A 72,089-nucleotide genomic window follows, 5' to 3' on the forward strand; every position below is an offset into this window, starting at 1 on the left:
CATCCTTCCTCATACTCTCTCTAGGGCTCTTGGCCTTTCTTGGGTTCAGCAGCTTTTGTTGTATCTCATAGTTGCTGTCTGGGCCATCATGAAGTTTTTCCCTTTGAGAACACCTCTGATCTGGCCTCCGATGGATGGCTGTTTCTGTTTTTGCCACCTGGTAAAGCAGTTTCTCTATTGCCAGGTACAGAAACAGAGATATTTGATGCATGAAGCATGACGATAAAATCAGATGAATCTCTTCGTATGACTGCTTGGAAGTTACTCCCTACTTGGTGGGCTTTAATGTACCAATGCCCTGTGGTCGATTGGCATTAAAATTAAGAAGGGTCTGGAGCCCCTGACTGCCCAGGTCCCATCTAAGTTGACTGCACTGGCAGCTGGGATCGTTGTGGTTCAGTTTCAGCAGCAGAAGATGTGGAACTATAAAGACGTTAAAGCTAGGTGTACACACCCCTCGGTGGGAACTCGCCTGCTGTTGGGACATTAAGTATATAGGAGAAGGGATGTTTAGACACTTTCCCACCAAAATAAAACAAAGCATTTATCTGGCTTTTGCTTATCAGAGCCTCGGGTACAAACAAAATGAATGAGGGTTCCCTGGGAGGACTCTGAAGATACACCTAACAGAATATCCCCCTGACCAATTTCAGGCCTCATCCAGAGAGTGCATGGAAGGACTAACCATTGTGCACTCTGGGCCTGTCCCTGGACATCATAAATGACCATGGGGTGTCTGAGACACGTGAAAGGATGACCAGCCCTGGAGGTCACAGCCCAGGGAAGCCTCCTCACAAGCCGCATATACCTGCCCACAAATCCCTAGATAGTAGTGTGCACCCTTGACTATGGTTGAACTACCTAAAAGATAATAACATCTTTCATTCTATAATAGTCCAGAGGAGGGGGACCATGCCTGGTGCAGGTCAGAGTGGCTGTTCCGGCTGTCCCGACTTTCCATGTCCTAGGGGGTTCACCCACTCTTTCACTCTATGGCAGGGCCCAATGAACACCTTGGCTAGGGGCCAGAGAGCTGATATGGGGGGACACCTTCATACTCACCTCTCCATAATGGGTATAGGATGATACCAGAACTGCATGATGGGTAATGAACCATCCTCAGTGGGACTCCTCTGGACCCTGTATTGCCAAACTGGAACAAATTTGACCCACAAACTCTAGAAAAGAAATGTATGAAGGTTCTCTGCTCCCAGGTCTGGCCCTGATATCCACTGAGGATAGAGAGACCCAGACATTGGAGGGAAGGAATCATTACAATTCTCTTTTACAAATAGCCTTGTACTGTAGGCAGAGGGCAAATGGGCTCAGGTCCTGTATGTCCAGGTGTTCTTTGCTTCACAGGATGATAGTGAATTATGTAGGGCATGCAACCTGCTGGCTACAATGTCAAATGATAAAATAGAACCAGGAAAGGAATGTATAAAGGCAGTTGCTACCCAAGTACCGCTGGCCTCCAGAATGCACTTCCCCTTCTCCTAGCAAGTTAGAAAAGGAGACTCCCTCTATAAAAGGGCCACCCAAGACACCATATCCATTATCAGAAAGGCCTAGTGAATTCAGTCCTGTAAAGGTACATGTTTCCTACTCTTCACAGGATTTCAAAGAAATAATAAATGATTTGGGTAAATTCACAGATAGCCCAGACAAATATGTAGAAGTATTTCAAAATCTAACCCAGACATTTGAACTAGATTGGACAGATGTTATGTTAATATTAAATCAGACATTAACTAGCACAGAGCAAAACGCAGCTCTACAGGCCGCAGAAGCGTTTGAGGATGAACAAATGATGGCAGATGGAGAGACAGCGAGAGGAGGAGAGGAGGTCTTCCCCCATGGAAGCAGGCTGTACCCACAGGGGCCCTGGATGGAACTATGCTAACTCACTGAGAGTGTGGAAACAGAAGCACTTTCAGATGTACTCTGGAAGGGCTATGAAGAACTAGAGCAAAACCTTTAAATTATTCTGAATTGGCACAGGTTATCTAGGGGCCCCAAGAACCTCCTTCCACTTTTTTTTCGGAAAGACTGAGAGAGGTTTTAGTCCAGCGTACCTCCCTCTCCACAAAGCCACCAGAGGGACAATCAATCCTAAAGGACACATTTATCATCCAACTAGACCCTAACATAAGGAGAAAATTATAAAAAAGGGCTATTGGCCCTGATAATTCCCTGGATACTTCATTGAAGACTGCTACAGAGTCTTCTTTCATCGAGACTGACAGGAGGCATGGCAAAGGGAGAGAAGAGACCAGAGAAAGGCTGTTTTTCTAGTTGCGGCCCTGAAAGGACAGTCCTACCCCATTACCGGGAAGAGATATATCAAGTCAAATGAAGACCACAATTCTGGTCACCCCAGGCCAATCCTTTGTCTCCCGCTAACCAAAATCATAGTCAATTCACAAGTGTGGGCTACCCACGGAAAGGCAGGCCAAGCTTGTACAAGTCCTTGCGATACAGCTGTATCGGGAGTCCCAAAGCCAAATGGGGAATGGAGACTAGTACAAGACCTGCATCTAATCAGTGAGGCAGTGGTTCCTATTCACCCTGTAGTGCCCAACCCCTACAGGCTTTCAGCCCAGATCCCAAGTAGCACCAAAAGCTTCTCAGTCCCAGATCTCAAAGGTGCCTTCTTTCGCATCCCTGTGCATCCAGACTCCTAGTACTTACTTGTATTCCAGGCTCTGACCCGGAAGGATGCCCAGCTCACCTGGACGGTCCTGACTCAGGACTTCTGGGAGAGCCCTCACCTGTTTGCTCAAGCCTTAGCTGAAGGCCTTTTGGATTTCAAACTCCCCAAAATACCTGTGCTATGAGACCTGGATGATATCCTGGTATGTGCTCCCACTGCATTAGCATCACAAAAAAGCACAACCACCCTCCTTAATTTCTTGGCCTCCCGGGAATATAAAGCCTAGAAGGAGAAAGCTCAAGTATACCAGGTCTCCGCAAAATATCTGGGGCTGGTGCTGGCAGAAGGGACACGGGCCTGAGGAGAAGTCTGGATTAAGCCAATCTTATCCTTCCCTTTACCTCACACTCTCCGGCAGCTTTGGGAGTTCCTGGACATCACTGGGTACTCCAGACTATGGATAGCTGGATAGCGGCAAAAGCGGGCCCCTGTATCAGTTAGTCATGGAAACACAATCGGTGGGAACCTCCATCATATAGCAGGACCCAGAAGCCCTTCAAATACATGAGGAACTCAAACATGCCTTGGTGAGAGCCCCAGGCTTGAGCCTTCCTATCGAGAAGGATTTTAATCTCTAGGTTATGGAAAGAAAACGTATGGCTCTTGAAGTTGTAACCCAACCCAGAAGCCCCACACAACAACCTGGGAGGTATGTTAGTAAGGAAGTGCATGCTGTGCCTCGGGGATGGCCAGCCTGTGTGAGAGGTGGAGCAGCAGTGGCCCTTCTCCCACCCGAGGCCCTTAGGCCCTTAGGTAACAATGGGAGCAGATATTACTGTCTTGACCCACATAACCTAATGGGGCTACTAGAATCAAAAGGAGGCCTCTGGCTGACAGATAACCGGCTCTTAAGATACCAAGCCTTGCTCCTGGAGGGACCTGCTGTCTGTATAATACCCTGTCCAATATTAAATCCTGCCGCTCTTCTCCCGGAAGGTGGGACTCAATTAAAGTATGATTGTGAACACGGTATTGTTCAACATTATGCAGCAAGGTCGGATCTGCCGAAGAAAGTCCTCACTCACCCTGGCTGGAGTCTCCATACCCGTGGAAGCTCATACATAGAGCATGGAATTCGAAACACAGGATATGCTCTTTCTACAACTTTTGAAACAATGGAGAGTAAACCACTTCCCCCAGGCCCCAGGGCACAGCCAGCAGAATTAATAGCCTTGACCTGAGCTCTGGAGCCAAGTAAAAAAAAAACGGTAATTACACACTGACTCTAAATACACCTTTCTACTTTTGCTGGTTCATGTAGCCATCTGGAAGGAATGTAACTATTTAACAGCCAGTAGTTCTCCAATTAAATGTTGTAAAGAAATAGACCGGTTATTAACACCCTCTTCCTGCCTGAGGAGGTGGGGGTTACTCATTGTAAAGGTCACGAGAGGGGGCAGATGACATTACCGGGGAAATGCAGTGGTAGACCTTATAGTGAAGGCGGCTGTGGAATCCTCCGATACCGTGGAGGCCCCACTCATACAGAAACAATCTGTCCCTAGCTTCAGACCTACTCATTCCCCAGAGAAGATTCAATGGGGATTAACAAATAGTTTTTCTCTCCAGCCATCAGGACAGATGCAGATGGTACAAAGGCCCCTCTTGCTGCCAGCATCCCAGAGCTGGAACATGATGAAATCTTCACAGCAAAACTTCATCTGAGAAGACACAAAATGTATCAGATAGTTCAGACATTCTTTGCTGGACACGATTTGTCTAAAGTTATCCAGCAGGTAGTATCGGCCTGTGATGACTCTCTTCAGAATGATCCTAAAGCAAAATCTTTAGTTCCTCCTGGTCACCAGCACACAGGAGATTATCCTGGAGACGACTAGGATAGATGTCACTCACATACCCAAATCCTGAGGATTCCAATGCCTCTGGTCTTGGTGGTTCCCTTTATTAACTGGGTGGAGGCCTTTCCATGTAGAACTGAGAAAGTTCAGGTAGTCATAAAGGTGTTAAATGAAGTAATACCCAAATTTAGGCTGCATCGGGACACACAAAGTGATAATGGGTCTTCTTTTAAGGCCGCTGTGACCCAAGAGGACTCAGGCTTTAGGAATCTAATACCATGGTGCCTGGAGAATTCAGTCTTCTGGAAAAGTTAAAAAAATGAATGATATCCTTAAGGGGCCTTGGATTAATATACTTCCCTTGGCTTCAGCAAGAATACGGAATACTCTTCTCATTCAGGGACTTATTCCATATGAGATGCTCTACGGTCATGCTCTCTTACTAATGATTTTCTAAAAATCCTAAACTCAATGTTCACATCCAGCTTATCACTTCTTTAGCCTTCTAGCCTAACAACAGCTTAGATAACTGTCTGAAGGATGGGAAAGACAGCAGGGTGCCCACATTTGTCAACCAGGGGATATGATAGTCATAAAAGCCATCCCCACTAATACACCCCCTGTAAAACAGACCTGGGAAGGTCCACACATGGTCATCCTTTCTACTCCTGCTGCTGTTAAATTTGCAGGTCCGGAGTCCTAGATCCATCACTCTCGAATTAAGCCCTGCACCAGTGAACATAGAGATAAGGATCCCTCAGCCTCCTCCGAAGACAATCCCACCGATTCCTGTGAACCAGTCGAAGATCCGATCCTTCTTTGGCCTGCTATCCTGTCCATGTCATCTTAATGACTCCTTCAGGGCTCCGCATCCTAGGCCCCTTGGAGGTTAATGCATATTCCTTGGAACTGTAGGCCATGAGCAGAATGCAGGGAGGTTTATTCCAGTCTTCCATATATCTGTTTAGATAACTGTTAGAAATACCAGTTTTTCCCCCTCCTGTGTACACATGGTGTCACAAATACTTTAAATGTTGTCCATGAATCAACTTTGTCAAACCCCTGATGTCACTACAATGCCCTCCTGTATGTCCCCCCACTCTGTAAAATCTGTAATCTAAGTCTAGCTGCACAGGTGTCTGGATTGCCAGCTGCTGGATGCTTCCTGTCTGTACATGACCCTGAATAAAACTCTATAAAACTCTATAAACTGTATGGGGTTCCCGCTTTTGTTTTTCAATCTCAAAGCGCCTTCACACTTTCTAGGATATTTTTCAGTCCCTCCACCCTCTAACATTACTGAAATTTTTAATTGTGTCTTCTCGATTCCCTTTGTCAGTCCTTGTCGAAGTTTGTCAGTTCCATCGACCTTTTCAAAGAACAAACTTTATGTGTCGCTCTTTTTCTTTTTTTCTTTTTTCCAGTTTTGTTCATTTCTGCTCTTATATGTACTATGTACTAATTCTTCTCTTCAGCTTGCTTTAGGTTATTTTGCTGCTACTTTTTCTACATTATTGAGTTGGGAACATAGATTATTGATATGCCCCTTTTCTCTTTTTTTTATATATGCATTTAGTACCATGTATTGTTCTAATTACTGCTTTAATTATGTGCCACAAATTAGATATATTTTCAAAACATGTTGTTTTATTTTCTCTTTCACTTGGTTTAATGTATTTTATATTTTCCTTAAGACATCCTTTCTGATCCAAATACATTGTTCAGGGCCCAAGTGTTAAGAGTTGTGCTGGTTATCTTTCTATTGTTGATTTTTTTTTTTTTTTAAGTCAACCCCATACTCAGCATAGAACTCAGCATGGGGCTTGACCTCAAAACCCTGAAATCAAGACTTGAACTGAGATCAGGAATCTAACACTTAACCAACTGAGCCACCCAGGTTCCCCTCTGGTACTGATTTTTAGCTAAATTCCACTGTATGCAAAGAACACAATCTGTAGCATTTCTGTTCTTTAGCATTTTTTTAAGTTTCTATATGGCTCATGAGACCATCTATCTTCACAAAGATTTCATGGACACTTGAAAAGGATACGTTTTGTTCCTCTTTGGTGGAGTGGTCTGTGTTAATTAGATCATGTTGGTTGATGGTGTTGAGTTCTATAGTCTCGCTGAATTTCTGTCTAGTGGTTTCATTAATTGTTCAGAAAGACTATTGAAGCCTTCAAGTATATTTGTGCATTTGTATATTTCTTCTTTCAGTTTTATCAGTTTTTGTTTCACCTACTTTGCAATGCTGTTAGGATTGCTATGTCTTCTTGGAAGATTATCATTATGATTATTATATATCACATATCTGCACCTGTGGCCATATTCTTCAATCTGACTCCTACTTTAACTCATACAGCTATCTCTACTTTTTTTGGGTAATTTTTTCTCGGCTTATCTTTTTCCATTCTTCTATTTCAGACATCCCATATTGTTAAATTTTAAGTGAGCTTGTGGTAGACAGCACACAGTTGGGTCATTTTTTCCAAACTGATGTTTGTCTGTTAATTGATGGTTTAAGCCATCTACATTTAATGCAATTATTATTATGTGAGCACTTATGTTGAATATCTTACCATTTGTTTTGAGTTTACACAGCTCCTTGAATCTTTAGGTGCATGTCTTTTGCCAGGGTTTGGAATATTCAGTCAAGTTGCCTTCAAAAAGTTTTTCATTGTCACCTATTTTTCATCTCCTTCTGGAACTCAAATAACACAAATATTTTATATTTCATTTTAGTCCCACAGATTCTTCATCATGAAGTAATAATAATAAATATTATGAATAAGTTTATAAAAATAAATGTGTATGTAGTGGATAAATTACTCAAATTATGCAATGTACCAAAGCTCACAAATGATGTACAAAATAAAAAGAGTTTCTTATCTAATAAAGAAAATAAGTCCATTCTTTTCCATAACAAAACCCCAAGTTTGGCTCTCTAGTCAATTCTTCAAAATGTTGAAGAAAGAAACCACCCTACTTTATACAAACTTCCAAAAGAGTAAAAAGAGAAAAAACATTTGTAAATAAAAAATGAGACCAGGATAACCTTTATTTGAAAACCTGACAAGGACACTGTAACCAAAAGAAACATACAGACTAGTCACTCTTATAAAAATAGATGTCAAATTCTTAAGAAAAAATTATCAAATTGAATCCAGTGATATTCAAAAAGCGCAATACATCATGACCATGTGGAATTTACTCCCAGACTGCAAGGTTATTTTGACATTTAAGAATTAATTAATGCAACTTATCATACTGAGTTAAAGAAGGAGACAAGAAATATGACCATCTTGATAGAATCATAAAATATTATTTGACATAACTCAACACCTGCATTTAATTTTTCTCTATCTAGATTTTAAAAATCTATTGAAAGGGAATTTTCTTGATCTAAGAAAGAATAGTTACCCTACTACACACATCAGAGTCATTTACCACCCCCAACTTCCCACTTTTGGCAATCACCCCTCTCTTCTCTGTGTCTGTGAGCTTGGCTTTTTGTATTTGGGGGTTTGGGTTTTTTATTTTTTTGGTTCAACATATAGGTGAGATCACTCTAATCTGCCTTTTCTGTGTGACATATTTCAATTAGCATAATGTTCTCCAAGTCTCTTCATGTTGTCACAAATGGCAAAACTTCATTCTTTCTTATGGCTAAATAATATTCGTTGATGTATGTATACCTTATTTGCTTTACCCATTCATCTCGTGATGGACACTTAGGTTGTTTCCATATCTTCTCTACTGTAAATAGTGCTTCAACGATATGAGGATGCAACTATCTTTTCAAATTAGTGTTTTAATTTTCTTTGGTTAAACACCCAGAAGTGGAATTCCCAGATCCTGTGATATGTCTATTTTTAATCTTTTTGAGAAATTTTCACACTGTTTTCTATAGTGGCTGCACCAATTTACTGTCACACCTACAGTGCATAAGGGTTCATTTTGTCACAGCCCTGCCAACCACCCTTGTTATTACTCGGCTATTTGATAATAGCCATCCAAACAAGTGTAAAGCGATATGTCAATTTTGGATTGGATTTGCTTTGTCTTGATGATTAGTGATATTGAGCATCTTTGCATGGGCCTGTCGGTCACTGATATGGATGCTTTGGGGAAATGTGTATTCAGATCCTCTGCCCAATTTGTAATTCGTTTGGGGCTTTTTTGCCACTAAGCTGAAAGAGTTCTTTATGTATTTTGGATATTAATCCCTCACCAGACATATTATTTGCAAATATTTTCTCCCATTTTATAGGTTGCTTTTTCATTTTGTTGATGGTTTCCTTTGCTGTGCAAAAGCTTTTAGTTTCATGTAATTGCCGTTTTCATTTTTACTTTCATGGCCTTTACCTTTGACGTCTAGTCCAAAAACTCATTACCCAGATAGATGTCAAGGAGCTGACCACCTATGTTTTCTTCCAGAAGTTATATGGTTTCAGGTCTTACATTCATGTCTTTAATCCATTTTTGGTTTATTTTTGGGTACATAGTGAGATAATGATTCATTTTCATTTATTTGCATGTTGCTGTCCAGTTTCCCAACACCATTTATTGAAGAGACTGTACATTCCCCATTGTATATGTTTGAAATGCCCTATTTTAAACGAAACTTCAACTGTTCAGAATCTAATTCTGGACACTGTTGTATTAGTTTATTTAACCAATAACGAACCAATTCCAAAAAGAGTGTCTATCAAAATTGATGTACAACAGATTTCAGCATCGTATCAAACTTAATATTCATTAATGTTTTTGTTTGAAAGTTTTCTGGAAAATGCATGTTTCTTAAAAAACTAAGTATGAGCACACTAACTTCTAAGAACAAACAAATAATCCTCCTGCTTAGTTGCTGTTTCTGGTTGTAATTGGGTTTATAGCTGCCATTTAATACCCTGTATTAAAAAAAAAAACCTCAAAACCTTCATGATGCTGCTCAATAATCAATCATCCTTCATGAGGAAATAATTAAAAATAATAACACTAGTAATACCCGATACTATAAGTTCCTTACATGAAATTGTTCTCCTCTACTGCATCTAACATTTCTTTCTTCCTGAACAAGATTATTTGCTTGTGAGGCATCAATCAGGTGAGGCAGGCCCAGTCCACAAAGGATGGAGCATGGTTTGTCAGAGAATACCACAGTAATCCCATGGTCCTCCCAATCTGTAGGGAAGTAGGTCACTGGGGACACTTGAAAATGTTTAGTTCTCCCTTAAAGCATATGAGGAGAGACCATTCCCTTTCCCTGCCTTTGTAAATTATGAAAGAAAATGAAGCCTAAAGCTACTGCAGGCACCCTACTACCATTTCAGGAACACTGACATATGGCATATGATAGAGAGATGAGATAATAAGTCCCAGGATCACTGGACACATTACTGGTCTGATTAATTGATAAGTTCTGGAGATGAGCTACACTGGGTCTGTCTGCCATGTGAGACAAGGAGTTAAAGAAAAATAAAGCAAATTAGATTGGTTTTTCTCCACTAGCAACAGAAAGCATCTCCACTGAAATATTCTTGCCATGCATTTTAATCCTACATTATAATGTCGGACCACAGATCTAAGATAAATGAGACAACACACTTCTTCATCTTGGACAACACAACAAAAGTCAAGTTGCAACCCTGAGGTCAAACAGGGTTTGATTAAACCATATAAATATTGAATACATGAATGTTAGCTTATAAAATTCCCACAGAATGATAATCCGTTTCACACAAATAATGCATAATAGAACTAAAATATACATAAGATAAACTTTGAATTGGCTTGATAATTATGGCTGTCTCTGATAGTGGAGAAATTGTGTTGAAATCACTATTACCCCGAAATGAACTTCTGAATCTATTGTCTACTCTTTGGTTTTGATTTACATTTCAAAATGACTCTTCAGACAGAATATGATAGCAGAACTCATCATCTCCTTAACCAATTTAGGTGCATTCCTCTGAAACCTTTCCAACTCATACCATTGAAGTCTAAGGAATTTACAACTATGTACTGATTTACAATTACAGTTCCACAGTGTTTTATCAAAGGGCCAATTTGGTTTACATTCTAGTTTGTCTCCCACCATATAATTTTTGTCACATTTGTTCCATCATTGCACTTTGGTTTTAGTTTTTAATGTACTGTGTTTATAAACTTTTTATTTAAAGTTTTTTTTTTAAAGATGTTTATTTATTTATTTGAGAGAGAGACAGTGAGAGAGAGCATGAGCGAGAAGGTCAGAGGGAGAAGCAGACTCCCCATGGAGCTGGGAGCCCGATGTGGGACTCGATCCCGGGACCCCGGGATCATGACCTGAGCCAAAGGCAGTCGTCCAACCAACTGAGCCACCCAGGCGTCCCTTAAAGTTTTTATTATATAAAATATTTGAAATTTCCTCAAATTAAAATTATTAAAGAAGACATATCCTGAAAAGTCCAGCCTTCATCTCTGTTTCCTTCAACCTATTCATTTATTTTGCCCAAGACACAACCACTTTTTCTAAAAAAAAAAAAAAAATACTTCTATTGTCATATATGGAGAATTATGTAGATTAGAGATAGATAATGACCAATGTGATATATATAAAATGAGTTGATATAGCTATATATTCCTATTCTCTTCCTCTATCTTATTAAACAAAGTGTTGTGTGTTGTATAAACTTTCCTGTACCTATAAAAATGCTTTTTTAAAGATTATTTTATAGCAATGTGTTATTTTTCCTTCAACTACATAGTATTTCATTATTTGTATGGACATCAGATTCATAACTTCCCCTTTCTTTCCCAGCACTGCTTCTGATTTCTACTAAGATAATCTCTATCTGGGATGTTCCTGTAGATAGTAAGTTTACAACAATCTGGAAGGGTCAGAAATGCATCTTTTCCCCTAGAGTCGTGGCTTTGTCCTAATGATCTGAGACTTACTTATGGGGAAGGTTGGATCCCAAGCCAAAGTGTCAACATGCCACCGAGTTTATCTGAGAGACAGAAAAAGATGGAAGTATAGCTAGAGCTTACCATCAGTGTAATGAAAGGGATTTACTCAGTTTTACTTTCCTATAAGAAATCTGGGAAAGGAGCACCTGGCTGGCTTGGTCAATGGAATATAAAACTCCTGATCTCCAGGTTATGAGTTTATACCCCACATTGGGCATGGAGTATACTTAAAAAATAAAATGGAATTCAAATATTAAAAATGAAATTTAAAAAGTCAAAGATAAAGAGATAAAAGAATGCAATTACAAAAATTCTGAGGGCATCATATCCTTAAAACTTACTTGCATTTCTGGGACAGCTGGGTGGCTCAGGCATTTAACTGAGTCATCTGCCTTTGGCTCAGGTCATGATCCCAGGGTCCTGGGACTTTGTCCTACATCAGGCTCCCTACTCAGCAGGGAGCCTGCTTCTCCTCTGCCTGCCACTCCCCCTGCGAGTGCCTTCTCTCTCTCTCTCCCTAACAAATAAAAAGATTTAAAAAATCTTTAAAAAAAAACTAACTTGCATTTCTCATATTTTTTGTCCCCTTTCCTTATCCCATGGTGCAAAGGGACTTGTGTGCTTGTGTTTGAGAACACAGACATGTAGGACATCATATCGATCATTAAGGGCTTCCTCTTACATCCAGAAAACATGCTTAATTACAGAATGCATAAAGCCCAAAAATAAACGGGGAATGAAACAAAGATACCTTCCATGATCCATATCCTGAGCAAAATTCTAGAACATAAATGAAAAACTATTATTTTTCTTTAAGGGAGTCCTCCATTTGTCTTTTTTTATGCTTCTTTTCCTTCAAACTATATGAAGCAGATGATTTTCACTCCATTTTTATTTAAGAAAAGCTTATGAAGACACATGAGCAGAAGGTCAGTTCCCATGCAAGGGAGGCAGGAAGGGCCACACAGAAGGGGACCAGGAGAGAAAACAGATGAGGTTGTGCAGTCACACTGGAGCTTCCAGGTCAAAGACGGGGCAGACAGAGCCACAGGGAGGACAGGTGCTTCAAGGTCACTAAAGTTGGGCCAATCAGATCTGAGAAAGCACTGTATTTGTGGAGGAATGAGAGCTGGAAGCCTTTCACTCTGCAAAGAAGCTGGGAAGGAAGGTTCTTCCTGGAGTGTCACCATCTCTACATCAGCTCAGGAGACCTGCAGAGACAGAGCAGAGTGTTGTGTCCAGAACCACTTCTCCAAGCAGCTTCTTCTCCCCTCACCCAGGGCCTTGAGTTAAAGCCCTGCAGCAAGAAGAACATATTCTTAGGTCTCCCTGAGACAAAGCTATACTATAACACAGAACTTTTACTAAAAGGAGAGAGGAAGCTTCAGTGTAAACTTCCTGATCAGAAGTCAGATTCAAAGTCTTTCCCATTTTTTGTCTTTCACCTTTACCACCAGTTCCAGGACGACCAAATCTATCACTAAAGAGGATGACAGAGCATTACCTGTTGGCTGAAGTCCAGAGTGTCCTGGGAAAGAGAAGGGAAGACATATACTTAACAGATAAGGAGGTAAATCTGTCCCCACTCATAAGGTCCCAGCCCCAGACCCGCCTCCTTAGATTTCTCTAACAACACAGCCTACATGACATGATGCCAGAATGGAGAAAAAAGTGAAAGATGTGACCCATGAAGCTTCCATCACACAAATTCAGTGTGATTTCACTAGCTTAGTGGCTCTTCCTGCATTTGGCCCAGGATCTCAAACCAAGATCCCCACGCTTGTCAACCTCTCTCTTACCTCTACAGGCTATAACCTCTTATGCAGCAACCCAGTAACAATGGGCTGTTGCTTTCTAGATTTCTAAGAAATCTGAGGTCCAATTGGGAAAGAAAGGCTTCATACAGGGCCACTGGTACACAGAGACCTGATTTGATCAAAGCTCCCCCACAGACTCTTTGGGGAGGCTCACCAACAGGTGTCTTACCCTTCTGATTCCTGAAGTAGATGAATAGCCCCACCACGAGGAAGAGCAGACCCAGAACAAAGCCTCCAGTTCCACTCAGAATCTTGCTCTGTGCAGACCCAGACTGTGCCCCTGAGAGAAAAAACAGTTTTAGTGATTTTTACAACAAATTCAATTTCAATGGACACTCTGGGATTGAGAACTCTGAGAATGAGGAAGGCAGGTTGCCTTGAAGATATCGAATAATTTTCAATTTCTGGAAAAGAAATTTAAAAATCACATTGTAGAGATAGAATGTTTAGTCACTGAACTTTTTAAATATCACAGTTCTGACAAATCCACTTCAGCCTCAATGGATGAGGAGCCTGGGACTCTATGAAGTTCAACAGATTGTGCAGAGCAACACAGCTAATAAAAGGCAGAGTCAAGATTGAATTCCCCTCAAGTCAGGAAGGTCCCTACATTATGGAGGATGTGCCTCTTCTGAGACCACAATCAACAACTCAGAGCAACAGTGCCCAAAGCACAAGCCCAGCCTAAGGCAGGGGACTGATGTCCAATGTAAAGAGGGAAACACGACCTGTAAGTCATGGAAAGTCTCAAAACATGGACAACCTCGTTTCTACCTGCCAGGCATAACTGCCTCCCCGAGGAATGCAGGACCTGTAGAAATGATCACAGGGTATCTAGAAACTATCAGAGGATTTCTACCACAGGCTATTACTCAGCAACCTCCAGTGATCTGTGCTGAAGAGAAGAGATCATGCGGCAAATGAAAACATGGTGTAAGGAGACAGAACCCTGACACTCAGGAAAAGCAAAGTCCCCTCCTTAGTGCGTGAGGAACTTAGGAGGTCAGAAAGCTTCTCACTCCATTCCACGGTGACAGGGCTCATCAAACTGGGGTGCTCCACTTGGCAGGTGTAGACCTCTCCACTCTGAGGAACAGTCTCCAACATCACCAGGGTCTGGAAGGTCCAGTCTCCATTACGGATCAGGCCTGTGGACACGACCCCAGACTCCTCTTCCTGGCCATTCCGGAACCACCTGACTTCAATGTGGCCTGGATAGAAACCATTCACAGAGCAGACCAGAAGGTTGTGGTGCTGCATGGGCTGGTTCTTCACAGGATACACAGTCACTGTAGGCTCCACTAGAAGAGAAGAGATAGAGGGACTCAGTGAGGAAGACAGACTCAGTCTCCCAGGTTGGTTGCCTGGCTGCCTCCGGTCTCTGATCCCGGGCTGAGTCTCAAGCAGGCTCTCCCAAAGCTGGCCATGTGGCCCAATGAGTATCAGTATCATGAGTCTTGAATTTAATACTGACAGCATGGGTCATTAGTCTTGAGAGATGTTGGAGAAATTTCTGGGGTTTATTTTTCATAATGTGAAGAAGTTATTCCTTGTAGAAGTGTTTACAAATTTTATAAGGCATAAAGTGTCTTAAAAGCATGATTTCTTGAGCAGGATGACCAGACTCTGCTAGTTTACTGATTCATCCTGGGAGAATATTTGCATTCCTCTGTGCCCCATCTTTCTAAGGTATTAAGGGGAATAGTAATATTAACTTAGCTCTTAGAGTTATGTGAAGATTAATGCACCAAAGTATGTAAAACGGTAACTGGAATTTAGCCTTCAGTATGTGTTAACTACTTATTATCTTTGTTTTGTTGCTCAAAGCAGGGTGGATAAATTGGAGAACAGCTTGAGATAGATGGGGAAAGAGAGCATGAAATCCTGGGAATGCTACGCTCACACCTTAGAACAACCTAGACATGGTTCTACCCTACATGGTTCTCTAGCTCTGGGAGCTGAGTCCAAGAACAGCAAGAGTCCTGAAAGAGAGGAAAAAGAGCAAGGAAACTCATTTATTTTAAAAAGTTCTCATAATTCCACCAGCTGATCAGTCCTTCTTTTTTGCAGTATAAAAATATCTATTATTAGAATTGTTATCATTTTATAATTTTTTCCCTTTTACAACTAACGTTTGAGTTCAGGGCAGGGTCTGAGACTAATAGGTATCCTTAGTGCCAGAGACCATCCCTTACACTACAGCCTGAATAAATACAATTTCTGTTTTTGTAAAAGGAGAAATACGAGAAAAGCTTTTTATAATACCATAAAATTGTAGATTTAAGATTGATGAGAAACAACTGCTAACAATTTTGCAGTATATTTCCTTAAATAAAAATGTTTACATCCCTAGCAGGAGAAGTAATAAACAGAACCAAAATACAAACCACAAACTAGAGAAGATGCTAGATCAAATGTCAGCAAAGCGTTAATAATCTTATTTATAGAGCATGCATAAAATCAGTGAGAAAAACACCAAAACCCCAGAGATAATAGACAGTAGATAATTTTTAAAATGCTAACAATGATTAGCCAAATAATACATGAAAAAATGTTCAATAATCTTAGAAATCAAAGGAATAGAGATTAAAAATTAACAAGATAAATTCTCAACTGAGCATGTGGCTATATTGAAAAAAAAAGGTCTAGCAAAGGGGACTGTGAGGTTAAATTGTTGCAACTATATAAAAAATCATATGCAACTCCTTAAATACTTTCATCATTATAAAAACAGCAGTATCAATATGTTTTGTAACAAAAATGTAATTAAAAATGCAGTTTCAAAATCATTTCAAGCATGTAAGAATACATATGCTAAGGAACAAAGCAAGGAGCTTCTGGGTGGCACATTACACTTTTGGTTTTGGCTTAGGTCATGATCTTGGGGTCCTGACATGGAGGTCGCCTCTTCTCCCCACCCCTTCTTCAGTCTCCAGCTCAGCAGGGAGTCCCCTTTAGATGCTCTTTCTCCCTCTCCCTCTGCCCCTCCCCTTGCATATGGTCTGTCTCTAAAACAAATAAATGAATCTTAAAATTAAAAAAAAAACAAAAAAAAAAACCAAGAAGTTGAAGCCTAAAAGTAGCTTCCAATCAGAAGGGTCTCAGAGGTCCCCTGAACCCATTAAAAATTAGTCTGACACTTTTTCTCAATGAAATGGTCCCACACACAGACAGGCACACTTACTTCAGGGGTTCAGGATTAAGAAGAGTGAGTGCCAAGAACAGAGGGTGACTGGCCTCTTCACATCCTCCCTAATCTTTTAATCCTCCCTTCCCTTCCCCTAAACCTTCACCCCAACCAGGACACCCTCCACTTCCATCCCCAGGACTCCACCACTTGCCTAGTGTTCCCTCCACCTGCAGCTCCTGAGCTCCCCTCACCTCTCCCTCAGGGGCCACCAAGGATGTCAGATGTCCCCTCCTGTGTCCTCCCCTCACACCCACTCTCCCAGCCCATCCCCACATCCACGCCCACAGCCCAGCTCACACTCATTCTCTGCCTCCCCTCACTTCAGAGCACACCCCTCACACACTGTCCCCACAGCCACACAGGGACACAACCATACAATCACCACCACACACTCTGCACAGTGACAGGAACAGACCACAATGTCCCTGACAGGGCACTCTCACAGGGATCCTTCTACCCTGTACTTGCTCAAGACCCTGTGCGCTCACTCCAGACGAGTCTGTCTCACAGTGTCTGTCTGTCTGTCTCTCTCTCTCTCACACACACACACACACACACACACACACCCCTTCCCCCAATCTCCGCCCCTGCCGCGCTCACCTCGCCGCTGCACCGAGAAGGTCTCAACCACCCCGTAGTTGTGTCTGCAGTATGTGTCCACTGAGGCCCGCTTCTGCTCCAGAATGTCCTTCTGGCTGTTCCAGTACGGAGCGTCGGGCCGCCCCAGCTCGGTCACCGGCCGGTACTCCCCCACGTCGCTGTCGAAGCGCAAGAACTCCTCGCGGTTATAGAAATACCTATGCAGGAACCGCACCCGCTCCGTCCCGTTGGTGAAGTAGCACTCGGACGTCGTCAGGACCAGGAAATGTGCTGTGGGGACAGAGACGATCCGGTCACCCTCGGGCTTCTGGAAGACACTGACGGCGGCGGCGCCCCTCGCTGGCTCCCCCCGCGCCCCCAAACCACGAGCACACACCGCCGGTCCTCCCTCTGCGGGCGGCGGGAGAGGCGGCCACTGGGTCCCGGGCTTGGCGGCAGACCCCCAGCCTGAGTAGCGAGGACACTTGCCCCTCACCGCCTCCTCCTGGACGCCTGCCGCTCACAGACACCCGCTCGCTCCTCGCCTCCCACAGCCCTTTCCCCCCGCCTTAAACACGTCCCACCTGCTTCCCCGCCCCCTGAACACTCGGTTTGGGCAGAGCTGGCTCAGGCCCCTGCCGCCCCTGCGAATCCAGAGAAGGAAACAGAAGCGTCCCCTCCACTCCCGGAGCTGAAAATGCAGGGAAAGTGACGAACAAAACCCAACTAGGACAGACTTTGTGCGGGGTGAGAAATGTCCCAAGAGAAGTGTGAAGTTCTAGAGCAGAGAATTATTGGATGATCTCAGTTACCTTGGAGTGCCAGAGAGGTAGTCTCAAGGGTGACATTCCAGATGTGACATGAAGGATTAAGTAGATGTGAGCTGGGGGGGGGGGGGGGGGGTGCGCACATTTCAGGTCAAAGTCATGTAACTGTGCAAAAGCTTGAAAGAATTGAGAAACTTCCTTAAGAAACCAGAGAAAACAGTTCACTGAAGTAGACAGTGAGAGGAAGGAGGACGTTTAGAGACATCACATGGGGTGGTAGTATATGACTTATATACTGAATTCAAAGGCATATGAGTGAGGAATTTTAAGGAGATCAAAACCATGGTTGTAATACAATTCTTCAATTTTTACTTACATTTCCAAATTCAGAAGTCTCAGAAAACCAGATTGCATTAAAGATTTTGTTTAATTTTATTTATTTATTTGACAGAAATCACAAGTAGGCAGAGAGGCAGGCAGAGAAAGAGGAAGGAAAGCAGGCTCCCCACTGAGCAGAGAGCCTGATGGGGGCTCCATCCCAGGACCCTGGGATCATGACCCGAGCCGAAGGCAAAGGCTTTAACCCACTGAGCCACGCAGGCGCCCCGCATTAAAGATTTTGATGCAGAGCTCATTTGGCAAATCTAGTCTGATGAGGTAAAGGGTCAAATATGTCAGAGCTCTAATTGGTCAATCAGTCACATGGGCTTCTGTAGTCCAATATATGTAAACATACACACATCAGAATATATGTATATATTGATCTTTCTGTTTTATGTTTAATCAAACTAAGAAAAATTTTTATTCAAGTATAATTAACACAGAATCTTTAAAAATAGAGAAAAAATTCCTCTGTATTTAAAAGGGAGACCAAAAAAGGGAGCATTTGACATTATCTATAGAATAGAATGTAGAATTAATACAAAAGTTTGATACAAGTTACTGAAAAATACTCGTGGCAGTCACAATTCATGCCTTATAAAGACAAGTGTTTGAAAGTTAACAGAGATGGTGAAGATTGAGAAATCATGAAATATTGAAAAACATTACATGAGGTAAAAAGTAAAAAATAAAGATTCTGTCTTGCATTGATTGAATAGGCTCAACAAGAAATTGGTGAATTTATACAACTTTATAGTTTACTATTTCTGTATTTAAACAAATTGAAATAAACCACAAAGACCTGAATTGGAAAGTGAATGCGTGTATAAAGTGTGAGTCTAGAGTTTTGAGAAGCAGTACAGTATAAATCAGTGTTTTCAACCTCAGCACTGTTAACATTTTGGGGTTCTATTTGTTTGAAATTGTACCCTGTATATTTTCCAACTACAGTTGTACAAAACTAAAGGCCAACAATAAAACAAAGCTGGAAAATCTATAATGTAAATGTTAAATATTTATATGTAAATATTAAACAACACACTACTGCACAAGCAATGGGCAAATAGGAAATCAAATGGCAAATCAAAATACATCTCAAAACAAAAGAAAAGAAACACAAGTGAAATTTATGCTATAAATGCTTGTATTAAGAGAAAAGGTTCAGCTCTCTTCACCAACAATCCAAGATGCTGAAAGGAAAGGAGGCTGAAGAGTGGCTCTGGACCCTGGTGAAGAAGCAGGAGGCCAACAAGGTGGTCAATTCCCTGTTTGAGAAAATACCCAAGAATTTCGGAATTGGACAGGACATCCAGACCAAAAGGGATCTCACTCACATTGTCAAATGCTCCCGATACATCCGACTGCAGCCACAAAGGTCTATAAATGTCTAAAAGTTCCTCTCACAACTAACTAGTTCCTAAGCCTTGGACTGCCACACAGCTACTCAACTGCTTAAGCTGGCCCACAGATTCAGACCAGAGGCAAAGCAAGAGAAGAAGTGGAGATTGTTGGCCTGGGCTAAAAAGAAAGCTGCCAGTACAGGCAGATAATCCCCCCTAAGAAGCCTCCTGTCCCTGGAGCTGGGGTTAATCCCATTACCACCTTGGTGGAAAACAAGAAGACTAGCTAGTAGGGATTGCACATGATGTAGCTCCTACTGAGCTGGATGTCTTCCTGCCTACTCTGTGTCCTAACATGGGGGGTCCCCACATGATTAAGGGGAAGGCCAGGCTGGGTTGTCTGGTCCACGGGAAGATCTGCACCACAGTCGCCTTCATACAAGTTAATTCGGAAGACAAATGAACTCTTCTCAAGCTGCTGGAAGCTATCAGGTCAAATTACAATGACAGATATGGTGAGATCCACTGTTCCTGGGGAGGCAATGTCCTGAGTCCAAAGTTGGTAGTTCTCATTGCCAAGTTAGAAAAGCCAAAGGCTAAAGAACTGACCACCAAACTGGACTAACTGTGCACTATTGAATTTTCTGTACCTAAAATTAATAAAAATTCTATTTTAGTCAGTGTCAAGGGGAAAAAAAAGGAAGAAGGAAGAAAAGTTCAAACACAACATTACACCACAGGGAACCAGAAAAGAAGAAACTTGGAGGAATTTATTAGAGGAAGGAAATAACAAAGAAAAAGCAGAATTAAATAAAATAGAGACCAGAAGAAACAATTACATAATATTGAAAGTAATGACCAGTTTTTCCAAAATAAAAAAATAAATAAATAAACAAAATTGACAATGCTTTAACTACATTAACTAAGGAAAAAAAAAAAAAAAGACAGAAGACTCAAAACCCAAACTGAACAATGGAAGAGAAAACAATACAATCCAGGTGAGTGCTGTGAATTGTGTAAGACTGATGAATCATAGACCTATACCCCTGAAACAAATAATACATTATATGTTCAGAAAAAAAAGAAAACAATACAATCCATAACAACAGCTATTGACATTTCGAACAAGATAATTGTGGGAAGGCAGTTCTGTACATTGTAGGATGTCCATCAGCAACACTAGCCTCTACCCACGAGAGGTCAGATGAAACTCCGGTTTTGAAAAACAATAAGAGGCTCCAGTAATAGTTCTATCCCCCAGGAGTAGGGGGTGCTGGCAAAATTGTCCCCTGGGTAAGAACCACAGTTAAACCATCTGATATATATGTGGTAGAGAAGCTGCTGTTAATTATGGAGCAGCTGAGTATTACATTGAAAAATTTGCCAATATCATATTTGATAAAAACCTTATCCCAAGGAAATTTCTTTTGTCTGAAAAAGCTCGGTACATAGGCCAGGTTCCTAAAAAACATTCATAGTGCCTAATGAGAGAGTATCAAAAGCTACTAAGAATTCTAACCAAAAAATGGCTCTTCTTGGCTGTAATAATGCTTCAGTCTCACCCAAAACAAAGTGAGCAGTGATTGGACAAACTAAATCCAGGATGTCTGATAGCTGTAACTATTTTACCTGTGCACTATTTCCAAACAAGAAAATATGCATAACCAGATATGTATTTCCTAACTGACTCAATCACCACTTTGCCTCAGTGACATGTTCCTGACAGCCAAGCTGGACTGTGAGAAGCCTATAGTGTCACTGTCCCTGGACAATTGTTCCACACAAGGTTCCTCTGAGCCTCCTGTAAAAACTAAAGTTTTCACTTTGAATTTCCCCCAGTACGACATCTGTGTTGAAATGTTATGACCAGGGAATTTTTGTCTCATCAAGAGCAGGTATAAACAATTTTTAAATGCCATTCTTGTTGCAGTTTATGGAAAGACACCTACAAATCCAGGTGATTTCTGAAAGAATCAGTTCTAGTGCCAGTTTTGGAAGTAAAATTTAATAAAACAATTTTAACAAATGTTTGGCATAGACTTTGGGCTATGTTCATGTTTGCATGAACTAGCAGATGAAGATTTTGAAAACTAGTATGTCATTAATGAAAGAAAATCATATCATACTTCAACACAAGTAAAAGTTCATGAGATAAAAATTTAAGTGAAAGGACCCTGACATCCACCAAACACTGAGCGTGGACACTGAGGCCCTGGTGGGCATTCCCCAAATGATAGAAACATGGTCATGGCGACTGTGGAGCCCTCCTCAGCTTGCTTCCCACACTCCAGCCTCTCCAGCTTTCCTTTCCCTTAACCCAGCAAACATCTTCCCACACTTTGGCCTCTGTCCTGTTCTTTCTCCCTAGAACACTTGTCCCTCAGATCCTGCACATGTCTGGCTTCTTCTCATCAGTCACATCTCAACTGAATGTCACTTTCGCAGGGAAAGCTCCCTCGCTGCTCCAGCTGAAGTGAGGGAATCCAGTTCTCTCAGTCACAATACCCTGAACTGTTCTGTTTACACTGCACTTACTGCTTTCTGAAATTTTTTTCTGTTTTAAATGTTTATTGGGCTTTCTACTCTGTCATTACATAACACCCATGATAGTAGAGATTTTTTTTATCTTATTTAAATAGAATTCACTGAGCCTTGAACAGAGTGTAGTTCAAAATAGCTACTCAGAAAAATATCTGTGGCTTAAATGGATAAACCCAGGGTTCTGGGAATTAGTCACTGTGAGGATCTTAGAAAATACGAAGAGGCTTTAAGCTTCGATATTCTTTTATTCTTATGAAATATTATATCCCTTCCACTTCCTATGAGAAATTCAAACAAACTTCCTCTTTCTCCTACTATTCTAAAAAATATGAAAAGTAAAGAAAAGGTGATTTTAAGGGGGAAAAAAGGAAAATTTCATTAAGTTTCAGCCCATCTTGTAGTTCTGTGATAGTGCTGAGGGTCTGTGTCAACAATGGGGATTCTCGGTAATGATGATGACACAACTGGGAAAAAATAGTGAGGAACTGGAAGTGGAGGCAACCAAACATGGCTAATTAAGGAAAACAGGAAACATGACAAATGAATCTATGTAATTCAGGACCAAGACTTCAGTAAGCCAATAAGTTCCATTTTTGCATATTGGCTTTCAGTCCTATATAAATAACTTTCATTCTCTCTGTACCCTGCTCAGGGTGTTCGAACCATACAAAATTCCTGACACTTGACAATTTTTTACTTACAACATCATAATTTCATTTACTTACATTTTTCATTTACTTACATAATTTCAATTACTTACATTTTTCATTTACTTACAACATCATAATTTCATTTAATGATGCAATTTCATTTAATTTATCCTATACTAGTTGCACCCCTTCCTGTGGGTTCAGGCCAGACAATAGGAAGATGCAGGAGAAACTGACATTTAGAAAGGTTCAACACAGATTCATAATGAAAAATAACCTGTGCCAAGTTCTTGGAAGATATATTAAGTTAAGACACCAAAGAACACCCACATGTGCTTCTTATCTACAGTGTCATTTCAAGTACTAAGGATCACGGCTATAGCTCCAGGGTGAGAAATAGAGATAATATTAACCCCAACTTCCATCAGAGAACCTCCAGTATAGGGATAAAGGACTTATAAACTTTGGGACCCAAGAGAAAGGAAAGGAGATAATGGAAGAGACCTCTTGATACATCCTCACATATTAGGGAGAGGCACCAACATAACTGACCCAGTGCAGACATAACACAGGGTCTACTAGGAAAGACCTTACTAATTCCTTTTGATTCTCCTCAAATTTTTCAGAGAAAATTTCCTATTTTCTAGCTTAATTCAACATAATAAAGGGAACCACTCGATGGGAATTAATTTGAAATCATTATTTATAAGTCTTCTCAAGACCCCGAGGCAATGAGATACAAACCTGGAGAACTTTCACTGGAGGAGAGTTGTGAATAAATGGCCTATATTTATGGAGGTCCCTTATGCAGCTCTTGAAGAAGGCAAGCATTCAGGATCCTTTCGTTTTGGGTAGAATTGGGGGTCTATACCACAAGGGTGGTCATTGAAGAAAATACCACAATATTCTAAGGGACATGGCCTAGACACAGTGACAAAAGTAATTTCTTTCCCTCCCTCCTCTCCCCCACAATAGTTCACGATCAAAGGTATGCACTTACGTGGGGTGTCCCTGGCCCAAGCCAAGAGGGGACTCAGCACCATCAGTATCAATGTCAGAGCTGTCATCCAGGAGCCTCCAAGGAAACACAGACACACCATACTGGAGAGCAGGGAGGACAGAGCACAGAGGGAGCAGGTAAGTCTCACTCAGTGAAGACTGTGACCCTCCTTTGGCCACTTCCCAAATAATACCAACCAAGGAATTCGTTTCTTTGTTACTGGATTGGGTAATCTCGGGCTGAGAACCAATCAGCATCAGAGATTTATTGCATCATCAGTTACTGGTCAGAGATTCAGTATGAAGAGTCTCTTCTGAAACTTGGATTTCCCTCATTGAAAAGATTATTTTAATTTAATGCTTTAAAGGTTTGATCCAGTTGTATGTGAAATATTTTACTGAGCCCCTATTCTGAGCCACCTCTGTACTAGGCAGTGCTGTGCTCAAAAGTTTGAACCCTTTAGGAGTATTCATGTCTCTCCCTTGAAGACATATGTAATGTTTTGACATATGTAATGTATGTATTTTTAGGAGCTGTGGAAGTGGAAGGATGATGATTGCAAGTCAAGAAACCTTTGATGTGGACCTTAATGTACCATCACTTAGTGTTGTAGACTTGGGGAAATTATTTAACCTTAACCTTGAAATGAAGGCACTGCATTCTTTCTCATACTTCAATAGGAACTGTGGTATGATTCTCTGGACAGATCAAGGAGCAGCATTCCATAGTAACTGATGATATGACAGAATTAAAGCTGTTGATTGGAGAGTACAGTGTGTATCTCCTTATGGGTAGGGGGGTCTCTAATAAACTAAAGGAAATTGAAATTTAGTCATTAACTTAACCTGAGTGAAAAGGTTTTTCAAGTTTATTTCCTGATGCTGTTATTGAGTTTGTAGGTATCTCCAGAATATGCATAGAGAAGAGGCTTAGAACATGATCTATGTGGAATGGAGGGTCTTGAAATTTCCTTTATATAGCACTTAACCTAACAAAGTGATAAGCCCAACTATCCAAATCAAAGTATGCGGGGAGCTGAGAAATTGGTAAAGGACTCTAAGTCAGCTGCTAGCATAACAGCTCTGCTTTAGAATAATTAATATTTAATGTGGCAAATGTGTTCAATCCATACTCCTGGATCCCGCTCTGATTTCCTCACTTTATTGGGACTATGTCTCTTTTTATGCACAATGTCTCTTTTTTTTTTTAAGATTTTATTCATTTATTTGACAGAGAGTTCACAAGTAGGCAGAGAGGCAGGCAGAGAGAGAGGAGGAAGCAGGCTCCCTGCTGAGCAGAGAGCCTGATGCAGGCCTCTATCCCAAGACCCTGGGATCATGACCTGAACCGAAGGCAGAGGCTTAACCCACTGAGCCACCCAGGCTCCCTTATGCACCTTTTCTTGCTTTATCTTAAGGAGAGGTATAAGAGGCTGGTGCTAATGAATACATTATAGAATATCCAGGAAATAGAACACAATATAATTAGTCTTTGATGTAACCATATGGTTTTAAACATATATTTCTACCTTTAGATAATTATTATTATACATTATATTTAATAAAATCTAATATCTCAGATTTGGAATGGACTTATTTTTAAGATTTATTTTATTTTGTTATTTATTTGAGAAAGAGAGAGAGAACAAGAAAGGGCGGAGGGAAAGAGAGAAGCAGACTCCCCACCAAGCAGAGAGCCCAAACCAGGGCTTGATCCCAGAAAACTGAGATCATGACCTGATCCGAAGGCAGATGCTTAACCAACTGAGCCACCCAGGCACCCCCAGAATGAACTTTAAAGGGCAACTATCTATCTAAAGTCCTGCATTAATTCACATTCTACCATAGTCTGATAAGTAGTCCTTCTTCATGGACGAGAACTCACCATGTTGCAATAAAAATGACTGATATTAATTAAGCAAATTTTGAGTATTTTACATTGTACCCAGAATTATATAAGGCTTTTTAGACATATTTATATTTAATTCTCACATCATCTCAGTAATCTGAGTGCCCCTTGCATTGCTACAGACGGAAAGAATAAAATGATGGATGATGTTAAACAACTTTGGCAAGGATACAAGTCAAGTAAATAGTGTGTTCCAGATTGAGCCAAGTTATATATGAGTCTAAATTCCACAACCCTAGCCATTACATCATACCACCTCACATTCAGTTTCTGAAAAGAATAGTGCCCACTATGTTGAAATTATTCTAACACTTTAATTCATGATTATGCATATCTATCTGACTACTCCTTTTAATGAAAGACAGAACTTTATATAAATTGAGGCAATTACTGTGTAGTAATTCTAGTTCCTTCAAAAGATTCCTCTCATCACCATCATTACTTTCCTCTGGAAATGACAAAATTTGCATTTATCTTATGTAATGCCTCCCAAAGCTCCCACGCAAGTCTCCTTCCTATTAAAAGTAACAGTAGTTCCAAATTCCTAAATCTAATCTATTGTTCTCAATTATTATTTCAGATTTCTCAGCATAATTTATTGCAAATTTAAATAAGTCAGAATCAAATAAAAATTTTATCTCACATACTTCAAAAAAATGTATTTCTGTTAATGTAGAAACTTCAAAATAGCTTGTAGAAGGTAGGTAGAAGTCATTATTGTCTCTGGATGTCAGAAGAAACTATGTCCCTAGACCCCAGTGATAATTCAATACTGCTGGAAGTTATATAATTGCAACCAGGAGGATGCCATATTTAATTTTAGAAATGAAAATCATAACTTACTCAGAATTAACTACCTATAACAATGATAATCTGGAAGAGCCAAACTAAAGTTCACTTTAGATTAGAAAAGGAACAGCAAAAAAAATAAATTCTATATCAAGAACATACTGAAATATTGAACACATTGAAATATCAAAGAAAACAATATCAAAACTCGTCCATATAAATTTGACAATTTATAAATCATACACATTTATTTTTTAAAAGAATAAGCAAGCAACTATGTCCTAAATTCTGTAGTTGTATACATTTATGAGTAAGAAAGTGTGTTGCTTTAAATAATATATATTTCACACTTTTCTTCAATATTAATTCAGTATAAAGAAAGTTCAGGTAGACCAATATAGCAACTTCTACCAAACCATCAATCCTACAGGTGTCCAGGCTGAACTTCACCTGAAGCAAAAGGAGAAACAGTGTATGAGAAGTGTCAAGTAAGAACTTATTTCCTGAGTAAAAGACAGTTAACGTGGTTTCTAGAAGAGTGGTTATCAGTACAGAAGTTCTACAGTCTCTGTTCCTGATACATGAAGTCATAGGTTTGTTTTCATTGGTAATAAATCAAAACAGTCTTAAGAACACACAGGTGACATCAGAAGCACAAACTGTTGTTGAAGACAGACAGGTTGAAATATGTAGCATTACAGAATGTCTTGAGTCCTACCAGTTGTCACAGAATGGGACTCAATTGTGGTAAGCCTGAAAAGCTGCAGTACATCTGGGAAAATCAGCTCTTAATTATCAGCAATCCAGACTGTGCATCACTTGTCCAAGTAGTCTCAAAATATTCTCGGTAGTTCTCAAAAGCTATGACCATGCATATGGAACTTAAAAGGGGTTGCTTTATATAAGAAAAAATAGTAATAACAGAAGTGGATAAACAGGGCCAATTTCTTCTGCACTGGAAGACATGTATTCTTGACAGAGGACTGTGCCATTTACAGGTCATATTAGCTCTTAGTAGACTTGACAGGATCCCCTCCTGTGAGATCTCATCAGCAATGTCTTCCATTGAGTAACTTTGAATGAAGCCAGTCTTTACACTGTGGCATTATGTAAGTCAGTGGACAGGGCTTCTTCAACTCGTGAATGTCATTCTTTGACTCAACTTATCTGTGTTGTAAAATACTTAACACAGCACACTTTTTTAGAACCAGAGTGTTTGCCATTGAGTACTCACAGGGAGAATATCTAGAATTCTCATAAACCCGTCATTAATATTGTATATAGGAAGAGTTTTCTTTTCTTTCTCTTTGTTCTAGGTCATGTTTTAATTGTGCTGTAGCAAAGTATTTACCTCTCATCTAGTGCAAATACTGTCCAGATTATTTTTCAAAATTCTGCTTTGTTGTTTGACTAGCCAACTGTGCATTGATTCTAGTTGCATGCCTAGAATGTTGTCTGTTTTATTCAAAACTAATAATAAAATCTTTTAGCTATTTTACTAATAGTTCAGTAGTCTATCCCCCTATAGATGAGCAAGTTTCCACCCTGAAAAGTAAATTTTTAGTAATTATTCTCCCCTAGGGGGAGAAAAAGACTTTGTTTTGTAGTTTCTTCCTACATGGCGTTCCTGTCAAACAGAGCAACTCTTTCAATATTGTAGAGCAATTCTGAGAACATTAGGATACACAACTCTCAATAATTATTGCTGGAATCCATATTTTGGTCATCGATTCATTTCACAGTTTACACAAACAAGATATAGGAGTATAACTTAGCTCTATTACATTTCCACCTAGAGATGCTAAAGATGATTTGGGTACAGTGACAACCTTTAGTTTTTATAGTTCAGAATTTAGTACCTGACCTTAAAGAAAAAGTTTTCAGATGAATCACGTCAGTTGTTAAAATAAGATCCAAGGGGTCGTTTAGGAAAAAAAAAAATTTATATTAACCAGAGAAAAAGTGTTTTCTAATAACCACAGCAGAAGATAACATAAGGACACTTGAAGGTTTAAGCTTCTCCAGAGGTGAGGGATCCTTACTGCTTTTATAGCTTCTAAACTATGAAAACCACAAAAACATTAAAAAGGATCCATCCTATAGGCAATTGATTCTGCCATGTAAGCAAAATACATAGCTGTTGGTTTATTTTCCACCTAGAACAGCAGTTAAACACTAAATTATTTTAACTGTCAACATTTCCTTCAGTGCTGTTGCTGGCATTAATTGCAATATCATCAAAATCAACCATGGTCTTTGTATCTATAGTTTTTTAGCCATGTGACTTCCAATCATCAGAAACAACTTCCTCCTCATCCTCCTACATGAACAATTCAATGGAGTGTTTACATAGATTTCTAAGGGTGACTCTAGTTTCCCTCTCTATTAGTTAAAAAGAGAATCACTACCATGACAAAGATTTAAACAAAGTGAGTTGTAAAATTCTGGGTGGTTTTAAGAAGTTCAGGTAGACCATGAAATGTTGGGAGAAATTTATGATTTGCTGTAATCTTTAGCATACCTCTGGCAGATCACAGTTATAATATCACCTGTGAAGTCTAAATATAAAACTTCTTGGGAAAGTGAAGAGACATAATCAAACTCTCCATAGTTTTCCTAACCAAGAAGTGTTGGGAGTTGTGGCTACAATTTCAGTTTCATTCAACCAACTATAAAATCAGGAAAATTAGCAAAATTAGCAAAATTTAGGCTGATCTCATAAGTGCACAAATTGATAGTCCTCTCTGTATTGGACCTCCAGATTTGAAGTTTATAACCAGGGGAAAAAAATCAGAACCCTTCCAGAATGCAATCTAATATAGATTGAATGCAATCTAATATAGAAAAATATCCTTGGTAGTTATGCCAATATCCTTAGCTGTGTCTGAGTATTATCCCCAGACCAAACAAAAAATGGTATCTAAGATTGACAGTAGGGTAGTAAAGAAATGTTCTCTAGCTTAAGAAGCCTAATGCAAAAGGAAACCTTTTCTCTAAGTTCCTCAAAAGAAGCATCTCTGAATCCCAGCCACTGTGTGAAGTTGAAAGTTGAGAGGTGTCTTTCCATTATCATCTTCAATTCATTTCCCCATCTCAAACATGGAGCATTACAGATCATATATTTTGATAATGTTTATATTACAAAAACGCTCAAAAGAGACGGGTCACAGTGTTCTGATCTTCAAAATAGCACATGTGGCAAACATGAAAAGAAACAGTTATTAACTTGAAAGGCAATTTTGTTACCATTAGTCATTACAGCACCTTTCCCCCCAGCCCAGCCAGCCCAGTAACTTAAGAAGACTGCTATATAGATATCCTATAGCCATATGCAATCACCACTTGACAGAGGATGCAAATTCCACTGTGGTAACCATGGTAGCCATGAACTGGTCATAAGTCAATAGTCCCTCTAGTAAAAACTGAACCTGTGCCTCAGCCAGCCAGCCAGACTCTTCTCCAGGTACTGAGGACACTGAAGAGCAGGGAATTCGAAACACAGGACACTGAAGATGCTTCACAAGCACTGATGATGATGCTTACCTCTTCTGAATATAGCTTCCAGAACCAAGGAAACACCAATTGACATGTTCTAGAAACTCCATATATACCAAGCAAACATAGTAGACATACTTTAGTAAAACCATAGAATACCTAAGATAAAGAAATCTTAAAGCAGCAGGGTTGGGGGTGGGGAAGGAATGCAGATTATCTTCAAAGAGAAAAATTTAGATGAATCGCTGACTTTTCTTCAGCAATAATGAAAACCAAAAATAGTACAGTGTTGTTTTCATGGTGTCTAATAAAAAATAACTGCCCACCTGGAATTTTATACCCAATGACTCTATTTTTCAAGAATGAGGAAGACAGGGGTACCTGGGTGGCTCAGAGGGTTAAGCCTCTGCCTTCAGCTTAAGCCATGATCTCAGGGTCCTGGGATGGAGCCCAGCAGCTGGCTTTCTGCTCAGAGGGGAGCCCGCTTCCCTGTCTCTCTCTGCCTGCCTCTCTGCCTAGTTGTGATCTCTCTCTCTCTGTGTCAAATAAATAAATAAAATCTTAAAAAACAAAACAAAATTTAAAAAGCATGAGGAAAACATTTTCAGATGAACAAAAATCAAGATAATTTGCCTCCAATATATTTTAATGAAGAAAATTATAAATTATGTACTTCACACAGAAGGAAAGTAACCCCAGATGGAAAGTCTGGGATGAAATGAGGAATGAAGAACAAAGACAGTGGTAAATATGTGGACCATGCTAAAATATCTCAATTTATAAAATAGTATTGATTATCTTGTGAAGTTTTAAAATAATGTATAATTTAATACTCAAAACAGTAAAATATAAATTGAGAGAGAGTATAAGGTGTTAAATCACTTCAAGATCCTTGTATTGGTTTTCTTCTTTTTTTTCAAAGTAGAAATAATTATCATCCATATAAGTTATCACATATTCCAGAGCATAGAAGAGGCTGATTTTATGTGTTGCTTCAGACTTGAGAAGTACTAACACCAAATCACACTTAACAATGTAGGCTTAGGCTCAGTCTCTTTCTCTTTCTTTCTAACGTGTGAGTAATATAATATAATATGTGAATTCCTGGGATCAGTCCCATTCAAATCATGAACCAAGAATGTATACAAACTAGTACCAGTAGCATTAAGTATTGCACTGGTAATTCTAGCCAATGAGAGATATTTGGAAGAGTAAGCAAATCCCAAACTCATAAACTTTCCCTTACACTCAGAGTACCCTTTTGAAAAGTAAAATAAAAATTCAATTACTTTAATATTAATAAACTGTGTCCAATTAATACTGAAATAAGAAATATTCTAAATATTATGAAGAAATTCTATTACTTTATTAAACAAAAATGTGTGTAATTCCAAATAAGGAAATCAAAACAGGAACTCCCCAGCATTCCTTCTGGGAATCACTCTGTCAATATAAATATATATATATATATTTTTTAAAATATTCTGATTCATGATGGTGTCCTGGGATCACACACTGAACTCTTTTTTTGTCCTAAGATTTAATTTTAATAGCAAGAATCCATTTAAAAGGTGATTTAATAATGTCATATAAATAAATAACTATCTGTGGGTGTGGTTGGGAAGAGAATGGGTAGGGCTCATCATCAACGAAAATTTCAAAAGTTACAAGAAACCAAGGTAGGGGGAAGAAATTCTCAGATGTATGGGAGATGAAGACACACTCTCAAATAACTTCTGGAGGTATAGCCTAGGGGAGACATGTATGGAATATGTGTCTGTTCCCATCTATACCCATCAATACTCCTTTCACTGCTCCCACCCAAATGCAGACTATTATCAAAAAAGAATTGGGGTTCAAGGATGGCACCAACCTGACATTTTTCTTGAGTATGTATAAACCACTAAACATATATATAAATATTTATATGCATAAAAATATGAGTACTTTTAAACAAAAAGCCTTGGAAAACTGAGAATATTTTTGTGGATATTGGAGCATATAAAAGAAAGTAAGTGTGGAAAAAGGAGGTGGAGAGGAAACATTTCCCGGAGTGCAAATGTTGGGGAGAAGGCATGAGAGCTGGGGAAAAAACTGAGCATTGTGTTCTGTAACTAAGAACATGCATGGTAGGGGCGCCTGGGTGGCTCAGTGGGTTAAAGCCTCTGCCTTTTGCTGAGGTCATGATCCCAGGGTTCTGGGATCAAGCCCCACGTTGGGCTTTCTGCTCAGCAGGGAGCCTACTTCCTCCTCTTTCTCTGCCTGCCTCTCTGCCTACTTGTGATCTCTGTCTGTCAAATAAATAAATAAAATCTTTTAAAAAAAAGTAATAATTCAGTGTTGATATTGAATATGGACAGTGAATAATGTGAAAATAATGAGAAAGTATTGAGACAAGATTAATGATTCCTGGGACACCTGGGTGGCTATTGGTTGGGCCACTGTTTTCAGCTCAGGTCATGATCCCAGGGTTCTGGGACCAAGTCCCAAGTCGGATCCTTGCTCGTCGGGGAGCCTGCTTCTCTCTCTGCCTCTGCTTGCTTGTGCGTACTCCCTCTCTCTCAATCTGACAAATAAATAAATAAATAAAATCTTTAAAAAAAAAAAAAGATTAATGATTCCCACAGGACTTTCTAGGAAAGTTCATGACCAGGACCCTAAAATAAGTACAAAATAAGTAAAATAAGTACATGGTTAATTTCTGCTCCTCCTCCTCCCCCTCCTCCTCCTCCTCCTCCTCCTCTTTTCTTCTTCTCCTCTTTTTCTTCTTCTCCTTCTCCTTCTTCTTTTTTTAGAGAGAGAGATTGAGCAGGGGAGGGGCAGAAGGAAAGGGAGAGAGAGAATCTTAAACAGGTTCCATAACCAGTTCAGAGCCTGACACAGTGTTTGATCTCACAACCCTGAGATTACACATCTGCAAAGGCAAATCTCCAAAGATCACACGTCACTCCAAAGTGAAAATGAACTTTTGGGATGTCATCAAGATCAAAAGCTTCTGCACAGCAAAGGAAACAGTCAACAAAACAAAGAGGCAACCCACAGAATGGGAGAAGATATTTGCAAATGATACTACAGACAAAGGTCTGATATCCAAGATCTATAAAGAACTCCTCAAACTCAACACCCAAAAAACAGATAATCATGTCAAAAATGGGCAGAAGATATGAACAGACACTTCTCCAAAGAAGACATACAAGTGACTAACAGACACTTGGAAAAATGACACATTGTCGTTAGCCATCAGGGAAATTCAAATCTAAACGACATTGAGATACCACCTTACACCAGTTATAATGGTAAGGATTAACAAGACAGGAAACAACGAATGTTGGAGAGGATGTGTAGAAAGGGGAACCCTCTTACACTGTTGGTGGGAATGCAAATTGGTACAGCTACTTTGGAAAACAGTGTGGAGATTCCCCAAAAAATTAATTTAAAAATTAATTTAAAAAATTAAAATAGAGCTACCCTATGACCCAGCAATGGCACTACTGTGTAGTTACCCCAAAGGTACAGATGTAGTGAAAGAAAACGTGGTCCATATATACAATGGGATATTACTCAGTCATCAGAAAAGATGAATACCCAACTTTGTTATCAACATGGATGGGACTGGAGGTTATTATGCTGAGTGAAATAAGTCAAGCAGAGAAAGTCAATTGTCATATGGTTTCACTTACTTGTGGAACATAAGGAACAACATGCAGGACATTAGGAGAAGGAAAGGGAAAGTGAATTGGGGTAAATCAGAGGGGGACACAAACCATGAGAGACTGTTGACTCAGAAAGAAACTGAGGGTTTTGGGGGGGTGGGAGATGGGTGAGCCTGGTGGTGGGTATTTTTTTTTTAATGTTCCAAGATTCATTGTTTATGCACCACACCCAGTGCTCCATGCAATAGGTGGCCTCCTTAATACCCACCACCAGGCTCACCCATTCCCCCACCCCCTCCTTTCCAAAACCCTCAGTTTTTATATTCCATTGTATATATGGACCATAGCTTCTTTATCCATTTGTCTGTTGAAGGGCATCTTGGCTCTTTCCACAGTTTGGCAATTGTGGCCATTGCTGCTATGAACATTGGGATACATATGGCCCTTCCTTTCACTACATCTGTATATTTGGGATAAATACCCAGTAGTGCAACTGCCAGGTCATAGGGTAGCTCTATTTTTAACTTTTTAAGGAATCTCAACACTGTTTTCCAAAATGGCTGCACCAATTTGCATTACCTCCAACAGTGTAAGAGGGTTCCCCTTTCTACACATCCTCTCCAACATTAGTTGTTTCCTGTCTTGTTAATCTTTGCCATTATAACTGGTGTAAGGTGGTATCTCAGTGTGGTTTAGATTTGAATTTCCCTGATGGCTAACGATAATGTGTCATTTTTTCATGTATCTGTTACCCATTTGTGTGTCTTCTTTGGAGAAGTGTCTGTTCGTGCCTTCTGCCCAATTTTTGACATGATTATCTGTTTTTTGGGTGTTGAGTTTGAGGAGTTCTTTAAAGATCTTGGATATCAGCCCTTTGTCTGCAGTGTCATTTGCGAATATCTTCTCCCATACTCTGGGTTGCCTCTTTGTTTTGTTGACTGTTTCCTTTGCTGTGCAGAAGCTTTTGATCTTGATGAAGTCCCAAAAGTTCATTTTTGCTTTTGTTTCCTTTGCCTTTGGAGACATGTCTTGAAAGAAGTTGCTGTGGCCACTGTCAAAGAGGTTACTGTCTATGTTCTCCTCTAGGCTTTTGATAGATTCCTGCCTCACGTTGAGGTCTTCATCCATTTTGAGTTTATCTTCGTGAATGGTGTAAGAGATTGGTCGAGTTTCATTCTTCTATACATAGCTGTCCAATTTTCCCAGCACCATTTATTGAAAAGACTGTCTTTTTTCCACTGGATATTTTTCCTGCTTTGTTGAAGATTATCTGACCATAAAGTAGAGGACCCATATCTGTGCTCTCTACTCCATTCCATTGGTCTATGTGTCTGTTTTTGTGCCAGTACCATGCTGTCTTGGTGATCACAGATGGTGGTGGGTATTAAGGAGGGCACATATTGCATGTAGCACTGGATGTGATACATAAACAATGAATCTTGGAACACTGAAGAAATAAAATAAAATTAAAATTAAATAAAAATAAAATAGAATTGGAGGCTTAACTGACTGAGCCACCCAGGTGCCCCAATGTTAGCCTTTCTTACTGCACAGACTCTGGCATTTGGCATGGGAAAGTGAAGAAAGAAAAGAATTTCAACGGGGTCTGAAATAGATAATTTGATGAAATACCAGCCTTGAACAAGACTTTTTGTGGATATATTGAGAAGTAGGGACAAGTAGAAATAAAAGAAATCTAAAAGATCCAAACAGCCAGCATCTAGAGAATATTTTTTTGATAAATGAATTACGAAATCAGGAGCATCAGAAATCATCTGGTACATGATGCTGGGAACAGTTAACCACCGTTCAGTAGTCAGTTCACACTCCCATTTTCCAGGAAGAAATGGTTATCTATTTCTACATGGGAGAAATTGTTGGAGTCACACAGGGTGACAGCAGTAGACAGTATTTTGGTGAAAAGATAATTTTGTGGCGCAGATTATCCATACCTAGTATCCTTACAATTAGAAAAATATTCCTGATATATATCCCTTATATTTTTTGTTGCAGTGATTCAATTCAGTAAATTTTAGCTGATAATACACTACATGCATATTTACATACATATGTTACTTAGTTGGAGATATGTAATTCACAAAAAGTTTACTGAGGGCTTCCTATGTGTGCAGAATTCTTCCAATGCTAAGGATTCATATAGGTAGTTTAGATTCTACTTTTAAGGAAACTGAAGTCCACCGTAAAGATAGACATATAAAATTAATATAAGATAATGTGACAAAATCTACAATAGATACATTTGTTTTAAAAAAATCAAAACACAAATTGATGACATTAATTTTCAAGATGAAATGAAATGGTTAAAATTAAATAAAAGTATATCCTTTACAGTAAAGTGGAACATTACTATAGATGTGAGTTCTAGAGGAAGTGAGACAGAGCATGGAGAGGAGGTTGTGTTTCTGGTTGGCTGGAGACTAGCAGGGGGCCAGGAACAACAGTGAAAAACCTGTGTGTGGGGAAGGGGTGGTCAGGAGGTGGTAGAGAACATGCAGTCCTGACTGATATGAATTGAGATTCCTCCTTAAGTAATGCTGGGAGATCAGAGTGGATGTGCAGGATTGAACTATGCTGCGAAAGGTATTGAAAAATTGGTGAAGAAGTAACGTCTGTTAGAAAGATGGGAGTAGGAGCAGAAAAAAAATATTAACTAAGAATATTTATAGCAATCTAAGGTTAGTCATGAGGGATTGAGCAGAAAGACTAGCATGATAGCAATAGGAATGGACATATAAAAATGGACAATAGGAATACCATGCATTTGAGGGGGCGGTGAATAAGGAAAGAACCTGAGGTTTTTTTAAAAGAATGTATTTTCTTTCCTTTTGGAAATAACATCCAAAGGATCAAACTTTGTATTGATGTGTTAGTTTGTGGGTGAGACATTTTGGATAAAGGGGGGGAGGGGTATGTTGAAAATCTTCATCTTTCTCAGATAATTGTTTTCTCTCTGTGTCCAATGGTGATAAAGAATGAGGCAGCATCACTTATTTCTAGCAGAGCCACCTGACCAGAAGGTCTTATTGAAAGTCTGAGATAGAAGTCAGGGGAGGGCAGGACAACTAAGTTAGATGTGGATAAGAAAGGCTAAATATTTCCTGTATGGAGTTATTTAAGACATAATTAGGTGGTTAGCTAGGAAAGGGTACCTGTAGAGTAAAGCAAAATGTGGAGTGAGGATTGGAGGAACTAGGCATTTAGAATGACACAGATGTGATGCCTGGTTTTTCATGCCTATGTAGGAAGTCCCTGGCTATGATTAAAAAGCACAAATTAAAAGCTCTGATTTTGGTATCTCCCTGCTATTCTTGTCATAAAAGAGAAGGGGGGCGGTTCCTGAGTGGCTCGGTCAATTGAGCATCTGACTTGATTTTGACTCAGGTCGTGATCTCAGGGTCCTGGGATCGAGCCCCACATGGGGCTCTCCACTCAACAGGGGAGTCTGCTCCAGGATTCTCTCTCCCTCTGCTCCTCCCTCCACTCATGCTATCTCTCTCTCTATCAAATAAATAAATTAAATAACTTAAAATTAAAAAACAAAATGTATAGTTCAGTGTTTTTGTAAAAGAGATGGGGACTATGAAAGAAATCCATAACCCCAATTCCAGTTGCAGACATATGAAGGGGTAAGTAAATAAAGAATGTGTAGTTTCTGCCAGCCACTAAGTTATATACTTCTAGGTACCTTATTTCATTTAATTACCTTCATATCATTGCAATAATTATAGTGTATCACCTCATAATATCAGTTAGCAGCTACATCCCTAGCACATTTAAAAATGTTGACCACTCATAGGACTCAATAAATAGTGATTACTAGGATCTGGTCAGGAAAGTAAATATTTTACATTTTTAACACTATAGTGAAATAGACCACACATATTAAAAAAAAACACATAAAGCAAAAATGTACAACTTATTTGATTATTATCATGCCAACATCCATGGAAAGCCCCAGATCAAGGCACAGAACATTGGGCCAAAGCCCTACAAGCCCATCATGTGCCTCTTCACATCCCTACCAAGAGAATTCACTATCCAGACTTGTATAGCAATCACTTCCTGACTTCTGGGTATATCTTTGCAATGTGTTATTTATCTCTAAGCATGCTTAGTAGCACTACATAAATTAACTCATATGCACATTCACTTTTGTACCCTAATTGTTTTCAACTGAGCAGCCAGGAAAGCATAGTCTTGTCAGTAAATGCTGTTGGATCAGCTGGAAATCTTCATTGAAAAAAATAAATGAAATTTGACACCTATCTCACACCATACACAAATTAATTCCAGTGGAAATTTATTTCTATATGTGAAAAGCAATACAATAAAACCTTCAGAAAATACTATTAAGAGACTATCTTTATGACTTTGAAGTTGAAAATAATATCAAGGGGCACCTGGGTGGCTCAGTGGGTTAAGCCTCTGCCTTCGGCTCAGGTCATGATCCCAGGGTCCTGGGATTGAGTCCCACATCAGACTCTCTGCTCAGCAGGGAGCCTGCTTCCCCCTCCCTCTCTCTGCCTGCCTCTCTGCCTACTTGTGATCTCTGTCTGTCAAATAAATAAATAAAATCTTTAAAAAAAAAAAGAAAATAATATCAAACATAAGATCCAAAGCTCATTAGTCATAAAGAAAAGATTAGCCAGCAGTCACCAATATAACATTTAAATGAGGACAGTAAAAACTTACTGCACACAACTAAAGAGTGTCGTGGAATACACTAGGAAAACTGATGCGGATCTTCAATGAGCATATGACACTACTGGGTTTCAATATTTTTGGTTAGGAAAAAGAGAAATAAGACAATAGAAGAGCACACCCTCAGATGCTTTGGAAATCACTAAAGAGAAAGGTGCAGTTAATCTATGAAGCAAGATGATCTTTAGGAAGGTAATGAACTGAAATGTACAAGCAGAGAGGGGTGAGGAGAGTGGCATGTCAGCAATGACCTCCCTAATCATCAAATCCAAAGTCAAAGAAGGAAACTCTTCCTTAATATCCACCTTCATTTCTCCTTGATGCAATGAAATCAATTAAATAATAAATTTTACCTGATCACCTACAAATGTCAAGCATTATGCTAATTACTATGTGAACTATACAAGCCTGGATATAATTGGTGAAATTCAAAGAGCAAATATTTTTTGACCACCTCCCATGTTCAAAGGAGTGTGCTAGGGACTAGAAATATAAAGATGAAGATCGCAGGAAGATCAATATCTACTAGAATAAAAAGAAACACACATAGAACATAAATTCCATGAGTCAGAGACTTTATATTCTTTGTGTCCCATTCTCTCCTCAGTTCCTACAGAAAGTCCTGGTCCAAAGCAGGTGATCATAAATAGTTGCCAAATTAATAAATAATACATTGAGGATAAATATAGGCATTTATAAGTTACAATAAAAATACAAATGGCTATATTTAAAAGTAACAAAACTGTTAAATAGTAGAGAAATGGGATATATTCATATAGTTTGGAATATTGAGAGGAAACTTGAAAATGTAGCTCATTTGCAGAAGTGAGACTTGAGGCAGAAAAGAAGGAGGATGTGATTCAGAAGAACAGCAGGGGAAAAGAACAATCATGAGGCACATGAGCAAAGCAGTACTAGGTGGGGTGAATTAATGTAAGGAGCGACTCTGATTGACCGAGTGAACATTCAGATTAAAGAACAGTGTGGGATAAGAGCAGATATGCAGAGAGGACCTGCTGTAAGAGAGGCCTTGGAGGCCGAGCAAAGCAGATAGTTCTTTAGGAAGGTGATGAACTGACACATACTGAAATACACTGCATGTATAAATGCAAAGCAGCAAAATCAACTGTTGGTAACCCAGGTGTCTTGGAGGCATAGGAAGAGCATCAAGACTAGGGAGGCGACAGTGAGACTAGAGGGCTGACATTAGTGAATGTCTTGTGTCTTCATGAACTTGTACAAGGTGCTCCTATAGGATGAATAGGAAGGAAAATGTAAAGCTTTTTCTTTTTCTTTGTCTTCCTCTTTCAAGAGTAGCATCCAAAGGCTCGGACCTTGAACCTCAGCCTGCTTCTCTACCCCAGATCCTAGTTTCTTTCTTTTAGGATGAAGCAGGTCACTTTTCTGGACAAAGTCACTACTAAAAGTTCTCACTACTTCAGTTTCTTTCTTACAATCAGTGGGTGAAGTAACATGACTTGTCTTCACCAAATGATGCTACTTCAATAGTTCTAGCATTATTCTGGTTTCAAGAACTTGTGTGAGGTAGAGTAGGGACAGATCAGCTACGAGGAGAGAGGAAGACCTAACACAGGGACTTTGTGGTAAGAAACAGGATATGGCTCTGTAGATTGTCAAAGACTTCCCACATTTGGTTTGTAAGCATGATTTAGATGGGTGTAGAGGGCTATAATCAGGATACTTGTTCCTTTTCAGGCATTGTTGGAAAGCCCCTGGCCAGGGTTAAATGGAAAGGAAATTGCTGTGATGCTAGTGTCTCATTGCTGGAAAAAATTAATCTCTGTAGTGAAAAGAAGATTGAAAGGAGAGAGGAGGGAGAGAGTAAGGATGGGGGGACAGAGAGAGAGAGATTAAGGACCATCACTTCACTTGCTGGTTATCATGAGAAAGTGCAGGGGTGATGATGGAAAATGCAATCAATAGTTTTGGGGCCTGATTGGGCATTTTTAAATTATCTCATTTACTCTTTACAAAAACTCTGCAAATAAAAATTTATACCATTTGTGGAAATATTAGTAGGAATGTGAGAATTATAGCTTGATTTCAAAAAGAAAAAAAATTATTTGTGGGAAATAAATTTAGTTCAACTGTAAATTTAGTACAACTGTATTAGTGCTGCAATCAGACAGAGCATTCTTTAAGGTGCTGGCATTACAAGGATGAATGGGATCTGTAGATCTTATTTCATAAGAGTTCAGATCCTACATAATCGTGCTATAATATACTGCAGTAAGAATTGCAATAAATTTGGGATGCCTGGGTGGCTCAGTTGGTTGGACGACTGCCTTCGGCTCAGGTCATGATCCCGGGGTCCGGGGATCGAGTCCCACATTGGGCTCCCAGCTCCATGGGGAGTCTGCTTCTCCCTTTGACCTTCTCCTTGCTCATGCTCTCTCTCACTGTCTCTCTCTCAAATAAATAAATAAAATCTTAAAAAAAAAAAAAGAATTGCAATAAATTTGTTTATGACATACAGTGAGTAAATTGGTAGAGTCAAGAGTTTTCAGAAGTGGGCAGAATTTGTTTACATGTTTTACAAACCTATAAGAACCTTCAAATTTAAAGACTGGAGCTCTCTGTGTATACGAAATAGTAAGACTCATAGAAAAGAGAAAGGGGATATATCTCAGATTGATTATGAGAACAGAAGGGGCAAAGAGAAAACAATGAAATAATATGGAGAACAATAAAGGATAAAGGATAAAGGATGCAGGCAGGGAGAAGAGTCCTGCCTGGTGTCAGAGAAAAGTCTTCCTCAGGAAATGAGAACAGATAGAGTGGAACCACTCTAGGAAAGCAAAGGAATTGTACAGCTGCAGATAGAAACGGAAACAAACCAAAAAGTCATTTTGGTAATTCCAGTGTAGTGACAAGGCTAAGAAGTGACAGTTGGAATGGAGGTTTAGGACTTGCTAAGCATTAAAATTTTCATAGTCATTCTATGAAACAACATTTGATCAAGAGGAGAAAATGAGTCCTTCTAGAAGGAATTCGTCTTCTTTCTTTTCAACCAGCACCTACAGGCTTAGCCCTCAAACCTAGAATCCGACTCATCAGTTCAGGTTCAGGTTAATGCCTTCTTGGGACAGTATTTCAGCTCTTGCACTGAGGCATTTTAAGAAAGGAAATTCCTCCTGGAAATCCCCATCCCTTTATTGACATTTCTCTTCAACCAATAGGGATAGAAAATGAAACAGCATCACTTGTCTCTAGCAGAAGTATCTGCTACACAGGTCTGATCTGATCCAAGGTTCCAGAGAGAAGATGAAACAGAAGCAGGATGATTGATACAAATGAGAGGAATGGCTGACCACTTAGTTTCATGGAAAGAAATGATATGTCATGTTGGAGAACCAAGAAACCACACTTTATAATTGTGAAGCAGAGCAGAGAGTGAGGATCTAGCTATTTAGTGTTGGGTGGAGCGGGGGGAGGGTACCTGATATTTTTCATGCATCTGTGGAAATCCCCTGATCAGTTTTAAAAGAGAAAGAAATGGCTATGACATTCAGCATTCCCTGCTAGTGATGCATGACTACCTGTGGTGGACGAGATGGAAATTGTGAAAAAAATCCATGATGACCTGCTGGTTGTCATATGACGATCTGAGGGAAAGTCACAATATCACATACTGATTAATTTGTTCTAGAAGGCAGCACTTCCAGATATATTATCTCTCAATTAACTGTCATGACATAATAACATTATATATACTATATACATGGAGTATATAATATATATATAAATATATAAATGTATGTGTGTGTGTATATATGTTGTCAATAACAGCACAAAGGAAATAGGAGGGAACACAATTATAATGGGCTAAGGAAATTATAATAGATTGTAAATAATTATTTACAATCAATATATATTTATAACAATATACAGTTGGTTTTTCAACATTAATAGATGTAATATTAACACCACATAAAAGAGGAAGGGGGAATAGAGATTTGTAGAAGGAAAATTTATATATAGATATAGATATGGATATAGATATAGATATATCTCAAGCTAGCATGATACTGAATAGATATAGATATAACTAACAAAATTAAAATGTTACATTAGGAAATATTTACTCTATTTAAAAGAATAGTAGAGGTACTGTAGAGAAACAGACACACCACATAGAAAACATAAAAGTAATGTGGCAGATATAAATTCAACTATATAAAAAATAACATTAAATGTGAATGGATTTAAAATCTATCAAAAGGGAGAGATAATCAGACTGGACAAACAATTGTCCAACTGTATGCTGTCTATAGGAGACCCACTTTATATTAAAAAACAAAAAGAATAAAGATAAAAGAATAGAAAGGGTATATTATGGAAGCAGTAACCAGAGGAAAGCAGGAATAGCTATACTAACAGACAAAACAGATGTTAAAACAAAAATATCTTACCAGAGACAAAGAGAGCATTTTATAATGATGAAAGGAAGCTGTAACAATTATAAACATATATGCATCTAATAATAGAATATCAACTACATGAAATAAAACTTGACAGAAATGAAGGGAGAAATAGACAAAAATAATACTCTAAGACTTTAATACTCTACTTTCAATAATGGGAAGAACAATTAGAGAGAGGATTTAGAACTTCGCTAAAATTATAAACCAACCAGACCTAACCAACATCTATAGAGCACTCCGCCAAACAAATAAACATTCTTCTCAAGTGCACAGGAAACATTCTCCAAGAGAGATCATGTAGTAGGCCATAAAAAGAACGTCAATAAATTTAAAAGGATAGAAATATTACAAAATATGCTCTCTGACCTCAATGAAGTGAAATTAGAAATCAAATGAGGAAATTTGTGAAAAAATATGTTGAAATTATAAAACACATTCCTGAATAACCAATGGGTCAAAGAATAATCAGAAAGGACATCAGGCAATACTTGAAAATAAATGAAAATGAATGGGGCACCTGGGTGGCTCAGTGGGTTGAAGCCTCTGCCTTTGGCTCGGGTCATGGTCCTGGGGTCCTGGGATCGGGCCCCGCATCAGGCTCTCTGCTCAGCGGGGAGCAGGGAGCCTGCTTCCTCCTCTCTCTCTGCCTGCCTCTCTGCCTAGTTGTGATCTCTGTCTGTCAAATAAATAGATGAAATCTTTTTAAAAAAATAAAATAAATGAAAATGAAAAGACAACATATCAAACCTTATGGGATACAGCTACAACAGTGCTTAGAGGGAAATTTGTAGCTATAAATACCTATATTAAGAAAAAAAGGAATATTTTTAAAAATCAATAATTTAACCTTGCATCCTAAGACACAAAAAGAGAGGCGGGACATCAGAAAAATGGAGAGCTAAGAGGTTCTGACACTTGTCTCCCCAAAAAACAATAAACAACTACAACCAAAATAGCTCTGGGAAATAAGTCTCTGGATTGCAACAAAGAAGCAAAAACACTTGCAAATTTCAAAAAAATGAAGATGGCCACATAGAAAAGTAAAGAAAGCATTTTACCCATTTCTTCCCTTTCCCCAGCCCCAAGAAATTAGGTGCTGGAAGGGATATATCCCACAAGAAAAAGGAGAGCAGGAGAACCCCAGCAAGCCCCATCACTGTAGGTGTTTGGAAACCTTTGCTCCAGAGTCCTCCCATACTCTTCACCAGTGTTGATCCTAGCTGATTGAGCTACCTAGAATCCCCTTTACCTGCAACTACTTCCCCAGGCTAGAGCTGTCACTCTAGTGAAATCTGCCTCCAGGGTCCCCACATGCTGTCATGCCCCACTCACCAGAACTGGAATGCCTAAGCACCTCACCAGATACAGGGCCAGAGCTACCACTGCTTGGTACCCTATCCCATGCCCCAAGCAGTAGCTTTTGACTACTTACTGGGGTTGTCTCCTGAGTACCACCCTCTATACTTTGTCAGGGCCCTGAACTTTCAATGCTGGCAGTCCTGCCAGCTGCCCCGTGCTCTGCTCTCACGGGTCCCAGATCATACTCTGAACCATCACTGCAAGCAGCACCACCCCCACCTAAAGCTCTCATCATGCTAGGTTGCAACATGTAACTTTAATAAAGCATCATCAGGGACTGATGCTTCTGTCCTGTGACTCCCCTCTAGGGCTAGAGTTGGGATTTTGAGCCACTACCATAGGCTGTGTTGCTACTGCACCTTGGGTCCTGGGCAAAAGCCACTGATGCCCTTTGTCGTCCCAGGAGACTTGTTTCTGTGTTTTCCCCTTTTGCCCTCCCAGAGACACTGAAGGGAGCCCCAGAACCCAGATCCTGGCTCCAGGAGATATCTGCACACACCCACACTGTAGATAGCAGTACCACGGCGTCAGAAAATACACTTGAGCCCCAGGACCCAGGGATTTTTCGTAGTTTTGTGCACCTGATTCCAGGATCCTGGGTCAGCTATTCCTCTGAGTGCCAGCACACCAGAGTAAGTGCTAAGATGGGTAACCTAGACTAGAACTTCCAATAATAGATGAAAAAGAGCAGGAAGACTGCAACAGCCTTCACCTGCAAGGATCTCACTAGCCCTACCCATCACTGCCATTCATAGAACTTCTGCAGTCTTCACCACAGAAGACCACCACAGTCTGGCCAATGTCAAGGTCAGTTGATGGAACTGCACAGAGACTATGCCACTCTGATTTCCTAGAACAAAACACTGTATCCCACCCCCTGGTGCCATCTTGTCAGGAGCATATAACAATTGGAAATACATACGCACCCAGTAGGAGAGTGCCTAAATATATGAAACACTTGTTAAAAAAATCAGAGGGAAAAGTAGACAGTGATGCGATAATGGTAGGGGACTTCAATACCTCACTTTAAGTAATAAGTAGATCATCCAGACAGAAAATCAATAGAAAAAAAAAAATGGATGTGGATGACACTTTATACCAAACGGACCTAAGAGATATATTCATAACACTCCATTCAAAAGTAGCAGAATACACATCTTTCCAAGTGCACAGGAATATTCTCCAGGATAAATCATGTTAGGTCACAAAATAAGTATTAATATATTTAAGAAAATTGAATTGAAATGATATCAAGTATCTTCTCTGACCACAGTGATATGAAACTAGAAATCAGTAACTGGAGAAAAAGCTGAAGAATTCACAAATATGTGGAAATTAAATAACACACTTCTTAACAATAAATAGAACAAAGAAGAAATCAAACTCTTGAAACAAACAAAAATGGAAACACAACATATCAAAATTTATGGAATGAAACAAAAGCAGTTCTAAGAGGGAAGTTTACAGTAATAAAAGTCTACCTTAAAAGAAAGACCTAAAAAATAACATTACATGTCAAGGAACTAGAAATAGAAGAAAAAACTAAGACCAAAGTTAGCAGAAGGAATGAGATAATAGAGACCAGAAAGACAATTTTACAAGATCAATGTTTGGCTATACATATTAAAGTGGCATGAGTTTAATGCATCATGAATACACAAAAGCATCATATCATATTTGGGAAACTCCCAGACATCAGTCTGAGTTTGATCCTCATTTTCATTCTTCATAACAAAACTAGAATTATAAGTAGCAGGGAAAAAAAAAATCAATGAAACTAAAAGTTATTCGTTTTTTGTTTTGGAGTTGTTTTGTTTTGTTTTGTTTTGTTTTCAGAGAGAGTGAAAGAGAGGGAAATAGGCCACAAGAAAGTCAGAAAGGGCAGAGGGAAAGGGAAAGAGTCCACTAGGCAGGATCTTGGCCCAGTGCAGAGCCTGACCAGAGCCAAAATCAAAAGTCAGACACCCAACCATTGAAGCACCAAGACACCCCTTTAAAAGTTGATTTTTTGAAAACACACTTAATATGCAAACCTTAAGCTTGACTAATAAAGAAAAAGAGAGAGATAATTCAAGTTAATAGAATTATAAATGGAATAGGAGATATTACAAGTGATACCACAGAAATAAATAGGATCGTTAAAGACTACTGTGAACAATTATATGCCAAAAAATTAGACATTTTAGAAGAACTGGATAAATTCTTAGGAACACGCAACTTACCAATACTAAGTCATGAAGAAATAGAACACCTGAGCAGAACCAATAGGAAGGAAGGAATTTGTATCAGTACTAAAAATCTCCCAACAAACAAAATGCCAGGATTAGATGACTTTAAAGGTGAATTCTACCAAACATTTAAGTAAGAATTAGTAACAATCCTTCTCAAACTCTTCCAAACAATTGAAGAGGAAGGAACACTTCCAAACGCATTTTACAATGCTAGCATTCCCCTGACCCTAAAGTCAGGCAATGACACTGCAAGGAAGAGAAAATTACAGACCAACATCCCTGACAAACATAGATGCAAAAATTCTAAACAAAATACTTACAAGGTGAATTCAAGAACACATTAAAAGAATCACGCACCATGATCAAGTAGAATTCAACCCTGGAATGCAAGGATAGCTCAATGGGATACACAACACTAACAGAATGAAGAATATAAATTATGTAATGGATTCAGCAGATGCACAAAAAGCATTTGACAAAATTCAACAACCTTTCATGATTAAAATTCTCAACAGATGGAGTATAGAAGAAATGTTCCTCAATATAATAAAGGCCATATTTGACAAGCCCACAAGTCCACAGTTAGCACATACTCAATGGTGGAAAGTTAAAAGATTTTCCTCAAAAAAAAAAAAAAAAATTTCCTCCAAGATCAGGAGCAAGACAAGGATGCCCATTCTCACTGTTTCATGTAAACTAATACTGGAAGTCCCAGTCAGAGCAATTAGTCAATTAATTAATTAATTAATTTTTTAAAAAATAGAAAATCCTAAAGACCTTACCCAATACTGTTAGAACTAAGAAATGAATTCAGTAAATTTGCAGGATACACAATCAGTGTATATCAGCTGCAACTTCTATACACTAATAAGGAACTACCTAAAACAGAAATAGAAAAAACAGTCCCATTTATAAAGCATCAAAAACAATAAAATACATAGAAATAAATTTAACCAAGGAATTTAAAGAATGTACTCTAAAAATGATAAGACACCAATGAAAGAGATTGAGGAAGACACAGATAAATAGAAAGATATCCCATATTCTTGGATTGGAAGAATTAATATCATTAAAATAGCCAACTACTCAAAGTGATCTCCAGATTCAATGTAATCTCAATCAAAATTCCAATGGTTTTTTTCACAAAAATAGAAAAAAAAGAATCCTAAAATGGGTATGGAAACACAAAAGACTCCAAATAGCCAAGGTAATTCTGAGACAGAAAAAAGCTGAAGGCATCGCTTTTGTTTATTTCAAGCTATATTACAAAGCTGTAGTAATCAAAGCAGCATGATATTGGCCTAAAAATAGGAACATAGATAGATGAAACATAATAGAGAGCCCAGGCATAAACCCACATATAGATAGTCAACTAATTTTGGCAAGGGTGTGAAAACCACACAATGAGGAAAAGACAGTCTCTTCAATTAATGGTCTTGGGAAAACTGGTATCCACATGCAAAGAGTGAAACTGGAACCCTAACCTACACCGCTCACATAAATAAACTCAAAATGTATCAGACTTAAATGTAGTACTTGAAACTGCAAAGCTCCTAGAAGAAAACAGTAAAACAGATCTTTGACATTGGTTTTGGCAATGATTTCTTGGATAAAACATCAAAAACACAGGAAATAAAAACTAAAATCAGCACTTGGGACTACATTAAACTAAAGAGCTTCCACACAACAAAGGAAACCATCGATAAACTGAAAACTTACAAAATTGAAAAAAATATTCACAAAGCAAATACCTGATAAGGTGTTAGTATCAAAACATATAAAGAACTCGTACAACTCCATAGCAGGGGGGAAACTCAAATAATCCCATTTTAAAATATGCGAAGGACCTGGAAACATTTTTCCAAAGAAGACATACAAATGACTAATAGGTATATAAAAAGCTGCTCAACACTAATCATCAGTGAGATGCAAATCAAAACCACAATGAGATATCACCTCACACCTGTTAGAACGGCTGTCATCAGGGCACCTGGGTGGCTCAGTGGGTTTGGGCTTCTGCCTTTGGCTCAGGTCATGATCTCAGGGTCCTGGGATTGAGCTCTGCATTGGGCTCTCTTCTCAGTGGGGATCCTGTTTCCCCCGCTCTCTCTCTCTCTGCCTGCCTCTCTGTCTACTTGTGATCTTTAAATAAAATCTTTAAAAAAAAAAAAAAAAAAAGGAATAGATATCATTAAAAAGACCAGAAATAAATGTTGGTGAGGATGTGGAATATAAGGAACCCTTGTACACAATTGGTTGGAAAGCAAAACGGTAGAACCATTATGGAAAACAATATGGTGGCTCCTCAAAAAATTAAAAACTGAACTACTATATGATTCAGCAATCCCAGTCTTGGGTATATATCTAAAGTAATTGAAATCAGTATCTTGAAGAGATATTTGCACACTCATGTTCATTACAACACTATTCACAAAAGCCAGGATATGTAAACAACATAAATGTCCTTCAACAGATGAATGGATAAAGAAAATGTGGTATATATGTGCAACAGAGTATTTCTCAGCCATAAAAAAAGGACACATCGCCATTCATAACAACAAGGATAGAACGTCAGAGTACTATGCTGATTGAAATTAGACACAGAAAGACAGATACCAGGTGATCTCAGTTATAAGTAGAATGTAAAAACAAAACAAACAAAAAAGGGCAAGCTCATATTATAGAGAACAGATTGATGATTCCCACAGGAAGAGGGTAGAGGATGGGTGAAATGGTTTATGGGGGACAAAGTTACTAACTTCCAGTTATAAAAAAAATTAATAATAATGTAATGTATGGCATGCTGCCTTTAGTTCATAATACAGTAATACATATTTGAAAGTTAAGGAAATAAAAATTTTAAAGTTTTCATCAGAAGAAAAAAAGTTGTAATTATGTATGGTGACTAATGTTACTAGACTTATGGTTATCATTTTGCAAAATATACAAATATTGGGGGTGCCTGGGTGGCTCAGTGGGTTAAAGCCTTTGGCTCAGGTCGTGATCCCAGAGTCCTGGGATCGAGCCCTGCATCAAGGTCTCTGCTCAGCGGGGAGCCTGCTTCCCCCTCTCTCTCTGCCTGCCTCTCTGCCTATGTGATCTCTGTCAAATAAATAAATAAAATTTTTAAAAAATAAAAAAACCAAAAAATACAAATATCGAATCATTATGCTGTACACCTGAAACACAGATAATGTTATATGTCAAGTATACATCAATTTTTTAAAAGGGTGATAGTAAGATAAATCAGATAACGGGTGAACTAGACTAATTCTCAGAAGGACACAAACTACCAAAATTAAATCAAGAAGAAATAGCAATATGAAATAAACAAATTCTCTCATGGAAAAGGTTTTTAAAAAAGATTCTCAGAATATCTTAATCATTTATCAGGTATGCACAGAGAGCTGCTGTGATGGAGATGTTCAGATCAAAATGTTCAGAGTAGGAAAAGAGAACAGTGCCTCTCACCGAATTACTCAACACAGTGCAGCTGGGCTCCCCAAAACAAAGCAAACCTGCAGACTCAGTCCTGTCCTTCATTTTCCCCATGTGATATAGTAAGAACTCCCACAGTAAGGAGCCTTCAATAACTGAGATGATTAGGAAAGTTATCCTCTGCTAGGGTGAGCACACTGTCTAGTTGATAGACCTATTCAGTAAACAAGGGAATAGAGAGATGCTTCTTTTCAGCGTCCAAGTGTCAGAAAGGATTCCTAGTCTTACATTTAAATTTATGTATAAGGAAATCTACCAGAACAAAAAAATTACAGATTTTGCAAATTTACTGGATGATGCCCGAGCGAGAGTGAGAAAGCTGTAACAAACTGTAAAAGAAAATACAGGACAGCTAAGAGTAGGCCCTCATGGTACCAATCTTGTTATAACTCCGTAATGTCATGTATCTTTATTCAGCTCCAGAAAAGAGCAGGATTAAGAATGGGTAATGAGACACAGTATTTGTCACTGATAAATTTGCTCAACAATACAAAATCCTATTCTTATACTGCAATTACCACATTGCTCTTGCCTCAGTAGCAATGTAAAAAAAAAAAAAAATGTGGTTCAAATTATCAGCTTTCATGTTTACAAAATTGTATAACACGAAGCAAATTAGGGCTGATGTATCAGATTTACCATTGGGTAAATGGTAATGGGGTGAAGGGAGAGGATGGTGCTGCTTAATTTAGCCCAGGCCCTGAAGGACTCACTGGACTGGAAAACACACTCGTGTCCTTATTTTTTTTTTTTTTTTAAAGATTTTTATTTTTATTTATTTGACAGAGAGAGAGATCACAAGTAGGCAGAGAGGCAGGCAGAGAGAGAGGGGGAAGCAGGCTCCCTGCTGAGCAGAGAGCCCAATGTGGGGCTCGATCCCAGGACCCCGAGATCATGACCTGAGCCGAAGGCAGAGGTTTTAACCCACTGAGCCACCCAGGTGCCCCACACTCATGTCCTTATTGATGGTCAGCACATACTCATATGCTGGCCTCTGGGAGGGGACCATTACTGCCTAGACCCTGAGCTGGCAGCCAGCATGGTACCCATCTCTGTTCCAAAGTGTGAGCCCTACCAGCCCAGTCCCCTGTTAATGCAGTCCTCAGCCTTCAAGCCCAGGCTCTCAGATGTTGAGACAGTGGCCCTGACTCTGTTTGCCCAAAGCTGAATGCACTCTCACTAACATACCAAACAATTTCTCATTCTTCTTATTAATGGGTTTCCCTATTGTGTTTGGAAAGTTTTGCAACATAGTTACAAATCTGTTTGATACACATGCCTAGAAAGTGTCCTGTAAAATACAGTGCTTAACTGAAAATCGCCTTCACAGTGGGGAGTATTAACCTACACTCCTTGGATGTCTTTACTTATAAAGCTTTTGGGAAGATCAACCAAAGTCTATGTTACTACCTAAAAATTACACTGAAAACCTCAGAGAGGGGCGTCTGGGTGGCTCAGAGGGTTAAAGCCTCTGCCTTCGGCTGGGGTCATGATCCCAGGGTCCTGGGATCGCGCCCCGCATTGGGCTCTCTGCTCCGCGGAGAACCTGCTTCTTCCTCTCTCTCTGCCTGCCTCTCTGCCTACTTGTGATCTCTGTCTGTCAAATAAATAAATAAAATATTTAAAAAAAAAGAAAAAGAAAAAGAAAACCTCAGAAAAACTAGTAACACATTTGATGATTATAGGAAGGGAGGAGCAGTCTGGGCATAGGAAGTAGTTATTAGACCAGGTTTGCAGTTGAAGGGTAAGGATGGTGACATAAATCTTGCATAAACCACACTTAAATGAAACCATGATACACTGTTAAATACTTTTCCCTCCAACTAACAAGGCAAGAGAGGGAAGGCAGCATCACTTGTCTCCGGCAGACTAAACTGTCAAGAAGGCATACCCAAACCTGCAGTGGCAGGCAGGCATGGGGAGGAGAAATTCCATTTCCATTTCAGTTCAGTGAAACTGCTGTGTGGAACACTTGTTTTTGGAGCAGTGTGCACAGTTTCTGAAGTTACTGACCATGCTGTCCCCACTGAGTCTCTTCTCTGCCTTTCTTTCTCTCCCACAGGATTTCAGGTCCCCCAGGGGGATCATGGTCACAAAATTTCCCACCTTGGAATCCTTTTATGTATCTTAGTCATTTATATTTCTCATTTCCCTCCAACATGTTCTTTTTTTACCCCACTCACTACATGGAATTAAAATAATTGCTACTTTGTACCTCACACGTAAAGAGAAGAGGAAAAACATGAACCCTCTCTAAATCCAACATAGCCTTAAATTCAGAACCCATGAACTGCAGTAATCAAGTGAGCAGAGACAGAAGAGCACTACTGAGGTTCACGCTGCTTTCCCTGCAAGAGGAAACTTTCAGAAGAAACGCCCAGTCTGTCGAAAGTACAGCAACTTTCATATTGGAACCTCTGGGATCGGGGGCAGCCTTGACTCTTTGGCTGAATTTTGCAATGGTCTCAGCACAGGAACACTTGTTTGTGGTTTTGATGAAGCTGGAAAGTTTTTTAGCCTCAGAGTGTTTGAACCTGTAAGGTTTCTAGTTGACTGAATAACAACTCAGAATCTTCAGCTGAGCACGATATGTCCCAAGTGTGTCATCTCTTTAAATAACCCTAGGTAAATGACACAGGCATGCACACATGAACAAAATACTGTGTGAGTTATGAGAAACAGAGATGAGGAACAGCTCTTCTCTACCCAAAATGTGTCTACAAGAAACAGCTACACAGCTCTCCACCTCAGGCTTATCCTGGTGAAACACTGCCAGGTGGAGGCAATTGAAGCTGTAAGGATGTGGTCAAAGGACCAAGCAAGTCTTTCTTCAGAAGAATTATGTGGTCTCCTGCCTGTGATGGCAAGTGTGGCATAAATGCCCTTCTGGGCCACAGTGTAGAGCAGCCGCCCCTCTAGCACGTCACCCTGAGGTTAGACCGTCTGAATTTGAATTCTGGCTCCACCTCCTTCTAACGGTGTGGCTTTGGGTAAATATCCACTTCCTCCTTGCTCCAATTTCCAAGCTGGTAAAATAGGAAAGGGAGGTGACAATAATATACCTACCTTGTGATGTCATGAAGATAAAGATAGTTAATATACTACAAGCACTCAGAACAGTGTCTGGCATATAAAAATTACTCAGTAAATATTAGCTGTTGTTGTTGTTATTATTATTAGTTAATTATCATTATCATCATGTCTAGAGGGTAACCTGGCAACCTGTCTTTGTTCTCTCACTAGCCTGTTTGGTTGGGATACAGTACATCGGGGAGGGGGTGGGGAGACTCACTGTCAAAAGCCAAAAAAAGCCTGGCTTTCTTTATATTAAGTGGGGAAGGGGAGGAGAGAAGGAATAGGAGGGATCAACCATTCATCCTTTAGGTTCTGCTCTCTCCCTACTCACCTCCAGGAAACAAACCACTAATAAAACATCTAGGCATGTTCCTCCCTTCCTGATTTCCTTTCCACCATTGACAGGTCCCAGAATGTGTTGGTTGACTCTGAAACTGCAAAAATCAGGTTCACACCTGATTGATTCAGGTCAAAATATAGTTGATTTGGGGATTTACTGGCTGTTTGGTGAGCACAGCACATCCTGAAACTGAGCAGACATAATTAAATGAAGTATCTTCTGCATTTCTAGAAGTGCAAATACTTTAAAAGGTTGATATTTATAGCTGTCATTTCCCTTCAGACCTATGGTTGTGAGCCCAACCTTGGTTTAAGTGCAACATTTGTTTGTGACCTATATCAGAGGGATAATACATACTCTTCCATCTGACTGCTGAGCCCTTCGCTCCTCTTTGTATGTGGAACATTTTTCTCCATAGAGAAGCAGAAACTCTGAGGGACATTCCCATATTTGACACGCTATCACATTTCTTCACCCAAATCCGCAACTCCACAACCCAGTTCCCTCTAGCCAGGCTGTGGTGACAGTCTTTGGGGAAGTTGGGTGTAAGTGAAACCAAACTAAGACATTGGGTACATTCCTCTCAGGCCAATTAAAACCATATGGGAGTCAGCATCATTGGTCTCTGGCAGACAAGGCCATGAAAGAGTCTAAGAAAAACATATATAGATATATGAGAAGAAAAAGTATCCATTAACAAGAATAGAAACGACAAAAACCCAAAATATTAAGTCATGTATTTGCCAAGGGATATAAAGAGTCATCAGAGAAAACATTACAAAACATTTCTGAGGACACCAAAGATGAAAAAGTGGGGCAGAACACAATGTTTGCAGTGAGGAATATAAGCTACGGATTTAATGCAGTTTCCATCAAGATCTAGATGACATTCTAAAAATTAATAATATGTTTCCAAAAGTCAGTATTTAAAGTACTCATAAACAAATAAATGTGTATGTGTGAGTGGGTGTGTGGGTATGTGTATTTCTGACACTATACTGAGTAGTTTTTTAAAATAATTAGCTTTTGCCTCCACTTTATTGTTTAATTTATAAAAATACTGTTTCTTGGGATGCCTGGGTGGCTCAGTAGTTAAACATCTGCTTTTGGCTCAGGTCATGATCCAGGGGTCCTGGGATCCAGCCTCGGGTCAGGCTCCCTGCTAAGGATAAAAGGCAACTTAGCCCAACCCCCCAGGAACCTGTGAGTCTACACTAACATTTAAAATTTCCTTTGGAAATTTTTTTTATCTCTACCCCCCCAAGATATATGTTAGCAATCATCCTCCAAGCATAGGGCCCACTGACACACAACTGAAAGGTTTCATAACTGACTTCTTAGGAAACAATAATAAATAACATTTTCCTAACATTAGCTAGGCCCCTCAGGGTCCTGGAAACCTTGTTTCTAAAATACGTTGGAGGTCCCTTTTGTCCCCTAAACCCTTGTCCACTTGAAACTATATAATCACCACCCCTCACAACCACAGTGCAGCTCTTTCTATCCACAGATCCTGTCCCTGTGCTTTAATAAAACCAGCTTTTTGCACTGAAGACATCTCAAGAATTCTTTCTTGGCTGTCAGCTCCAAACCCCAACATTTCCACATCAATATTTTTTACTTTTTCATATTCCATAAAGACACACTGCATTGCTACCCCCTTTTGCTTTAAAGAGTCTGTTACTTTCTAGAGCAATGATTCCCCCAAGTGACATTTGGCAATGTCTGGAGATACTTTGTGTTGTCACAAATAGGAGGTATGCTACTGACATCTACCAGGTAGAAGGCAGGGATGCTGCCAAACATCCTACAACGCACATGAAAGTCCCTAGAAAAGAGAATTATCCAAGTAACTGTAACAAAAGGTACAAACATACAGTTATAAAATAAATAAATCATGGGATATAATGTATAGCATGATGACTATAGTTAATCACTTATTAACTGTCAATAGTGAACTTATTACTATCAATAGTTAACTATGTATTATTGATATGGAGAACAAAAGCAAAATAAACATAGCTAAAATTAAATCTTCTTATAACTTGCAGTCCATTGACAAATACTGGAGGCAGGCAGAATTAAAACAGTTAATGTTTTAATTCCTCCTGGAACCCCCAGTTTTAATGTTAATGTCTTCCTAGAGGGGAAAACAACACTAGCTTGACAAGAGACTTCTGGGATCTGGTAAGTCTTCTTCAACATATGAAAATCCTTTTGAAAACATCCCTTGTCTTTAACTTCCAAAGCATATAACTCCACAGTATATAATCATTCACCCCTCACACTTAGCATGCCACTCTTTCTGCCCAGGGATCCTAACTGCTGTTTTAATAATGTCTCAAGAATTCTTTCTTAACCATTGGTTCCCAAATCTTACCTACTTCAAACCACATCATTATAACAAATGTATTAATATTATCAATATTATCAATAGTTAACTATTAATAGTTAGCAAATAAATGTATATTTGAAAATTGCTAAGAGAATGAATCTTAAAAATTTTCATCCTGGGGGAGAGGAGTCAAGATAGAAGAGAAGTAGCATCAGATAGCTATCTAGCTAGATAGCTTATCAAATCATTCCGAACACCTACAAATCCAACAGGAGATTGAAGAGAAGAAGAGCACCAATTCTAGAAACAGAAAATAGACCACTTTCTGAAAGGTAGGACCAGTGGAGAAGTGAATCCAAAGCACCGGGAAGAAAGAAAGCAGGGGGCGGGGCCAGCTCGGTAGCAATGGAGCATAAAATCAGAACTTTTAAAATTCTGCTCCACTGAGGGACATAACTCCAGAGACTAAATGGGGGTGAAGCCCACGTGGGGTCAGCGTGGTCTCAGGTCCCGCGGGGTCACAGAAGGATTGGGGGTGTCTGAGTGTCACAGAGCTCACAAATATTAGAGCAGAGAAACCAGCTACAGAGACAGAGCTGAGGTGTGAGCTCTCAACTCAGGGTTACCTTAAATTGTGATCAGTGGCACAGAACACTGCTCAATGAGCAGGGACCCCACAAGATCTGGGGAGACCTCCCTGGAAGAGCACAGGAATCTGCAGGGTTTGGAGACTCCAGGCAGGGCTGTGTCCCAGAGACAGAGATGCTTAGATCACAGGGTGATCTCGGAGCACAGCCAGAGGCCAAGGAGATGGGAGTGATTGAGCGCTTGTCTCCGAGGGTGCACTGAGGAGTGGGGCCCCGAGCTCTTGGCTCCTCCGGGCCAGAGATTGGAAGGCCACCATTTTCATTCCCATCCTCTGGAACTCTATGCAAAGTGTTCAGGAAACAAAAGCTCCTGAAAGCGAAACACGAGGGGATTACTTATCCTGGCCCCTGGTAAGGGTAGTGCAATTCTGACTTGGGCAAAGACACTTGAGAATGACTACAACAGGCCCCTCCCCAAAAAGATCAGCAAGAAATCCAGCCACGACCAAGTTCACTTACCAAGGAGAACAGCGGAATTCCAGAGGAGGAGAAAGCAAAACATGGAATTCATGGCTTTCTCTCCATGATTCTTTAGTGTTGCAAAGTTAATTAATTTTTTTATTTTATTTTTTTCTTCTGCTAAATTTTTTTAAACTTTTACTTTTTCTTCTTTTAACATTTTTAACTAGTTTATCTTCACAATAAAAACAACAAAAAAAAAACAAGAAAAAAACAAGAAAAACAACAAAAAAAATCTTTTTTGAACCATCATTACTATAGTCATATTTCATCCTTCATTGTATTTAACTTTATTTTTTGTATACACATAAAGTTCTTTCTTCTAAAAAAAATTGGGATACAACTTCTTCTAATAGATCAAAATATACCCTAAATCTAGCACAAGGCTTTGTTCTAGTCTCTACCCTGAGAAAATTCTCTCTACTTTCTTTTCCTTTATTCTCCCAACCGACTTATCTTATCAACTCCTTTTTTAGAAATTAAAAAAAATTTTTTTTCATCATTATAGTCCCTTAATCGTGTTTACCCTTATATATGTTTTTGACTCTCTAAAATTTTGAGAGGTAGTTTCTTCTAAGAGACCAAAATACTCCCAAAATTAAGTGAGTGACCCTGTTTTATTCACCAGTCTAATATATATATTTTCTTATTTATATATTTTCTTTATTTTTTTCTTTTTTAAATTTTTTCGTCTGAACTTCTTTTTACCCCCTTCATTCCCCCAACAATTTGGGGTCCCTTCTGATTTGGTTAAAGCACATTTTCCTGGGGTCTTTGCCACCTTTTTGGTATTTTATTCACTCCTTCATATATTCTTATCTGGTTAAAATGACAAGGCAGAAAAACTCACCACAAAAAAAAAAAGAACAAGAGGCGGTACCAAAGGCTAGGGACCTAATCAATACGGACACTGGTAATATGTCAGATCTAGAGTTCAGAAAGATGATTCTCAAGATGCTAGCCAGGCTCAAAAAAGGCATGGAAGATATTACAGAAAACCTGTCTGGAGAAATAAAAGGCCTTTCAGGAGAAATAAAAGAACTAAAATCTAACCAAGTTGAAATTTTAAAAAAGCTATCAATGAGGTGCAATCAAAAATGGAGGCTCTTACTGCAGGATAAATGAGGCAGAAGAGAGAATTAGTGATATAGAAGACCAAATGACAGAAAATAAAGAAGCTAAGCAAAAGAGCGACAAACAACTGCCGGACCATGAGGGGAGAATTCGAGAGATAAGTGATACCATAAGACGAAACAACATTAGAACAATTGGGATTCCAGATTCTCTTCCAGAAGAAAGAGAGAGGGGAGCAGAAGGTAAATTTGAGGGAATTATTGTAGAGAATTTCCCTAATATGGCAAAGGGAACAAGCATCAAAATCCAGGAGGTGCAGAGAACCACCCTCAGAATCAACAAGAATAGGTCCACACCCCGTCATCTAAGTAAAATTCACAAGTCTTAGCTACAAAGAGAAAATCCTGAAAGCAGCCCAGGACAAGAAGTCTGTAACATACAATGGTAAAAATATTAGATTGGCAGCAGACTTATCTACAGAGACCTGGCAGGCCAGAAAGAACTGGCATGATATATTCAGAGCACTAAACGAGAAAAACATGCAGCCAAGAATACTATATCCAGCTAAGCTATCACTGAAAATAGAAGGAGAGATAAAAAGCTTCCAAGACAAATAAAAACAAAAATAATCTGTAAACACCAAACCAGCTCTAAAGGAAATTTTGAAAGGGGTCCTCTAAGTAAAGAGAGAGACTAAAAGTAGTATACCAGAAACGAACAGAGACAATATACAGTAATAGTCACCTTACAGAAATACAATGGCACTAAATTCAAATCTCTCAATGGTTACCCTGAATATAAATGGGCTAAATGCCCCAATCAAAAGACACAGGGTATCAGAATGGATAAAAAAAAACACACACACAAAATTGGTGGCATCACAATTCCAGACTTCAAGCTCTATTACAAAGCTGTCATCATCAAGACAGTATGGTACTGGCACAAAAACAGACACATAGATCAATGGAACACAATAGAGAGCCCAGAAATAGACCCTTAACTCTATGGTCAGCTAATCTTCGACAAAGCAGGAAAAGAATGTCCAATGGAAAAAAGACAGTCTCTTCAACAAATGGTGTTGGGAAAGTTGGACAGCCACATGCAGAAAAATGAAACTGGACCATTTCCTTACACCACACATGAAAATAGACTCAAAATGCATGAAAGACCTCAATGTGAGAAAGGAATCCATCAAAATCCTTGAGGAGAACACAGGCAGCAATCTCTTCAACCTCAGCCACAGCAGCGTCTTCCTAGGAACATCGCCAAAGGCAAGGGAAGCAAGGACAAAAATGAACTATTGGGACTTCATCAAGATCGGAAGCTTTTGCACAGTAAAGGAAACAGTCAACAAAACCAAAGGACAACCAACAGAATGGGAGAACATATTTGCAAATGACATATCAGAAAAGGGGCTAGTATCCAAAATCTATAAAGCGCTTACCAAACTCAACACCCAAAGAACAAATAATCCAATCAAGAAATGAGCAGACGACATGAACAGACATTTCCGCAAAGAAGACATCCAGATGGCCAACAGACACATGAAAAAGTGCTCCACATCACTCAGCATCAGGGAAATACAAATCAAAACCACAATGAGATACCACCTCACACCAGTCAGAATGGCTAAAATTAACAAGTCAGGAAATGACAGATGCTGGCGAGGATGTGAAGAAAGGGGAACCCTCCTACACTGTTGGTGGGAATGCAAGCTGGTGCAACCACTCTGGAAAGTAGCATGGAGGTTCCTCAAAATGTTGAAAATAGAGCTACCCTATGACTCAGCAATTGCACTACTGGGTATTTACCTGAAAGATACAAACGTAGTGATCTGAAGGGGCACATGCACCTGAATGTTTATAGCAGCAATGTCTACAATAGCCAAACTATGGAAAGAACCGAGATGTCCATCAACAGATGAATGGATAAAAAAGAGGTGGTATATATATATACAATGGAATACTATGCAGCCATCAACAGAAATGAAATCTTGCCAGTTGCAATGATGTGGATAACTAGAAGGTATTATGCTTAGCGAAATAAGTCAATCGGAGAAAGACAACTATCATATGCTCTCCCTAATATGAGGAACTGGAGATGCAACCTGGGGGTAAGAAAAGAATAAAAGAAACAAGATGGGATCAGAAGGGAAGCAAACCATAAGAGACTCAGTCTCACAAAAAAAAAAAAAAAAAAACTGAGGGCTGCTGGGGGGAGAGGGTTAGGGAGAGGGTGGTGGGGTTAGGCACATTGGGGAAGGTATGTGCTATGGTGAGTGCTGTGAAGTGTGTAAAAGTGGTGATTCACAGACCTGTACCCCTGGAGCTAATAATACATTATGTGTTTATAAAAAATTTTAAATTTTTTAAAAAAGAGAATGGTTGAGTTTCATTCTTCTACATATAGCTGTCCAATTTTCCCAGCACCATTTATTGAAGAGACTGTCTTTTCCACTCTATATGTTTTCCTGCTTTGTTGAAGATTAGTTGGCCATAAAGTTGAGGGTCCATATTTGGGCTCTCTCTCTGTTCCACTGGTCTATGTGTCTGTTTTTGTTCCGGTGCCATTCTGTCTTGGTGATCACAGCTTTGTAGTAAAGTTTTAAATCAGGCAACGTGATGTCCCCAGTTTTGTTTTTCTTTTTCAACATTTCCTTAGCAATTCAGGGTCTCTCCTGGTTCCATACAAATTTTAGGATTTTTATTCCAGCTCTTTGAAAAATGCTGGTGGGTTTTGATCGGGATGGCATTGAAAGTATAGATTGCTCTAGGCAGTATAGACATTTTAACAATGTTCATTCTTCTGATCCAAGAGCATGAAGTGTTCTTCCTTCTTTTTGTGTCTTCTTCAATTTGTTTCATGAGTGTTTCGTAGTTCCTCGAGTACAGATCCTTTACCTCTTTGGCTAGGCTTATTCCCAGGTATCTTATGGTTCTTGGTGCTATAGTAAATGGAGTCGATTCTCTAATTTCCCTTTCTATATTTTCATTGTTAGTGTATAAGGAAGCAACTGATTTCTGTACATTCATTTTGTATCTTCCCACGTTACTGAATTGCTGTATGGGTTCTAGTAGCTTAGAGGTGGAGTCTTTTGAGTTCTCCATATAAAGTATCATATCATTAGCAAAGAGAGTTTGACTTCTTCTTTGACAATTTGAATAGCTTTTATTTCATTTTGCTGTCTGATTGCTGTTGCTAGGACTTCTACTACTATGTTGAACAAGAGTGGTGAGAGTGGGCATCCTTGTCGTGTTCCTGATCGCAAAGGGAAGGCTTTCAGCTTTTCCCCATTGAGGATGATATTTGCTGTGGATTTTTCATAGAACGATTTTATGAAGTTGAAGAAAGTTCTCTCTATCCCTGTACTTTGAAGTGTTTTAATGAGGAATGGATGCTGTATCTTGTCAAATGTTTTTTCTGCATCAATTGAGAGGATCATATGGTTCTTCTCTCTTCTCTTATTGATTTGCTCTATTGTGTTGATTGATTTGCAAATGTTGAGCCACCCTTGCATCCCATGAATAAATCCCACCTGGTCATGGTGGATAATCTTTTTAACGTACTGTCGGATTCTATTAGCTAGGATCCTGTTGAGAATCTTGTCATTCATATTCATCAGGGATATTGGTCTGAAATTCTCCTTTTGGGTGGGGTCTTTGCCTGGTTTGGGGATTACGGTAGAGCGGGCTTCATGAGAAAAGTCTGGAAGTTTTCCTTCTGTTTCTATTTTTTGAAACAGCTTCAGAAGAATAGGTATTATTTCTTCTTTAATGTTTGGTAGTATTCTCTAGGGCATCCATCAGGTCCTGGGCTCTTGTTTTTTGGGAGGTTTTTGATCACTGTGTCAATCTCATTACTAGATTTTGGTCTATTCTGGTTGTCAGTTTTCTCCCTGATTCAGTTTTGGAAGCCTATAATTTCCAGGAATGCATCCATTTAATCTAGGTTGCTTAATTTATTGGCATATACCTGTTGGTAATAATTTCTGATGATTGTTTCTATTTCCTTGGTGTTAGTCCTGATCTCTCCTTTTCATTCATAATTTTATTAATTTGGGTCATCTCTCTTTCTTTTGGATTAGTTTGGCCAGTGGCTTATTAATCTAATTGATTCTTTCAAAAACCAGCTTCTAGTTTTGTTGATATGTTTTAGTGTATCACTAGTTTCTATCTCATTGAGCTCTACTTTAATTTTAATTATTTCCCTTCTTATGTGTGGGGCTGGCTTAATTTGTTGTTGATTCTCCAGTTCTTTAATGTGTAAAGAGATCTGGTGTACTCTGGATTTTTCAATTTTTTTGAGGGAGGCTTGGAGGGATATGCATTTCTCCCTTAGCACCACCTTTGCTATATCCCATAGGTTTCAGATGGAAGGGTCTTCACTTTCATTGGTTTCCATGAATTGTTTAAGTTCCTTGATTTCCTGGTTGATCCAAACATTCTTAAGCAGGGTGGTCTTTAGCTTCCAAGTGTTTGAATTCCTTCCAAACTTTTTCTTGTGGTTAAGTTACAGTTTCAAAGCACTGTGGTCTGAGAATATGCAGGGAATAATCTCAGTCTTTTGGTATCGGTTGAGTCCTGATTTGTGACCCAGTATGTGGTCTATTCTTGAGAAGGTTCCATGTGCACTTGAGAAGAATGAGTATTCTGTTGTTTTAGGGGGAATGTTTTGTATATATCTATGAGGTCCATCTGGCTCAATGTGTCATTCAATGCTCTTGTTTCTTTATTGATTTTCTGCTTCGATGATCTGTCTATTACTGAAAGTGGCATGTTAAGATCCCTTATTATTGATGTATTCATATCAATATGACTCTTCTTATTCAATATGACTCTTTATCTTAATTAACAGTTGTCTTACATAGTTCTGCTCCCATATTGGGGACATAAATATTTATAATTGTTAGATCTTCTTGGTGAATAGACCCTTTAAGAATGATGTAGTGCTCTTCCTTATCTCTGACTACAGTCTTTAGATTAAAATCTAATTTATCTTATATGAGAATCACTCCCCAGCTTTCTTTTGAGGCCTATTAGCATGAAAGATGTTTCTCTATCCCTTCACTTTCAGTCTGGATGTATCCTTAGGTTCCGAATGGGTCTCTTATAGACAACATATGGATAGGTCCTGTTGTTTTATCCAATCTGCAATGCCATGCTGTTTTAGGCATTTAGGCCATTCACATTGTGTGTGTGGTTAATCAGAGATACGTTTTTTATTGATATCATGTTGCCTGTGAAGTCCTTGTTTCTATAGACTGTCTCTGTAATTTTCTGTTCTGTGACACTCTTGGGTTCTTTCTTCTTTTATAGAACCCCCCCTTAATATTTCTTGTAGTGCTGGCTTGACGGTCACATACTCTTCTAAACCTTGACAGTCTGGGAAGCTCTTTATATCTCCATCCATTTTGACCATCAGTCTTCCTAGATAAAGTATTCTTGGCTGCATGTTCTTCTCATTTAGTGCCCTGAATATGTCTTGCCAACCCTTTCTGGCTTGCCAGGTCTCTGTAGATAGGTCTGACATTATTCTGATGGGCTTTCCTCTGTAAGTAAGGAGCCTCTTTGTCCTAGCGGCTTTCAAGAGATTATACCTACAATTCCTTAATTTGACTATTTCAAGCTTTACTACAAAGCTGTGATCACCAAGACAGCATGGTACTGGCATAAAAACAGACACATAGACCAGTGGAACATAGTGTAGAACCCAGATATGGACCTGCAAGGTTAACAAATCTTGCACCTTAATACACAAAAGGAGAGGAGGGACATCAGAAAAATGGAGGGCTAGGAGGTTCTGACACTTGTCTTCCCCAATAAAAACAATAAACAACTACAACCAAAATAGCTCTGGGAAAGCTCTGGATTACAACAATGAAGCAAAAACATGGGCAAATTAAAAAAACTGAGGACTGCCACATAGAGAAGTAAAGGAAGCATTTTACCCATGTCTTCTCATCCCCCAGCCCAAAGCAATTTGGTGCCAGAAACAAATATAATTTCTCAGTGAAATTATAACCCACTGCCCTACCAGCTGCCCTAAGTCCCTCTCACATGTGTCCCAGTTCATAGCTCTGAACTATCATTGCCAGCAGCACTTCCACTTCCTCAAGCCCCAACCTTCCTAAGGTTGCAATGCGGGGCTGTCATGAAGCATTTTCAGGGATTGATGCTTCTGTCCTGACTCACCCCTGAAGGGGTCCAGAAGCTAAACTTGGGATTGTCATCCACTACAACAGGCTGCGCTGCTACAACAACTTGGGCAGTTATGGCTGGAACAAGCTGTGGCTGCACCTTTCAATCCCAGGACCCTTGCTTCTATGTTTTCTTCTCCCAACTCCCTGGACTCACTGAAGGGAGATCAAGACCCAGATCTTAATGTCGTGAGATATCTGCACACACCCACACCTTAGACAACATTGCCCCTGCCTCAGAAAATTCACTTGAGCCCCAGGATCCAGGTGCTGTGGTAGTTTTTGCACACCTGACTCCAGGATCCTGGGTCACCTACTCCTCTAAAGCCCAGCACACCAGAGAAAGTGCTAAAATGGATCCCCTAGACTTTCAGCCATAGGTGAAAAAGTACAGGAAGACTGCAACGGCCTTCACCTGCAAGGATCTCGCTAGCCCTATCCAACTCTGCCACTCACAGAACCTCTGCCATCTTCACCACACTCTGGCCAATGTCAAGGTCAGCTGAAGGAACTGCACAGTAACTATGCCACTGTGCTTTCCAAGAACTAAAATTCTGCATCCAACCCCCTGGTGCCATCTCGTCAGGAACATATAACAACTGGAAATACATATGCACCCAGTAGGAGAGTGCCTAAATATATGAAACACTTGTTAAAAAATCAGAGGGAAAAATAGGCAGTAATGCAATAATACTAGGGGACTTCGATACCTCACTTTTAGTAATGAGTAGATCATCCAAACAGAAAATCAGTAAGAAAAAAATGGATGTGAATGACACTTTAGACCAAATGGATCTAAGAGATATATACATAACACCCCATTCAAAAGCAACAGAAAACACATCCTTCCAAATACACAATGAACATTCTCCAGGATAAATCATGTTAAGTCACAAAATAAGTCTTAATAAATTTAGGAAGATTGAGGGGGCACCTGGGTGGTTCAGTGGGTTAAGCCTCTGCCTTCAGCTCAGGTCATGATCTCAGGGTCCTTAGATGGAGCCCCACATCCGGCTCTCTGTTCAGTGGGGAGCCTGCTTCCCCCCTCCCTCTCTCTGCCTGCCTCTCTTCCTACTTGTGATCTCTGTCAAATAAATTTAAAAAATTTAAGAAGATTGAAATCATACCAAGTATTTTCTCTGACTGCAATGATATGAATATAGAAATCAGTAACTGGAGGAAAAGCTGAAAAATTCACAAATATGTGTAAATTAAATAACATCCTTTTGAACAAAACATTTAAACAAATAAATGGAAACACAACATAGCAAAATCTATGGAATGAAACAAAAACATTTCTAAGAGGGAAGTTTAAGTAATGCAAATCTACATTAATAAGAAAGACTTAAAAATAACATTACACCTCAAGGAACTAGAAATAGAAGAGAAAATCTAAGCCTAAATTTAGCAGAAGTGAAATAATAAAGATTGGAATAGAAATACATGATTCAGAGATGAAAGACAATTTAAAAAGATCAATGTTTGGTTATACACATAATGCATCATGAATATACAAAACCATCATATCACATTTGGGAAACTCCCAGACAGCAGTCTGAGTTTGACCCTAATTTTCAACCTTCATAATAAAACTGGAATTGTAAGTGTAGCAAAAACAAACAAAAAAAAAATCAATGAAATTAATTATTGTTTGTTTCATTGGTTGTTTCTGTGTGTGTGTGTGTGTGTGTGTGTGTGTGTGTGTGTGTGTGTTGAGAGACAGAGAGGAAGAAAAGAGTGCACAAGTGGGTGGGAGGGCAGAGGGAGAGGGAGAGAGCAGGTTCCTCACCCAGTACAGAGCCTGACACAAGACAAAATCAAGAGTCAGACACGTAACCAACAGAACAACCCAGACACCCCTTTAAAAGTTGGCTTTTTTGAAAACACAATAAATTGGCGAACTTTAGCTAGACTAATAAAGAAAAGGAGAGAGGTGGGAAAGCTCTACCACAAGGATCTGGAGTATGTCCTCTGCAGGGAGCCACCCATGGAAAGGGGGGACAAGAGCTGTTTTTCCACCTCCCCCAAACCCTGCATACTTCTGCTGCCCTGCCACTTCTACCAGGACCCAGTGATGGTGAGATCTCCTCCTCTGCCCCTGGACACACCAGCCTGCAGTGCAGGAAAGGAGAGATGGAGAGTGGGTTGCTGATGGGCCTCCAGGAGACCCTGTAACTTCCCCAGATCTGATCATTATGCTGCTCTGCCTGCAGGAGGGCACCACCCACCTAAGAGGTGGGCAGTGGGAGAAATTACAACGGATGCCGCAGAAATAAATAGGGTCATTAAAGACTACTGTGGACTCAGAGGATTTAGAAGAAATGGATAAATTCCTAGAAACACATAACTTACCAAGACTAAATCATGAATAAATAGAAAATTTGAGCAGATCAATAGGAAAGAAGGACTTTGAATTAGTACTCAAAAATCTCCCAACACACAAATCCCAGGATTAGATGACTTTACAAGTGAATTCTAACAAATATTTAAATAAGAATTAGTTAACAATCCTTCTCAAACTCTCCAAAAAATTGAAGAGAAAGGAACACTTCCAAACTCATTTGACAAAGCCAGCATTCCCTTGACACTGAAGTCAAACAATGACACTGCAAGGAAGAGAAAATTACCAGCCAATATCCCTGACAAACATAAGTGCAAAAATCCTAAACAAAATACTAGCAAGGTGAATTCAAGAACACATTAAAAGGGGCACCTGGGTGGCTCAGTGGGTTAAACCTCTGCCTTTGGCTCAGCTCATGATCACAAGGTCCTGGGATTGAGCCCCACATCTGGCTCTCTGCTCAGTGTGGAGCCTGTTTCCCCTCTTCCCCTGCCTGCCTCTCTGCCTACTTGTGATCTCTCTCTCTCTGTCAAATAAATAAATAAATCTTTCAAAAAAAAAAAAAAAAGAAGAACACATGAAAAGAATCATACACCATGGTCAAGTGGGATTCACCCCTAGAATACAAGGATAGTTCAACATATGCAAGTAAATAAATGTGACACACAACACTTACAGAATGAAGAATATAACATATAATTGTTTCAGTAGAAGCACAAAAATCATTTGACAAAATTCAACATCCTCTCATTATAAAAATTCTCAACAGATTGGGCATAGAAAGAATGTTCCTCAACATAATAAAGACAATATAGTATAGGCCCACAGTTAGCATCATAATATAATATAGGCCCACAGTTAGCATCATACTCAATGGTTAAAAGATTTTCCTCTAAGATCAGGAACAAGACACGGATGGCCATTCTTGCTTATTCATTTAAACTAATAGTGAAAGACCCAGTCAGAGCAATTAGTCAAGAAGAAGAAGAGGGAGGAGGAGGAGGCATCTAAACCAGAAAGGAAGAAGTAAAACTGTCATTACTTATGAAAAACATAATCTTTCATACAGAAAATCTTAAAGACCCAACCCAAACTGTTAGAACTAAGAAATGAATTCAGTAAATCTGCAGGATACAAAATCAATGCATAGCAATCAGCTGCAATTTCTATACACTAATAAGGAACTCTCTGAAACAGACATGGAAGAAACAATACCATTTATAAAGGATCAAAAACAATAAAATACATAGGAATAAATTTAACCAAGGAACTTAAAGAACTGTACTCTAAAAATGGTAAAGCACTGATGAAAGAGATTGAAGAAGACATAGATAAATAGAAAGTTATCCCATATTCTTGGATGGGAAGAATTAACATTGTAAAACTAGCCATACTACCCAAAGTGATCTAAACACTCACTGTAATCTCAATCAAAATTCCAATGGCATTTTTCACAAAAATAGAAAAAAGAATCCTAAAATAGGTATGGAAATGCAAAAGACTCCAAATAGCCAAGGCAATTCTGAGAAAGAACAAAGCCGAAGGCAACACATTCCCTGATTTCGAGCTATATTACAGAGCAGTAGTAATCAAAACAGCATGATACTGGCATAAAAATAGGCACATAGATTGATGAAACAGAATAGAGATACCAGACATAAAGCCACATGGAGATAGTCAACAAATATTTGACAGGGTATGATGACCACACAATGAGGAAAAGACAGTCTCTTCATTTAATGCTCTTGGGAAAACTGGTATCCACATGCAAAGAGAGAAATTGGATCCCCAACCTACACAACTCATGGAAATAAACTCAAAATGTATCATAGACTTGAATGTAATATGTGAAACCGTAAATCTACTAGAAGAAAACTTCATAAAACAGATCCTTGACATTGGCTTTGGCAATGATTTCTTGGATAAAACATCAAAAACCCAAGAAATAAAAACTAAAATCAGCATTTGGGACTACATTGAACTAAAGAGCTTCTGCACAGCAAAGGAAACCATCGATAAACTGAAAAGACAACCTACGAAATGGGAGAAAATATTCACAAAGCATATATCTAATGAGGGCTTAATGCCAAAACATACAAAGACCTCATACAACTCAATACCTGGAAAAAAAAAAATAATAATCCCATTTAAAATGGGCAAAGGACCTGAAAACATTTTGGCAAAGACATACAAATGACTAATAAGTGTATATAAAGCTGCTTAATGCTAATCAACAGGGAGATGCAAATTAAAAGTACAGTATCACCTCACACCTGCTAGAATAGCTGTTATCAATAACCAAATCCTATCATGGAAAAGGGTTTTAGAAACAGTCTCAGAATCTCTTCACCATTTACCAGGGATGCCCAGAGACTTGCTATGAATATGTTCAGATCAAACTGTTCAGAGTGTAAACGACACAGCGCATCTGGGCTCCCCAAATGAAAAAACTCTGCAAACTTAAGCATGTCCTTCATTTTCCCCATGTGATATAGTAAGAACTCCCATACTAAGGAGCCCTCAATAACTGAGATGATTAGGAGAGAAATGTTTCCTCTGCTACAGTGAACAGTCTCTCCAGTTGATAGACCTCTTGAGTAAACAAGGGAATAGAGAGATGCTTCTTTTCAGCATGCAAGTGTCAGTAAGGATTCCTAGTCATACCTTTAAATTTATATACGGGAAATCTACCAGAACAGAGAGATTATGGAATCTGCAAGCTTACTAGATGATGCCTCAGCAAGAGTAAGAAGGCTCTAACAAACTGTAAGAGAGAAAATGCAGGACAGCTAAAACTGAGCCCTCATGGTACCAATCTTGTTATAACTCCGTAATGTCATGTATCTTTATTCAGCTCCAGAAAAGAACAGGACTGTGAATGGGTAGTGAGACACAGTATTGGTCACTGATAAATTTGCTCAACAATACAAAATCCTATTCTTATACTTCAGTTACCACATGGCTCTCGACTCAGTAGCAATGGAAATCAAGTTGGCTCAATTATCAACTATAGAGTTTAGAAAATTATGTAATATAAAGCAAATTAGGGCTGATGTATCAGATTACCACTGGGTAAATGGTAATGGGGAGAAGGGAGAAGATGATGCTGGTTAATTTAGCCCAGGCCCTGAAGGACTCACGGTTCTGAAAAACACATTCATGTCCTTACCTATGGTCAGCACATTCTCATATGCTGGCCTCCAGAAGGGGACCTTTACTGCCTAGACCCTGAGCTGGCAGCCAGCATGGTTCCCATCTCTGTTCAACTGTGAGCCCTACCGGCCCAGCCCCCTGTTAATGCAGTCCTCAGCCTTCAAGCCCAGGTTCTCAGATATTGAGACAGTGGCCCTGAGTCTGTTTGTCCCAGAGCTGAACACACTCACTATCACACTAAACAATCTCTGATTCTTCTTATTGTAATGGGTTTCCCTATTGTGTTTGGAAAGTTTTGCAACATAGTTACAAATATGTTGGATACACATGCCTAGAAAGAGTCCTGTAAAATATAGTGCTTAACTGAAAATTGCCTTCACAGTGGGAAGTATTAACCTACACTCCTTAGATATCTTTACTTGTAAAGATTTTTGGAGAATCAACCAAAGTCTATGTTACTACCTTAAATTTACATTGAAAACGTCAGAAAGACTAGTTACACATTTGATCGTTGTAAGGGAGGAGCATAGAAAGTCTGGGCATAGAAAGTAGTTACTAGACCAGGGTTGTGATCCAAGAGGAAGGATGATGACATAAAGCTTTGCATAAACCATTATTAAATGAAACTATGATATGTTGTTAAATACTTTTCATTCCAGCTAACAAGGCAAGAGAGGGAAGGCAGCATCATTTGTCTCTGGCAGATGAAACCATCAAGAGGGCATACCCAAACCTGTGGTGGCAGGCAGGGATCGGGGAAGAGAAATTCCATTTCCATCTCAGTTCAGTAACACTGGTGTGTGGAACACTTATTTATGGAGCAGTGTGCACAATTTCTGATGTTACTGCCCATGCTGTCCCCACCGACTCTCTTCTCTTTCTTCCTCTCCCACAGGATCACAGGTCCCCGTGGGGGATCACGGCCACAAAGTTTCCCACATTGGAATCCTTTTATGTATCTTAGTCATTTCTATTTCTCATTTCTGTCCAACATGTTCTTTTTTCACCCACTCACTACATGGAACTAAAATAATTACTACTTCACAGATAGAGAGAAGTGGAAAAACATGAACCTTCTCCAAATCCAACGAAGCCTTAAATTCAGAGCCTATGAACTGCGGTAATCAAGTGAGCAGAGACAGAAGAGCACTACTGAGGTTCCCACTGCTTTCCCTGCAAGAGGAAACTTTCAGAAGAAACGCCCAGTCTGTCGGAAGTACAGCAACTTTCATGTTGGAACCTCTGGAGTCAGGAGCAGCCTTGATTCTTTGCTTCATTCAGCAATGGTCTCAGCACAGGAACACTTGTTTGGTTTTTGATGAAGATAGAATGTTTTTTAGCCTCAGAGTGTTTGAACCTGTAAGGTTTCTAGTTGACTGAATAGCATTTCAGAATCTTCAGCTGAGCATGGTTATGTCCCAAGTGTGTCATCTCTTTAAATAACCCTTAGATCAATGACACAGGCACACGCGCATGAACAAAATACTGTGTCAGGTATGAGAAACAGAGATGAGGAACAGCTCTTCTCTACCCAAAATGTGTCCACAAGGAACAGCTACACAACTCTCCACCTCAGGCTTATCCTGGTGAAACACTGCCAGGTGGAAGCAATTGAAGGTGTATGCATGTGGCCAGAGGGCCAAGCAATGCCTTCTTTAGAATTATGTGGTCTCCTGCCTGTGATGGCAAGTGTGGCATAAATGCCCTTCTGGGCCACAGTGTAGAGCAGCCACCCCTCCAGCACATCACCCTGACAAACTGTCTGAGTTTGAATTCTGGCTCCACCTCCTCCTAATGGTGTGGCCTTGAACAAGTGTCCCCTTCCTCCTTGCTCCAATTTCCAAGCTGGTAAAATAGGAAAGGGAGGTGATAATAATATACTATTGAGAGATGTCATGAAGATGAAGACAGTTAATATACTATTGGCACTTAGCAGAGTGTTTGGCAAATAGAAAGCACTCAGTAATTATTAGGCATTGTTATTATTATTTTTCATTAATTATCATTATCATCATTTTTGGAGGGTAACCTCCAAAATCTGTCTTTTTTCTCTCACCAGCCTTGTTGGTTGGGATACAATACAACTGGGGGGGGATGTCCCAGTAACCCAGTATCAAAAGCCAAAAAAAGCCTGGCTTTCTTTATATTAAGTGGGGAAGGGGAGGAGAGAAGGAATAGGAGGGATCAACCATTCATCCTTTAGGTTCTGCCCTCTCCCTACTCACCTCCAGAAAACTAACCACCAAAAAAACATCTAGGCAAACAGCTGACTCCATCCCCTTCCCCTCTTCCTGATTTCCTTTCCACCACTGACACATCCAAGAATGTGTTGGTTGACTCTGAAGCTGAAGAAATCAGGTAGGTTCATACCTGGTTGATTCAGGTCAAACATATAGTTGATTTGGGGATTTATTGGCAGTTTGGAAAGCAGAGCATATCCTGAAACTGAGCAGACATAAATAAATGAAGTATTCTCTGCAATTTTAGAAGTAGAAATAGTTTCAGATGTTGGTATTTATGTTGTCATTTCCCTTCAGACTTATGGTCATGAGCCCAACCTTGGTTTAAGTGCAACACTTGGTTATGACCTAGATCAGAGGGATAATACATATTCCTCCATCTGACTGCTGAACCCCTCCCCTCT

The 72,089-nt window shown here is 39.4% G+C and overlaps 1 protein-coding gene and 1 pseudogene across 2 annotated transcripts; one reads left to right on the forward strand and one right to left on the reverse strand.

The window, feature by feature from the left end:
* Positions 1-12,334: 12,334 nt before the first annotated feature.
* LOC111152259 (DLA class II histocompatibility antigen, DR-1 beta chain) lies at positions 12,335-23,911 on the reverse strand. 2 transcript variants are annotated; one of them, XM_022510710.1, is made up of 6 exons: positions 23,726-23,909; positions 17,068-17,337; positions 14,297-14,578; positions 13,447-13,557; positions 12,965-12,988; positions 12,335-12,671 (listed from the first exon to the last, which is right to left on the reverse strand). In XM_022510710.1, the coding sequence occupies exons 1-6, from the start codon at positions 23,823-23,825 to the stop codon at positions 12,658-12,660; spliced, it is 801 nt and encodes a 266-aa protein (XP_022366418.1). In that variant the 5' UTR covers positions 23,826-23,909; the 3' UTR covers positions 12,335-12,657. The 2 variants fall into 2 exon arrangements, with proteins under 2 accessions (XP_022366418.1, XP_022366417.1); XM_022510709.1 differs by lacking the exon at positions 12,335-12,671 and having other exon boundaries at positions 12,679-12,988; positions 23,726-23,911.
* LOC111152260 lies at positions 18,664-20,290 on the forward strand (annotated as a pseudogene).
* Positions 23,912-72,089: the final 48,178 nt, after the last annotated feature.

The sequence above is a fragment of the Enhydra lutris genome, unplaced genomic scaffold, assembly GCF_002288905.1.
Source record: "Enhydra lutris kenyoni isolate GAN:26980312 unplaced genomic scaffold, ASM228890v2 scaffoldscaffold28, whole genome shotgun sequence".
In the NCBI taxonomy this organism is placed as follows: Eukaryota; Metazoa; Chordata; class Mammalia; order Carnivora; family Mustelidae; genus Enhydra; species Enhydra lutris.

Coding starts and splice junctions, on each gene's coding strand:
- LOC111152259 (XM_022510709.1), bottom strand. CDS start 23,825: ATGGTGTGTCTGTGTTTCCTTGGAGGCTCCTGGATGACAGCTCTGACA. Junction 17,338..23,725: donor TTGGGCCAGGGACACCCCAC/GTAAGTGCATAC, acceptor CTGTCCCCACAG/CACATTTCCTGGTCCTGACG. Junction 14,579..17,067: donor CTTCTCGGTGCAGCGGCGAG/GTGAGCGCGGCA, acceptor CTTCTCTTCTAG/TGGAGCCTACAGTGACTGTG.